A 71,063-nucleotide genomic window follows, 5' to 3' on the forward strand; every position below is an offset into this window, starting at 1 on the left:
GGTTGCAGTGAGCCGAGACCACGTCATTGTATTCCAGCCTGGGTGACAGAATGAGACTCCGTCTAAAAAATAAAAATAAAATGAGAAAACCTGATCCTTCTGCCAGGCATTGGGGTGCATGCTTGTAATCCCAGCAGTTTGGGAGGCTGAGGTGGACAGATCACTTGAGGTCAGGAGTTCAAGATCAGCCTGGCTAACAAGGTGAAACCTTGTCTCTGCTAAAAATGGGCATGGTTGCATGTGCCTGTAATCCCGGCTACTAAGGAGGCTGAGGCAGGAGAATTGCTTGAACCCAGGAGATGTACATTGCAGTTGGACAAGATTACACTACTGCACTCCAGCCTGAGAAACAGAGCAAGACTCCCCCTTAAAAAAAAAAAAAAATTGGAGAAGACCAAGTTATCTGCAGATAATGCACCATGTCACTTTCCCTGTGCACTTTTCCTGCCTCTACATAGACAGCTCCTAACATCACCATGAGATCCTGGTGAAGGAGGGGTGGATACTGAGGTTGCTACAGTTAAATGAACCATTTTTCTCCCAGAGAGAGATGCTCAGCTTCTGTCAGATTCCCTTGAGTGTTTTTCTAACCCCTGCTGTGGGTGGTTTACCTTCAGGGCATTTCTCCATGAAGCCACCAGGTGACGCTATTGCTGCATAAATGAAACAAACTGACCCAACATTAGAAAATAGTGTTCTACTTTCTTTGAGCTGGGTGGGGTGGGTCAAACGTGTAATCCCAGCACTTAGGGAAGCTGAGGTGGGTAGGTCACTTGAGGCTAGGAGTTTGAGACCAGCCTGGCAACATAGTGAAACCCTGTCTGTACTAAAAATACAAGAATTAGCCAGGCATAGTAATGCACACCTGTCATCCTAGCTACTCGGGAGGCTGAGACAGAATTGATTGGGAAGCAGAGGTTGCAGTGAGCCAAGATGGCGACTCTGCACTCCAGCCTGGGTAACAGAGCGAGACTCCATCTCAAAAAAAAAAAAAAAAAAGTATTCCTAAGAACTCAGAGGGGAAACTGAGGCATGCAGACTGGAGTTGGGGTGGGGCTTGGTGAGAGAATGGGTTCAAGTAACGTGTGAAGGACTCTCAGAAAGTCACAGCAACTTAAAAATCATTTATTCTGCCTCCCACTTCATTTTCCAGATACAGAAACCAAAGCTGAGAGGGAGGACATAACTATCCCAAAAGCACCATGTTGGTAGGGAGCAGGGTTGCCAGAGAAAACACAGGACATCCAGTGAAGGAGTTTCGGACTCTCTGTGTATGTCTCAAATAATGCACAAGACTTAAACTAAAACCTTATTCACTCTTTGTCTTCAAAGGTAACTGGGCATCTGTATGATGATTTGCTGAGTCTGACAACCCTCATGAGGTTAAAATGAAGATTAGGAAAATACTTAAATATAACAAGCAAACATGCAAAATGAGGAGAACTCTGTTCCCATTTTGCAGACAAGGGAATTGCACGTTAGGGAGGTGACTTGCCCCAAGGCCACACTCACAAGCATCAGAGTCAGGATTTGAAACAAGTCCTGATTCCAGAGGTTTCAACTTCACTGTTGTGGCCAATAACGCCCTGCAGTCCTACTCCTGTGTGTGCATGTTCTGTCTTGAATATAACCCTCTACCCATCGTGTAAGTGGGCCATTCCCCTCCCTGACATCGAAGGACCCTGTCTTCAGCAGGTGCCTCCTGACCCAGCAGACCCCCATGAGCCCAGATCCCTGGGACCTGGTGGCTGCCCTTATCACATTCCCTGACTCCCCATCTTATGACCCAAGTCTGACCCTCTTCAGGATCTGCAGCTGTGTTACAGGAAAGGGGACCTGATCCAGAACCCAAGAGAGGGTTCTTGGATCTCGTGCAAGAAACAATTCAGGATGAGTCCGTAAAGTGAAAGCATATTTTTTTTGTTTTAGGTTTTTTTTTTTTTTTTGAGATGGAGTCTCACTCTGTTGCCCAGGCTAGATAGAGGGTAGCGGTGTGATCTTGGCTCACTACAACCTACACCTCCCAGGTTCAAGTGATTTTCCTGCATCAGCCTCCTGAGTAGCTGGGATCACAGGTATTTGCCACCACACCTGGCTAATTTTTATAGTTCTAGTAGAGACAGGGTTTTACCATGTTGGCCAGGCTGATCTCGAACTCTTGACCTCAGGTGATCTGCCTGCCTCAGCCTCCCAAATTGCTGGGATTACAGGTGTGAGCCACAGAGCAAGTTTTTAAAGATAGAATGGCTACTCCATAGAGCAGCCTAGAGGGCGCTGGTGCCCATCTTTAGGGTTATTTCTTCATGACATGCTGAACGAGGGGTAGATTATTCATGACTTTTTTAGATCATATAGGGCAACTTTCTGATGTGGCCATGGCATTTGTAAACTGTCATGGAGCTGGTGGCAATGTAGCAGTGAGGACGACCAGATGTCACCCTGGTTGCCATCTTGGTTTTGGTGAGTTTTGGACTGGCTTCTTTACTGCAGGCTGTTTTACTGGCAAGGTCTCTGTGACCTGTATCCTGTGCTGCCCTCTTGTCTCACCCTGTGACTTAGAATGCCTTCACCACCTGGAAATGCAGCCCAGGAGCTCTCAGCCTCCTTTTACCCAGCTCCTATTCAAGATGGAGTTGCTGTGGTTCACATGCGTCTGGCAGCTGGACTCCTCAGGACCTCCTGACATTCTGTGCCCTCTGTCCCCAGCTCCTGGGTCCCTCCACCATCGCTGTCTTCCTGAGCCGCCTCCCTCTGAATTTCTTCATCACCGAGAAGAGGAATCACTGTCAGGTTTGGCTTTTGGGAAAGGGACGGACCAGGCAGGAAGCAGGGAGGAAGACACAGGCCCTGGTGTGGGCGATGGGGAGAGGAGAGCTGAGTGGGAGCTGGTGGGTCCGTCTTTGTTCTTGTCTCTGTGAGTTGCCCATTGGACAGACCTGCCCTGCTCCTTTCCCATCGCAGTGGACGGCGGCTCCTCCCTCCAGTGTTCAGGCCCCAGGCCCTGGGTCAGATCAATGCCTTTTTCTCCTGCACCTCATCAGTCAGCAGATTTGCTTGGCGTCATCTTGAAAATGCATCCAGCAGCAAGGCCCTGGTTCACTCCCTACTTCTGCCCCATCCTCTCTCCACTTCCAGCCATAGGAGACATGTATGAGCTGAATCCATTGCACCCTCCTCTGCTCAGACCCACAGGGGCCCCATTTTCCTCAGTCTGAGCCAAAGGCCCTATGGTGGCCCACCAGGCCTGCCCTGAGCTGCCTCACTGCTTCCAGCCTCACCTTCCACCCATCTCCCTCCCTTCCCCCCCTACCCCCCTTCCCCGTCCTCACACCTGCCTGATGTTCACACATCTCTCCAGGCATCTGCTTTAGCTGTTCCTTCCACCTGGACCACCCTCCCTCCAGAAGACCCTCGTTCCCTCCAGCACCCCCTGCGGTCAGGGCCGCCTCCCTCACCACCGTCCTGCAAGGACATGGCCCGCCATCCCTCTCCTCCCAGCGGCTCCCTTCCTCGGCCTGTCCTGGGTTCGTTTTTACTTTTCCCCAGCACTTCCCCTTCCTAAAGGGCCCTGCAGGAAGCACCTGGCAGGGGCCGATGGCCTCGTTCTCCATAGACTGGAGCTCTGCAGCCGCACGGGCCACTCCCTGCGGCAGACTCGGTATCTAGTTAGTGCTCGGCATGCAGACGGTGCTGGATCAGTGTTTGAGAACTACGAAAGGAAGGAGGGAGGGGAGGAGTGAAAAGGAGGGAGGGAAAGGAAAGGAGGATAGATGGAGAGAAGAAAAGAGTTGAAAGAGGAAGAGAAGGAATGAGGGAGGGAAGGAAGAGAGGGAGGAGGGAGGGAAAAAAGAGGGCAGAAAGAAAGGCAGGAGAGTGGGAGGGAGGGAAGGAACTTATTTCCTCTCTAGGCCCAGCTGTCCCAATGTCCATCTGTCGCTTGGACTGTTTCTCCAGCCTCCTGCATGGCCTCCTCCGGGCACAGTGACTCACGCCTGTAATCCCAGCACTTTGGGAGGTTGAGGCAGGTGGATCGCCTGAGTTTCAGGAGTTCCAAACCAGACTGGTCAACATGGCAAAATGCTATCTCTATTTAAAAAAAAAACAAAGATTAGCTGAACAGGGTGGCAGGCACCTCTAATCCCAGCTACTCTAGAATCTCAGGCAGGAGAATCACTTGAACACGGGAGGCAGAGGTTACAGTGAGCTGAGATCGCGCCGCTGCACTCCAGCCTAGTAACGGAGCAAGACTCCAACTCAAAAAATAACAAAAAACCTTCTCCAGGCAGCTGCTTTCCTGGAGATGCCCCCCTCCCCCAGTGAAGCACAGGAGACCCTGAACTCCTGCCTGACCCTGGAGTGCCAAGTGACCCTGCCCACGCACTCCACTGGCCACACTGAGTGTCTTCCGAGTCATGCTGCTCCCTGTGCCTGGGTTTTTGCTGCTCCCTGTCCCAAAGGCTCCCCTCCCTCTTCCTGGCTCCATCCCCTCATCCTCTGCCTGCCCAGCACCCACCTCCTGGTCATTTAACGTGTAGCTCAGGCTGTAATCCCAGCACTTTAGGAGGCCAGGGGCAGAGGATCACTTGAGCCCAAGAGCTTGAGGCCAACCTGGGCAACATAGTGAGACCCCCCCCCTCAACTCCACCAAAAATGTGAAAGAAAGAAAAAAAGATGTAACTCAGGCATTACCCACCTCGAGGTAGCCTTCTTGATGGCACCATACCTAGGTGGGCTCAGGGGCGGCCTCTGTTCTCTGGGCATCAGAAGCTGCCTCCCTGGGGCCATGGTCCCGGGTCAGCTCCTGCAGGAGTCCAGGCACAGGATGATGGTGGATGGATCAGGACTGAGGGTCAGAGATGTGGAGAGGCAGACGGCTTTGGGATGCAGTTGGCGAGATCAGTGGGATTTGCCGCAGGGTGATTGTCAGGGTGCAGGGGAGAATTCTGGACCAGCCGTGTCTTCATCTCTCTCTTTCCTCCAATCCCAGGAGAGCAAATGAGGAAGAAGGATTTGTGGGCCTGGCTCACCAGCTCCATCCTCAGGAACTCGAGGACCATCAAGTTCCATGGCTGGGAGGGACCCTTTCTGGACAGAGTCCCGGGCATCCGAGGCCAGGAGCTGGGAGCCTAGTGGACCTGGTCTCCTCTTCTCCGTGTCGCTGGTGTCCTTCCAAGCGTCTACATTTCTGGTGATGTCACTCTAGTCTCTATGCCGAGCAGGGCTCGGGAAGGAGTGTGGGGGTCAGGAGGTGAGGTAGGTGGAGCCTCCCAGATCCTACCACCCTGTCCATCAAAACCCACACATTCTAGATCCTGTTCTCTCGGGGTTCCTGCTGTCTTCTGCGTGAACGAATGAATCACATGATTCTGGTGAAGGTGGCAGTGGCTGATGAGGTCTGCTGTTTGAGAGTTCCAGGCTTCTAGTGATGTGGGGAGGAGGATTCATGTGCAGGCAGGCTGCAGAGGTAGAATCTAGGGTCTGAGTGGCTTTCCTGCTGCTGGCCAGCAGATGTCCACAGCCACCCTGTCACTGACGTGATCCTTGTCCTGCCATTCTGTCATTTATTTCTGATGGCTGTCAGCACACTCTTACCAAAGCACAGCTTTCAGAAGAATTTAAACATGTTGATGCAGAGGCCAGGTGCAGTGACTCACACCTGTCATCCCAGCTCTTTGGGAGGCTGAGGTGGCTTGAACCTGGGTGGTGATCACAGTGAGCCGAGACTGTGCCACTTCACTCCAGCCTGGGTGACAGAGCAAGACTTTGTCTCAAAAACAAAACAAAACTAAAGGACCACAAATGGGACCAACACCTAGAGCCCTCCCATGCTGCTCTCCCCAGGAGTCCCCAGGCTCAGCCCTCATGTCTATCACCTTGACAGAGAGGCCTTTCCTGACCACTTTCACCACCACCACAGCACCCCTGCTCGTGCTAATGCACTCTACACCTGCACCTGATTTCTCTTTACTTTTTTATTTTTGAAGACAGAGTCTTGCTCTGTTCCCCAGGCTGGAGTGCAGTGATGGGTCGTTTTTTTTCTTGTTGTTGTTTTTGTTTGTTTGTTTGTTTGTTTGTTTTTTAACTTTTAGTAGAGATGACATTTCACCATGCTGGCCAGGCTGATCTAGAACTCCTAACCTCAAGGGATCTAGCCACCTCAGCCTCCCAAAGTGCTGGGATTACAGGTGTGAGCCACTGCACCTGGCTGTACCTGCTTTAGTATTTATTCTTCATAGCGCTCTCCACCTGATGTGCTGTCTGTGTTAATGGCTTGTTTATGGATCGCTTGTCTCTTTCCCCCTCATTAGAATGATGGATCCATTAAGAGAGCAGCAACTTTGTTTTGCTCATTGCTGTTTCCCCAGAGCCTGGAACCCTGCCGGGTATATGATAACCAGGCAGTAGTTATTCATAGAATGAATGAATGTAAGAATGAATAAATGGCTGGGTGCTGTGGCTCATGCCAGTAATCCCAGCACTTTGGGAGGCTGACGTGGGCGGATTGCTTGAGGTCAGGAATTCGAGACCTGCCTGGACAACATGGTGAAACCCCATCTCTACTAAAAATAAAAAAGTTAGCCAGAAATGGTGGTGCATACCTGTAATCCCAGCTACTCAGGAGGCTGAGGCAGGAGAATTGCCTGCACGCAGGTGGTGGAGGTTCCGGTGAGTCGAGATCATGTCACTGTACTGTAGCCTGGCAGAAAGAGACTGTCTCAGAAATAAATAAAAATAATTTTAAAAAAGAATGAATGAAAGTAGTCAATAGTGCATAAGGGAAATTACACTGAATGAGAATTTGAATATTTCAAGATAGCTAGAAGAGAAGGATTTTCATGTTTCCAAAACAAAAGATAAATATTTGAGGTGATGACTGTCTCAGTTAGCCTGATTTGATCATTATATATTGTCTACAGTTGGGGTCCCCAACCCTCCTGGCCACAGATCAGTACCAGTCTGTAGCCTTTTTTTGTTTTCTTTTTGTCATTTTTTTTTTTTTTTTTTTTTTTTTTTTTTTTTTGAGACAGAGTCTCACTCTGTGCAGTGGTGCGATCTCAGGTTAATGTCACCTCCACCTCTGAGGTTCAAGCAATTCTCCTGCCTCAGCCTCCTGAGTAGCTGGAATTACAGGCATGCACCACCACACCTGGCTAATTTTTGTATTTTTAGTAGAGACAGGGTTTCACCATGTTGGCCAGGCTGGTCCCAAACTCCTTAGTACAGGTGATTCGCCCTCCTCATTCTCCCAAAGTGCTGGGATTACAAGTGTGAGCCATTGCACCCGGCTTTTTTTTTTTTTTTTTTTTTTTTTTTTTTTTTTTTTTTTTTTGACACGGAGTTTTGCCCTTGTTGCCCAGGCTGGAATGCAATGGTGTGATCTTGGCTCTGCAACCTCTGTCTCCCAGATTCAAGCGACTTTCCTGCCTCAGACTCCCAAGTAGCTGGGATTACAGGTATGAGCCACCACGCCAGGCTAATTTTTGTATTTCTGGTAGAGATAGGGTGTCTCTATATTGGTCAGGTTGGTCTCGAACTCCTGACCTCAGCTGATCCACCTGCCTCAGTCTCCCAAAGTGCTGGGATTACAGGCGTGAGCCATCGCGCTCGGCTCACCTGTTAGGAACTGGGCAGGCAGTATAGCAGGTGAGCAGCGGGCAGGTGAGGGAGGCTTAATCTGTGTTCACAGCCACTCCTTATTACTGGCATCACCACCTGCACTCCACCTCCTGTCAGATCAGTGGTGGTGTTAGTCTCATAGGAGCGCAAACCCTACTGTAAACAGCACATGCGAGGGAGCTGGACTGAGTGCTTCTTATGAGAGTCCAATGCCTGTTGATCTGTCACTGTCTCCCATCACCCCCAGAAGGGACCATCTAGTTTCAGGAAAACAAGCTCAGGGCTCCCACTGATTCTACATTACGGTGAGTTTTTAAAGTATTTCATTATATATTACAATGTAATAATAATAGAAGTAGGCCGGGCACGTTGGCTCATGCCTGTTATCCTAGCACTTTGGGAGGCTGAGGCAGGCGGATCACCTGAGGTCGGGAGTTCAAGACCAGCCTGTCCAACATGGTGAAACACCATCTCTACTAAAGGTACAAAAACTGGCCTGACATGGTGGCAGGAATCTGTAATCCCAGCTACTTGGGAGGCTGAGGCAGAATTGCTTAAACCCAGGAGCAGAGGTTGCAGTGAGCTATGATCGTAGCATTTTGGGAGGCTGAAGTGGGCGGATCACCTGAAGTCAGGAGTTTGAGACCAGCCTGGCCTACTGGTGAAACCCCGACTGTAATAAAAACACAAAAATTAGCTGGCTGTGGTGGTAGGATCCTATAAGCTGAGCCACTCAAGAGGCTGAGGCAAAAGAATTGCTTCAACCCAGAACTTTGGGAGGCCAGGGTGGAAAGATCACTTAAGGCTAGGAGTTCCAGGTAAACCTGGGCAACATAGCAAGACCCCATCTCTACAAAACATTTTTTAAAAATTAGGCATAGTGGCATGTGCCTGTAGTCTCAGCTACTCAGGGAGGCTGAGGCAAGAGCCCAGGAGATGGAGGCTGCAGTGAGTCATGCTTGTGCTACTGCACTCCAGCCTGGGTGACGGTGAGACCCTGTCGCTCAAAAAAGAATTCAGAGTAGAGAGAGGTGTGAATGTTAAGTTCAAGCATGCCACATCCCAAATTTCCTTCAGAAGTGTTGACGCATGCCCCAAGAAATCTGCATTCATTTCCCAGCGCTGCCTTAACAAAGTACCCTAAACTGTGTGGCTTCAACCACAGAGATTTATTCTCACAGTTCTGGAGGCCAGGAGTCTGAAATCAAGGGATTTTTTATTGTTTGTTTTTCCTGTGAAGGCTGTGAGGGAGGGTCTGTCCCAGGTCTCGCTGCTGGATTTTCAGAGCCTCCAGAGTTCCTTGGCTTGTAGGTGGTCTTCTGTCTCTGTCTTGACATCGTCTTCCCTTGGTAGGTGTCTTTTTGTCCACGTATCCCTTTTTATAAGGACACCAGGCACACGGGATTAGGATTCACCCTCATTACCTCAGCTTAGCTTGATCAAGTGTGAAGAGCCTATTTCCAAATAAGGTCACATCCAAAGACCCTGCGGCGTAGGGCTTCAGTGTCTTTCGGGGAGACACGGGACAATGCAAAACGCTATAGATTTGCAAATATTTTTAGTTTGAGTTTCTGGGTTTTATTTTTTCTTTTTTGCATCAGATTGGTGATGTGATGATACCGTAACAAGTTTTGAGGAAGGCACATAACATAAAATAGCATGAAAACCCAATCATCATGCTTAGGTTTTGGTTTTTTAATTATTCTAATTTTTCTAGAGGCAGGGTCTTGCTCCATTACTCAGGCTGGAGGGCAGTGGTGCAAACATGGCTCACTGCAGCCTCGACCTCCTGGGATCCAGCGATCTTCCCACCTCAGCCTCCTGAAGTGCTAGAATTACAGGAATGCGCCACCACCCCCAGCTGTTCCCTATTTTTTGTTTGTACATTGTTCTTTTTACTCAAAAATACACCTTTGCAGCTGGGCATGCTGGCTCATGCCTGTAATCCTCAGCACTTTGGGAGGCCAAGGCAGGTGTATCACTTGAGGTCAGGAGTTCAAGACCAGCCTGGCCAACATGACGCCTTCTCTACTAAAAATACCAAAATAAGCAGGACGTGGTGGTGCTTGCCTGTAATCCCAGTGACTCAGGAAGCTTAGGCAGGAGAAGCACTTGAACCCTGAAGGCGGAGGTTGCAGTGAGCCAAGTTCATACTACCACATTCCAGATGTGGTGGCAGAGCGAGACTCTGACTCAAAAAAAAATACATACATACACACACACACACAGACCTTGGCAATCTTTTTATATATCAGCAGTCGCTGGTACAATTTAAATTCTATGGTAGATATTATTTAGATTAATACAATGTAAATACTATCCTATTAAGTTCTACAACTAAAAAAAGGCAATGCATTTAAATGATTCAAAGTTCAAAAACTATGAGAGTATAGAACTGAGTCTCCCATATGGCAGCCAGTGGCATATGTGTTTATTGAAATCTAAGTGAGGCTGGATATGGTGGCTCATGCCTGTAATCCTAGCACTTTGGGAGGCCGAGTCAGGTGGCTCACCTGAGGTCAGGAGTTTGAGAGCAGCCTGACCAACATGGTGAAACCCCATCTCTACTCAAAACACAAAAAGTAGCCAGATGTGGTGGTGAGCCCCTGTAACCCCATCTACTTGGGAAGCTGAGGCAGGAGAACTGCTCGAACCTGGGGTACAGAGGTTGCGGTGAGCCAAGATCACGCAACTTCACTTCAGCCTGGGCAACAGAGCTGGACTCCATCTCAAAAAAAAAAAAATCTAAATAAATTAACATTAAATAAAATGAAAGATTCGGTTCTTCGGCTGCCAGGGCCACATTTCAGGTGCTCCACAGCTGAAGATGGCCCGGAAACATGGTCCTCCTTGCAAAAAGTTCTACCGGTTGGTGCTGGTGCAGCCTTAAAGCTGCTCTCCCACCCCTCCTCAGAGCCAACCGCTGTTAGCTTTTTTTTTTGGTGATTCCTTTCCGAGATGATCTATGCACACAATCAGCACGTGGAGTTAATGTATCCACCTAAAAAAAAATCAGTGTCTCCGTGTAGCGCGAATGACCGTGTGATAGTCCGTGGAATGGAATGTTTTCAGCTTGGTCAGTAACGAAGTGCTCCTGAGTTTCTCCCAGGTTTCCTCTCTCATAATCATTCTGTGGTGAACACCATTCTCTCTGCAGTGTAAATTCTTAGCGGTGGGATTCCCTGGCCACAAGGTTTATATGTTTTTCTCATTTCTTTTTTTTTCTTCCTTTTTCTTTTCTTTCCTTTCTCTCCCTCCCTCTATTGCCCCTTTTTTACTCTTCTGCCTCTTTTCTTCCCTTTCCCGCCTCTCTTGCCCCAGCTTTTCTCTCTCCCCGACTTTCCTCTTGCTTGTACAAGGTCTTCTGTGCAGTGGCATGATCCTAAATCACTACAGCCTTGAACCCCTGGGCCCAAGCGATCCTCTTGCCTCAGCCTCCCAAGTAGCTGGGGCTAAGTGCCACCAGGCTCTTCCATGGTTTTTCTTTTTTTGTGGAGATGGGTCTTACTATGTTGTCTAGGCTCATTTTCATCTTAGTAGGTGCTTTTCAAGGGTTCTTACCCAAGGGCACCTGGATAGAACTTAGTCACTTGAAGTCCTTGTCATTATGTTGAAGTTTTGTTTCTGTCTCCTCCATCCTGGGGAGAAGATTTAAAACTTCTATCCCCTTTTTAAGCAGATCAGTGACTTCAAAAAGTATACAAATGTTGGGAGGTGACCGGGAGGATCACATGAAGTCAGGAATTTGGGACCAGGCTGGCCAAGAAGGTGAAACTCTGTCTCTACCAAAAATACAAAACTTAACCTGGGTGCAGTGGTGCACGCCTGTAGGCCCAGCTTCTCAGGAGGCGGAGGCGGGCGAATTGCTTGAATCTGGAAGGTGGAGGTTGCAGTGAGTCGAGATCGCACCACTGCACTCCAGCCAGGTACAAATAGCAGCTTTAGACTTGATCCCGCCAGGCATGACCACTGGGCACGTTCAGCAGTGGATCTCCCGATTCTGCCTCAGTTTCCAGTGTCTTCTCAGAGGGCTGGTGTGGAGCACTTGAAGCCTGGATGTCTTGCTGCATAAATACTCTCTCCACTTCCACCTGTGCTGTCAGCCTGGGTGGGGAGAAGGCCCAGGGGAGAGCTGTCTTCCTCCTAAAGCCTCACCTGTCTGACGGCTGAGACGTCTGCCTCATTTCCAGAACTCTCAGGGGCCCTTGAATGTCTTATTTGCTAAATGTGCAAGCACAGATTGCCTGTACCTCCCCTCAGACCTTCCTGCCGCTCCCTGTAGAGCTGTCTGAAGCCTGGAAATGTTTATTTGCCTTTGGAGAAATTCTAGTTCCATCTGCCCCAGACATATCAAAATTATAGTAACAGCCTGCGCTCTGTAACTTTCTGGAGCTTGTTCCAGCAGACAGGAGGTTCCTTCTTCAAGTCTTCTTTGTAACCCCATATAAGATGAGGAAACTGAGGCAGATGAACTCATGAATACAAAGTGCTGGAGCTTGGGTTCAACCTTGAATCCCTGGGCCCAGGGGTTCAAGGCTTGGGTTCAACCTTAAAGTTTGTGGGATTTAAGGTTGGTGTGGGAAGTGTTCTGTTTGGCACCCCCTACCCCAGTTTGTGCGGGTTGGGTCCTGGGTTGCCTGGAGAGCCCCAGTTTACGCCTGCTGACCTGACACATTTGTGACTAGTGTTCTCTTTAACTGCAAAGTGTTGTAGTTTGGGAGAGAAATTCTGTGCTCACCCTGTTCACACGCACCCTGAGGAAGCTCTGACACCACCGCGCAGCCTCTGATACACACTGGAGGAAGCCGGCGCTAGGACGTGCCTGTCAGCAGGAAGGGCTGCGAGCATCTACATCCACATGTAGACATATTTGTACACATACATTCATATACACACATCCATATATATACACGTCTTTACACACATCTGCACACACGTCTGTATACACACATTCCTACACGTCTACATATAGACACATCCAGGTACACATCACTGTACACACACATCCATATCCACACACTCGTATACACATATCTGTGTATTTCTATATACTTGTATACATACATATCTACAGACATCCATGTACAGATACATCTGTACACAGATAACATACACATTCGTACACACACATCTGTACACGTCGGTGGGGATCAGGGAAACAGCATAAAGTAGTGACGGTCTGGTAATAGCGAGTATTGTTTTGACATCTTTTGGGTGAATTGACTAGCTAGTGGCTATCAGAGGGTTGTGTGGGGTGTGTCTGCAGGTCGGCGGGGCCATCAAACATGGTATTTGTAGTTGCTCATGGCTTTTCTAGAGGATCTCCCATGTGGGGCCTTGGAGTATAGTGAGCTGTCCCCGTGGCCCACCTGCCAGTGTCTGCACCAGTGACCAACACAGTTGTGGCTTCACGGGCCTCGAGGACTTTGGATTGTAAGAAATGCTAGTGTGCCATCATTGGACATGTCTGGTCACCACGTGGAGCTCAGTTGCCAGCGGCGGGATGGGAGCCAGGAGACCTGAGGATTTTGCAGTGAGACAGGCTTGATGACCAGGGCTGGGGCTGGTGTGCAGCGGAGGTGGCAGGTGGGGTTGACTCTAGTCATATTCCATAGCGATGGTCGACTGAGTTCCTGATGGATCCAACAAGGGGGTTGTCAAGGAGAGGAGTCCTTTGTGTTTACGTCTGAGTTTATAACACAGGTTTCTAATTTTGAGAAATCCGGAGTTTAAAAAATCGGGAAAGGGCTGGGCATAGTGGTTCACACCTGTAATCTGAGCACTTTGGGAGGCCAAGGTGGGCAGATCACTTGGGCTCAGGAGTTTGAGACCAGCCTCAACAACATGGCAAAACCCTGTCTTTACTAAAAATAGAAAAATTACCTGGGCACTGTGGTGTGTGTCTGTCATCCCAGCTACTTGGAAGGCTGAGGCAGGAGACTCATTTGAACCCGGGAGGCGAAGCCTGCAGTGAACCAGGACCCTGCCACTGCACTCCACCAGCCTGGGTGACAGAGTGAGACTCCATCTCAAGAAAAATCGAAAACTGGGGAAGGATTGGCATAGAAAGCCATTAGCTGGGCTGTCTCCTGCGCTCTCTCTAGTCCCAGCTTGTGTGATCATGGCTGGGCTGTCTGGCCAATTCTGTCATTCCAGGTGATATCAAGGCCTTTTCAGGGCAAGAGTGACCTTGCAGCCGCCAATGGTCGGCAAGGCCGAGCGGTTCCAGGTGCAGCTGGAGATGAAACTGGTGATGAGGGCAGCCCTATCATCTTCACAGGGAACCTCACGTGGCAGGTGGGCAACAAGCTGGCCTCTCTGCATCGCTGAGCCATCTGCTGAGTGACCAGGCCCACATGACAGGTAGGAGACAAGACCTCTGTGCCCCGTCTCCTCCGTGGCCAGGCTAGGGTGTGGGCCAAATGCCTCCTGATGGTCCTCATCACCCCAGCCTCTCAATATCAACATCCCATCTAAGGACAGACGCAGGCTCAGTGTGAGCTCCCAGAACCTCCCAAAGCCTCCAACTGTCCCCACAAACCTTAAAATAGCAGATTTTGGGCTGTTTCTATTCTCACCCATGATAAGAAACACATGTAACATTTTGACCTAAAATACACGGGGCATTTAAAACACACACACACACGCACACACACACACACACACACACACAGGCTGAGCAGGTGCTGGCCCTGTGCCAGAGCTGGGGTGATGGCGCCTGGATGTGCCGCTTATAGGTTCTGAAAGATTCCAAGGTAAGAACAGGAGCTGGGGCTGGGGGCACTTGGAGTGGTGGCTGGTGACCACCTCATGTGGGTGCTTTGGAGTCTTAATAACTGGCCTATTTCCACCTGTGTGTTCTGGATGACCTTCAGTGTTGCAGAAGCAGAAGCTTCAGAAGGTGAAATTTACCCAACAACCCATGATGTGTGGTTAATTCTTTTGTCATCTGTCCTATTTGTTTCATTCTACTTTATTTATTATTTTTTTGAGACAGAGTCTCACAGTGTTGCTGGAACTGGATGCAATGGTGCAATCTTGGCTCACCACAGCCTCTGTCTCCTGGGTTCAAGCGATTCTCCTGCCTCAGCCTCCCAAGTAGCTGGGATTACAGGTCCCCACCACCATACCTGGTTATTTATTTATTTTTTTGTATTTTTGTAGAGACGCGGTTTTACTATGTTGGCCAGGCTGGTCTCGAACTCCTGACCTCAGGAAATCTGCCTGCCTTGGCCTCCCAAAGTGCTGGGATTACAGGCATGAGCCACTGTGCCCAGCCTCATTCTACTTTATTCTTGGGCCAAGCACAGTGTCCGATGCCTATAATCCCAGAACTTTGGGAAGCCAAGGCAAGAGAATTGCTTGAGCCCAGGAGTTCAAGACCAGCCTGGACAACATAGTGAGACCCCTGTTTCTACAAACACACACACACACACACACGCGCCAATGTGGTGGCACATGCCTGTAGTACCAGCTACTTGGGAGGCTGAGGTGGGAGGATTGATTGAGCCTGGGAGGTCAAGGCTGCAGTGAGCCATGATCAGGCCTGTCTGTGGGCTGTTGTGCAGGGCACAGGTGTTGACTCTTCAAGGAGCCCCCTAACCCCAAGGCCCCTGGGGTATCCTGAGTCCCCTCTTTGCCTGGGTTTCTGGGGACTGACCCTTTCACCTGCCTGCTCTCTGTCCCTGCAGCACTGCTGGAAAGGAAGGAGGATGATGGACGGTGGATGGCCACCCTGGGTGCCGAGTTGTTTATGCCAGGGCTGGCGGGGCTGCGTGCCCTTGGCCTGCTGCAGCACTGGGGCCAGCTCTGCACCAACTCCTTGAGGATCCAGTACAGCCTCCTGGGTAAGGCACCTCATGCCTGGTTGCAGGGCAGGTGGAGGTGGCAGGGCCTGCCCTGTTTCCTGCAGCTGTGGCTCTGTGAGCTAAGACATGCTGTCACCACAGGATTTTCCATTAGTCATTCTGTGGGCTCTGAGTAAGACTTAGTACCTGCTCATTTTTTCTTTTTAAAAAAAGGTGTGTCTGTTGAGGGAACAGTCATCCATCTCTTAAGACCTCCCCATGGACAGGTTCTAATGGAGTGACAGGTGAAGCAGAGCACAGAGCTGGGAGGACATGGCTGAGGCCAGGCTGGGCTGGGCCCTCCTCCTCTTGGAGCCCTGTTGGAGGGCTGCCTGGAAGAGGAGGGCAGGGGTCCCTTGATCGATCCTCACAGCTCAGGCAAAGCAGCCAGCGCACCAGTGCAGCACTGGCCAGAGGCTGCAGACAGAGAGCCGCTCAGACAGTGCCTACAGGCTGGAGCTGGGCCGTGAGCTCCACTGCACACAGATGCTGGCCTTCAGCCACAAGATGGGTGCCCAGGCCAGGTGGGATGTCCAGAGAGAGCACCAGAGTCTGGCAAGTGATGATCCGAGTACCCTGAGCTCATCCCCAAAGAGACGAACTTGCTCCCAATAGCATAGCCATATAGGAATGGATCCAGGGCTGGCACTTCAGCCTCAGTCTTATGTCTATTCATCCAGGGTTGCTTCAGCCCAGGAGGCAGAGGTTGCAATGAGCCAAGATGGTGCCACTGTACTCCAGCCTGGGCAACAGAGTTAGATCTTACCTGTAAAATAAACTAATAATAAGTTTAAAAAAAACAAGGCCAGGTGCAGTGGCTCACACTTGTAATTTCAGCACTTTGGGAGGCTGAGGCAGGCGAATCACGAGGTCAGGAGTTCAAGACCAGCCTGGCCAACATGGTGAAACCCTATCTCTACTAAAAATACAAAATGAGCCAGGCTTAGTGGCGGGTGCCTGTAATCCTGGCTTCTCCAGAGGCTGAGGCAGGAGAATTGCTTGAACCGGAGGCGAGCTATGGGAAGCACTGGGACGAGAGCAGCAACAAGAGGTATCTCCGTGTCAGCCAGACCTTCAAGAATGACTCGGGACCCACCCTGAGCAATCACTTCATGGAGGTAAGCCCGGCCACTGCAGCAGAGCCGTGCCCTGTGAGTCCAGCGTAGATGGTGGGAGCTGGGGAATCCTTCATGGCCCTCTGGCCCTGGCTGCAAGAATGCAGACAGCTGAAACTCAGCCTTGGTGACTTTCCCTTTTGCATCTCCAGCCCCACATCCCCAGTGGTAAGAAATGCTTGTCACAGTGCCAAGGACTGGAAGGAGGGCTTGGGAAACACAGATTTCCAACCGTAAAAATGCATTTTGGAAACAGCAGTTCTCTTAGTTTTTCCTGGAGTAGGGATTCTTTTGCTGAGTTAGGAATGATGATGTGCTCAGTAGCTGAACAGGTGGTAGTTCTACAGCATGCATTTAACTTTTTTCCTTTTCACATCCAGTTCTGCAAATGGTGGTGGCTTATTTTTTTTTAGATGGAGTCTCGCTGTGTCACCAGGCTGGAGCACAGTGGCATGATCTCGGCTCACTGCAACATCTGCCTCCCGTGTTAAAGTAATTCTCCTTTCTCAGCCTCCCAAGTAGCTGGGACTACAGGCATGCACCACAATGCCTGGCTCATTTTTGTATTTTTAGTAGAGATAGGGTTTCACCATTTTGGCCAGGACGGTCTTGATCTCTTGACCTTGTGATCCACTGGCCTCAGTCTCCCAAAGTGCTTGGATTATAAATGTGAGCCACTGTGCCTGACCCAATCTTCTTTTTATCATGGGCTTCTGTCTTATTCTTACAAGGTCTCCAAGCTAATATCCCTTATGCCTGCTGCCTCAGTTTCTTCAGTCTTCTGCCTGCTTTCTTTTGAGTGTATAACCTTGTTTCTGTGACGCTCACTGCCACAGGGTCTCTTTCTGGTTCCACGATGAGCTCTCTGTGGCCGTGTGGTGGTTAAACACTCACAGCGGCTGCCCCAACTGCCCTCCTGGCAGGACTAGGAACTTCTGGCCTCTCCACCATCCAGGGTTAAGACCTTGCTAATGCCAGGGTGGGTGTCCCTCTGACTGGCTATTGAATGTCACCTCTGTAGCCTCTCTGCTGTGCCAAAGTCCCATGGCCACCCACAGGGCAGTGAATTTGAAAGAGTGCTCCATGACTCGGCACACTGTGCTGTTCGCAGCTGTCATTGACTACAGTGAGAGGAGGCAGGAGTGTTGGCACAGGGAAGGGGGCCATGGCGGAGTCCAGGGGGAACCAGGGCCAGCACCCAGTGTCCTCTCCCAGTCCCTGCACCTTCACATGGGATGCACTTGGCTGTCCCAGCACTATGTCACCCAGGGTGTTTAGTGGGACTGCCTAATTGGCAGGTGCTGCTTGACTCAGAGCACACTGTCAGACTCCTAGGAGGCGAGCAGGGGTCTGGCATAAACCACATTTGTACAAACAGTTCAGGTGCAGAGAGCCTCATATCACTTTTAGGATTGGTGGGAACCATCCCCCAATCAAAGTTCCCAGACAATTTATGAGCAGACCACGCAGAGGTGGCTCGGTTCTGCTGTAACAACCTGCCTGCAATCTTCAGTGCTTTCTGCTCTATTCCTTTTCCCCCACTCCTCCCAACCATCTTAATCCCAGGAACAGGCCCTATCTCCTCAAGTCCTGGGCTGGGCCTCTGAGCTGCCCAGAGGCCTCATGGTGGGTGGCGGCTGCCCATTGCAGGGCCCCTGGCCACACTGAAGAACGCCTTCCTGGAAGTGATGCTGAGGCCCCTGAAGGAGGTGTGGTGGGAGTGGGCAGAGGAGGCCGTGTGGTGGCTACAGGCCTGGGTGCCCGGGATGCCAGGCAACCGGGCTCCCAGACCCAGCAGGACAGCCCTGGGGGCTGTGAAAGACACCCTGGAACTGGAGAGAGCAAGGATGGGGCGTGGCTGACAATTGGGGACGACTGAGACAGCTCTCACTGTCCCCTCCCTCTCCAGGTGGCCCACCAGATGCTGTCCTGGGCTGAGGCCACATTCTCACGGGCACTGAAGAGGCTCTGCAAAGCCCTGCTGGACCTGTATGACCTCATAACCAGGTAATTCAGGGTTGGGAGTTGCGCATCTGACATTTTTGCCACATATCAGGCACAATGCTGAATGCTTCGACGCGCTCTGACTCACTGACTACTCTGACAGCCCTATACAAAGGCTTCTTCACTCCCCACTTCACAGGAGAGGAAGCTGGGATTTCTTCCTCACTCCACAGAAACCTCGTGAGCATGGTCCCAGTGCAGGCAGGATTTTAGGAGCTGCTGCAGAGGACCACAGTGGGCCAGGCTGACCCCTGCCTTCAGGGAGCTGTTTTACTCAGAGACAGACACGAAGCACAAGAAATCTTCAGCAGGGTGTGCACTGCTCCCTGCAGAGAGCCTCAGTCGCCTCTTAAGCAGGCCATTCTGCTCTGTCACATTTCCCTGCTTTTGTTTTGTAATCATCTTTTTTTTTTTTTTTGAGATGGAGTCTCACTCTTCTCAGTGGTGTGATCTCAGGAAATGTCTACAGTTGAGGGGAGGACTGAAGGTTTCTCGATATGTAGAGTAGGTTCAAGCCTGTGAGATCTGAATTAGCCAGGCATGGCAGTGAGTGCATGTAGTTCCAGCTACTCTGGAAGCTGATACAGGAGAATCACTTAAACCCAGGAGGCAGAGGTTGCAGGGAGTCCAGATCGTACCACTATACCCGAGCTTGGGAAACAAAATGAGATTCTGTCTCGAAAAACAAAACAGTTAGGCCGGGCGCGGTGGCTCAAGCCTGTAATCCCAGCACTTTGGGAGGCCGAGGCGGGTGGATCACGAGGTCGAGAGATCGAGACCATCCTGGTCAACGTGGTGAAACCTCGTCTCTACTAAAAATACAAAAAACTAGCTGGGCGTGGTGGCGCATGCCTGTAATCCCAGCTACTCAGGAGGCTGAGGCAGGAGAATTGCTTGAACCCAGGAGGCGGAGGTTGCGGTGAGCCGAGATCGTGCCATTGCACTCCAGCCTAGGTAACAAGAGCGAAACTCTGTCTCAAAAAAAAACCCAAAAAAACAGTTTCCTATACCTTCCAGCTCCTGTCCTTGGCATCCCCACACACAGGCCCTGTTCTGCCCAAGACCCAGGGGGCAGATCAGACATGACATCAGACATCTGTGTCCTCAAAATAGGGCAGCTTGTTTCTGTCCCGGCCTCACCCCCAGCCTTCGCTGTCATGCTGGCCTGTCCTCCTCTACCTCATTATGGGATTTCCTAGAACAAGGACAACCCCTCCCCGAGAGGCACCCCAATGCTCTCCATGGCAGAGCTCTTCGTGCGGATCTGTGAGCTACCCCTCTGCAAGCCTCGGCCAGGCACAGTGATTTGTCCTGTGTGTTCCCTCTAGGAATGATTCAGTGGTGGCAACGTTGCCACTGCTGCCTCGGGGGGATGAGCCCCTGGGCATGGCCCGGGTGACCAGCTACCTGGTGGAGTAGAAGCTGCTGCGGCCACTCTGAGAGCTGTCCAGGGTAACGGTGCTGGCTGAGTTCTACCAGCTCAGATGCCGCCTGCTGCAGGGTCCCTGGGAGTGTGAATCCTGCCCCAGGCTGTGCCACCCTCCTCTCTGGGAGCCCCCTGTCCCATGGGCACAGCAGTAGGGCCATGCAGGGGCAGGTGTTGTGGGGGCACAGGGAAGCCTGCAGAGGCTCGTGGCATCACAGTGCCAGGCCCAGAGCTTACTGGACTTCCCAAGGTCCTACGGGACTAGGGCTGAGGCAGCATATCCTGCTCTTCTCCAGATTATAAGGCCTGGCCCAGCAATGCAGCCAAGGGCGATGCTGGGATGACCTGCTCTGGGCTCCTGGGGAGCTTGCGTGTGGACTCGTCTTCCTCTACTGTGAAATGCAGGTAACCACGTGGCTCACTCACATGGGTTAGGGGCATGTACGGTTCTTAATGCATGAGGGAGTCACTCATGTCCATGGGGGAGCCACTGTACCCAGGCTTGGCAAGGAGAGGTTTATCTGTGTGGGACTCACATGAAGGCCTACGGCTCCCTAGAAGCGTGGGTGTAGTCAGGTCTAAGCAGCACGCTGATCTTGTAGAAAACAGCCTGTTTTTCAAGTTGTGTGTGTGATCATGGGCTTCTCTTTGCCCCTCAGTTTGTTTTTTTTTTTTTTTTTTTTTTTGAGACGGAGTTTCGCTCTTGTTACCCAGGCTGGAGTGCAATGGCACGATCTCGGCTCACCGCAACCTCCGCCTCCTGGGTTCAGGCAATTCTCCTGCCTCAGCCTCCTGAGTAGCTGGGATTATAGGCACGCGCCACCATGCCCAGCTAGTTTTTTGTATTTTTAGTAGAGGCGGGGTTTCACCATGTTGACTAGGATGGTCTTGATCTCCTGACCTTGTGATCCACCCGCCTTGGCCTCCCAAAGTGCTGGGATTACAGGCGTGAGCCACCGCGCCCGGTGCCCCTCAGTTCTGACAGCTGACCACGGGGCTGGTAGTGCCTCCCTTGGGATGCTGGCCCTGGCCGTCAGGTGTCTGGCTGTGCATGATGGATGGTGCTTTTCCGCCACGGGCACATGAGCAGCCCCAAGGCACAGCTCAGGGGCAGCGCTGGCTGGACTGGTCAGACCTACTCCTTTCACAGGCTATCTCTTCCCTACCCGGAACAGGGCAGGTCTGCAGCACACTGTTGTCATGTCTGAGGGAGCCATTGGCCATCCACTTAAATTTAAGTCAGTATTTTCCCCCCTCCAGTAGCTTCCTTGAGATTAAATGGATGACTTGTATGATTTTTTTTTTTTTTTTCTGAGACTAGATCTCACTCTGTTGTCATGGTTGGAGTGCAGTGATGCGATCTCGGCTCCCTGTACCCTTGACCCCCTGGGTTCAAGTGATCCTCCTGCCTCAGCCCCGCAAAGTGCTGGGATGGCTTAGCACCACCGTGCCCGGCCAATGTGTGAACTTTTCAGTGGCTTCTAGTTTATTCAGAGTTGTGCATGCCTCACCACAATCGATTTTAAAACATTTTTATCATCCTTAAATGAAACCCTGCAGCTGCCAGTCTGCCTGCTGTGTCCACGGCTGTGCCTGCACTGGACAGCTGACGTAAACAGAAGTATGACTATGTGACCTCTGAGCCAGGCTTTGTTACTTAGCTATTTTGTAGCGGGTCTAGGGACTCCATTCCTTGTTAGGGCTGAATTGGGCCATAGCCCTTCAGCTCATGTCATCCTGAAGCAGGAGAGGGATTGCTGGGACTCCTGGCCTCAGGGCAGGCTAAGCCGACGCCCTAAGCATTGGGATGCCAAGCAGGCACTGGGCTCCCACTGTGGGGGGTGGAGCTGGCTCCACTCACCCTGCCTTTGGGGCTGCTTCTCCCTAGACCATGCCCTGGTGACCTGGGCCCAGCATGTGGTGACTTTTGACAGCCGGGCATGGGACCTCAGCACCGAGTGTGGCAGCATCCTGCTGGCCCAACACTTTGCTCACAACACATTCTCCTTGATGCTGAGTCGGACAGGCTCAGGGCTCACGGCCCTGATTGTGGAGCTGAACCACCTGACCTTCACCTTCTACCCAAGCCTGCAGGTGAGGAGGAGAGGCCCGAGCTTCCCCCAGAGACATGTGCCTGGGGCAGGTTGCCTGGGGAGATGACCGTTTCAACCTTGTCCCCTGGCTGTGAGTCAGCCCTCCTGACCACCCCCTCTGGTCCACAGGCCTACAGGCTGTACAACTCCTCCCCGCCAAGGGAGAGCTGTCCAGACCTCCAGCTGCCTCCTGCCATGAAAAGGAGAGACGTCCCCAGGACTGAGCTGGCCAGTGAGGACGGGGTCTCCATCTCCTGTGACGTGCCCACCAGCCTCTGCAGCCTGACTCTAGGCCTCTGGCACCACAGTGAGTCCGGGCCCCAGCAGGGTTGGCCCCACCACCAAAAGCCTCTTCGGGATGCACCATTTTCAGCTTCCAGTGCGACAGGTCCCCGGGGCTGTAGGCAGCCACTGTGGTTGAGATGAAGGCACCGAGGCCTTTCTGCCCCCATCCCTGGAATATGTGGCTCCAAGGTGGAGTTGGCCTTTCTGTGGTCCCTCTGCCAAGAACACAAAGGGCAGGCCTGGATTCCGGCCACTCGAGCTGAGGACGTGGAGAGGGGATAGGGGGACACACTGTTGTCAGTCCCTACTTTCTCTCCCTCTTCTGATGAGAGTTTGGAGCCAGAGCCCTGGGCTCTGGGAGTCCGGGGTGGAGGGATTCTACCAATCCTCCGTGTGCCTCAGGCTTGTCTCTCGTGCAGGTCCCCTGGGGGAGGATCACGGGCTCTCAGAAGCTCCTCAGCGTCCCTCGTCCCCACAGGCATTTCCGCTGGCCTTCTGGGCACCAGCGACAATGAAGCAGGCAATGATCTGATGTTGCTGGACGGCTCTGTGGCCCGCAGCCTGGAGGAGCTCAGCCGGGCCTGGCAGGTGAGCAGGTGAATATGCAGGTCCTGATGAAGTTGTAGGGCCAGAAGGAATGGAAAAATTTTGTGAAGACATTGGTGTTGAACCTGAAAATATTATGATGTTAGTTTTAGCGTGGAAATTGGAGGCTGAAAGCATGGGATTTTTTTTTACCAAGGAAGAATGGTTAAAGGGAATGACTTCATTACCGTGTGACTGCACAGAAAAATTACAAAACGAAGTTGACTTTTTGCGCTCACAGTTGAATGACATTTCGTCATTTAAGAATGTCTACAGATAGGCCTTTGATGTTGCAAGGGATAAAGATCAGAGAAGCCTTGATATTGATACTGCTAAATCTATGTTAGCTCTTCTGCTTGGGAGGACATGGCCACTGTTTTCAGTATTTTACCAGGACCTGGAGCAATCAAAGTATCGTGTTATGAACAAAGATCAGTGGTACAATGTGTTAGAATTCAGCAGAACAGTCCATGCCGATCTTAGTAACTATGATGAAGATGGTGCTTGGCCTGTTGTTCTTGCTGAATTTGTTGAGTGGCAAAAAGTTCGTCAAACATCATAGCAAGAACTATTGTGAAGAAAATGCAAACCTTTTGATTCCCACGTGTATACAAGCTAATGTGATGAGGGGGAGAAAAATCCAACAGGTGCATTTTCATTCATATGAAAGACTTCTCATAGTACTTTTTTCCTTTTTTTAAAGGAGGTTTTTCTTGTTACATATGATGGGCATTGAGCCACACCTCTTCTTAGACTGAATACTGAAGTTTTTATTTTGAGTTATGTTTATAACATTTATTTCAGAACAATAAAGATTCAGATTTGTGGGAAAAAAAAAAAACTGCAGAGTCCCAGGAGAGGCAGGTGGCCTGCTGGCTCTGCAGAGGTCTTTGCAGGCCTAGGGTTGCGGGGAGTCTCCTGCTGAGGCCGATGTATGTGGAGAAGCCACATGGTCCAGCGGGAGGCCCGAGTCTTGTGTCTGTCCTGCCAGGTGGATGGTGACTGTAGGGCCATCAGCAGGCCTGCCCAGGACAGAGCCCCACCTGCCCGGCCTTCTTCCAGGACCCCTACTCCAGCTTGGGAAACTGCTTCTGGGTGGTGAGTGTGAGCCTGGGCCCTGGGGCACAGAAAGTCCTTTCCCCAATCTACCCTGGGGAGTGGCATGGAGGAGAGGCCTAGGCTAGAGACAGTGACTGGGTGGCCCTGATTTCAGGTGGAGCCTGCACCATTCCTTAGCCTGTGTGTGCAGGACCCCTGTGGCACCCGGGAGCTCCAGCCTGCCAGCACTCTGGCGGCTGCCTACATCCACCTGTGTGCCCGCAGCTTCGTGTCCCTGGCCCCTCCTCCACAGTGTAGTAGGCCGCCCCAGCCGGCTGGCACTCTGCCCCCTGTCTGGCATCTGCCTTCCAGCTGGAGGGAAAACCTGTCTCTCTCTCTTGTCACGGAGGACAAATAATTGTCATTCAAGGAGCTAAGAGTCAAAACAAAACATTTATAGCCTGACACAGCTCGGATGTGTGCCCCCTCCAAATACCACATTTGTTAGAGGGGGCACATCCCTCATGGATGGCTTAGCATCCTGCGTTTGGTGAAGCGGGAGTTCTTGCTCTATGAGTTCACCTGAGAGCAGTTTGTTTATAAAGAGCCTGATACCTCCTCTCTCTCTTTGCACTCTCCCCTGTTTCTGCCATGATCGTAAGCTTCCCGGGGCCTCACCAGAAGCCAAGCAGATGCTGGAGCTGTGCTTGTACCGCCTGCAGAACTGTGAGTCAATGATCTCTCTCATTTATGAACTGTCCAGGCTGGAGTGTAGTGGCACAATTTTGCCTCATTTCAAATTCCACCTCCCAGGTTCAAGCAATACTCCTGCCTCAGCCTCCCAAAAATAGAGTCAGGTATTTTTTTACAGAGATGGTGTTTTTCCATGTTGGCCAGGCTGGTCATGAATTCCTGACCTCTGGTGATCCACCTGCCTTGGCATCCCCAAGTGCTGGGATGACAGGCTTAAGCCACCGTGCCCAGCCTCACTAGGGATTTGAATGTCCACTCCTGTTTAGAGAAACTGCTCAGCCCCTGTTTTCCCTCTGCTGTCATACTGCAAAAATCATCATCAACACAGAAGATGACTTCTGTGAGCAAATGTGTGAAGGTTTGTCCCCACTACCAGGGTGGACCTCTAATTCAGTTCTAACACTAGCTACCTTGAGATTCTTTAGCCAGTGCTGCATATGATTGCTATAGCCAAAGCCCCATTAAAAGGCATAGAGGTCAGTATCAACAAGAGGAGTGGACTTCCAAGAGCTACAGATGCCAGAATGAGTGGCTGCCATTCACAGACATTTAAAACTTAATCAATTGGAAAACATGACAAAGGGAGGATGAAATGAGAGGATCCAACCTGTCTCAAAGAAATTCCAGGTCGGCTGTGGTGGCTCATCCCTGTAATCCCAGCATTTGGGAGGCCAAGGTGAGTGGAGCACCTAAGGTCAGGAGTTTGAGAACAGCCTGGCCAACATGGTGAAAACCCATCTCTACTAAAAATACAAAAATTAGCCAGGAGTGGTGGTGTGTGCCTTTAATCCCAGCTACTTGGGAGGCTGAGGCAGGAGAACCTAGAAGGTGGAGGTGGCAGTGAGCCACGATCTTGCCACTGCACTCCAGGCTGGTGACAGAATGAGAGTCTGTCTCAAGAAAAGTTCCAGAATGAAAACAGAGAAAGGACCCAGGACCCTTTTAGAGTCAGGAGGCACAATCCCCAAGAAAATAAATCCATCCATACCTAGACCCATCCAAACACAATTGCAGAAAAGACAAAGAACAGGTGCTAAAAGCTACTGAGGAGGGTGGAATGAAGGAAGAACATGTTGACAATTGCTTTCCCACCAGCAGCAACGAAAGACAGTGGAGTAAGAGAAAGGAAGCATGAGGTTAGAGTTTCTATCCAGCTCAACTATTACTGAATGAAATAACCTCTCAGCACCGATCTGTCTAGAGACCGCTTTACCACAAATGGACACTTACTCACATCCACATGTTCATTTATGTACTGTCTGTGTCTGTTTTCCTGCTACAGGGGCAGAGTATCTGCAAGGGAGACCACATTTTTGCTCTCTGAAAGACTCAGTTAGGAGGATGGAAAGATAAGCTACAGATTGGGAAAAAATGTTTACAAACCACCCATCAGACCAAGGACTGATCTCCAGAGACTCATCTCTAGAATACGTAAAGAACTCAAAGCTAAAAGTAGGCCAGGTGCAGTGGTTCATGCCTGTATTCCTAGCACTTTGGGAGGCTGAGGCAAGATGGCTTGAACCCGGGAGGTCAAGGCTGCAGTGAGCCATGACTGTACTCCTGGCTGCATGACAGAGTGAGACCTTGTCTCACAAAACAAAACCTCCAAAGTAACAAATGGGAAACAAATGCATGAACACTGTTTTCACTCCCAGCCATAGAGAAACAAGGTAGTGCGACACACCTGAGCTCCAGTGAGTTCTGGCATAGGCTGCTGAGTTCAGGGACTTCACAGCAGAAAGCATTAGTTGAACATCCAAACGGCCAGGTTGTGATTTCAGCAACCACTGATGAGTATACTATAAAAAGCATTGTTCTAGTGCCAAAAAGGTGGTGGCTGATGAGAAAAAAGTGAGGCTTAGAGGCAGAAATCAAGGTCACGGCCTACCAGCCAGATCCTCTCGGGAAGCAGCATTGGACTCATGAAGTGCCAAGACAGGAGGTGGTGTGGCTCCACGGGAAGGTTGGAGAATCTGGAATCAAGCAGAAGCACTCATTGTTCTGACCATGTAAATACAAAACTGTCAGCTACTACAGTGATTAACAGAACATCTGGGACGACAGGCAACTCAGACTTACAGCCACCGGGTAACAATGGAGTATTATCTGCATTTAAGGTCCTCTGTCTTCCTCTTAGGGTTTGTTTATTTATTTATTTAAGACAGGGTCTTGCTCTGTCACCCAGGCCGAAGTGCAGTGGAGCAACCTCAGCTCACTGCAACCTTCTCCCAGGTTCCATCAATTCTCCTGCCTCAGCCTCTGGAGGAGCTGGGGTTTCAGGCATGTGCCACCACACCCCGCTAATTTTTTTGTGTTTTTAGAGGAGATGGGGTTGCACCATGTTGGCCAGGATGGTCTCAAACGTTGGACCTCATGATCCGTCTGCCTTGGCCTCCCAAAGTGATGGGATTACAGGTGTGAGCGACCATGTCTGGCCGGGTTTATTTATTTTAAATCAAGGGCTAAATTCTTCCCCTCTCTTGGACACCAGTGAAGTATTTAAGAAAAGCAGTCACCAATTACAGTTAACGTTTGAAGGACAAATTTAAAGGTGGCTGTAAGTTACAAAATAAAGGCATCTTATGAACTCTCATAAGAAAAAAAGAATATTAAGAATAAAAAGACACTTTTTATTAAATTTTTGAGACAGAGTCTTGCTCTGTCCTCCAGGCTGAAGTACAGTGGCGCAGCCTTCCAAGTAGTTGCGATTACAGGTGTCAACCACCATGTTTTTGTATTTTTAGTAGAGATGGGGTTTCACCATGTTGGCCAGGCTGGTCTTGAACTCCTGACCTCATGTGATCCTTCCACCTTAGCACCTGGCCAGAGAAATTAAGACATTCTCAGATAAAGAAAAGCTGAGATAGTTCATTACATTGGGACCTGTCCTGCAAGAAATGCTAAAGGGAGTCCTTCAAGGCAAGACAAAAAGATGCTAGGTAGGCCGGGCGCGGTGGCTCAAGCCTGTAATCCCAGCACTTTGGGAGGCCGAGGCAGGTGGATCACGAGGTCGAGAGATCGAGACCATCCTGGTCAACATGGTGAAACCCTGTCTCTACTAAAAATACAAAAAATTAGCTGGGCATGGTGGCGCGTGCCTGTAATCCCAGCTACTCAGGAGGCTGAGGCAGGAGAATTGCCTGAACCCAGGAGGCGGAGGTTGCAGTGAGCCGAGATCGCGCCATTGCACTCCAGCCTGGGTAACAAGAGCGAAACTCCGTCTCAAAAAAAAAAAAAAAAAAAAAAAAAAGATGCTAGGTGGACATCTGAAGCCACATATAAAGACCTGTATTATTGGAATTTGATTCACATCTCTGGTTTTAATTATTGTATTGGAGTTAAAAGAGATGTGTAACCATAAGCCTATGTTAAATATGTAATTTATTTTAAAAAATTAGGCATGGTGGCATGCACTTATAGTCTCAGCTATGGAGCATCGCTTCAGTCCAGGGGCTTCAGGTTACAATGAGCTATGACAGTGCCACTGCACTCCAGCCTGGGTGACAGAGTGAGACCCTCTCTCTAAAATATAGATATACTTTGTAACATCAACAACATAGGATGGGGCAGAGCTGTCAAGGAGTAGAGTATTTGTATGTGATTGAACTTACTAGTTTAAAATTAATTGCTATCACTTCAGCATGTTTTATATAATCCTCATGGTAATTACAAAGAAAATAACTACAGAATGTACACAAAAGGAAGTGAGAAGGCATTCTAAGTGTGTCACACCAAAAAATCAAACACAAAGGCAGGCAGAAGGAAGGAAATGAGAGAGAAAACAAACCATAAGCCATGCAGAAAACAATCCACAGAGTGGCATTGGGAGGCCCCGTAAATGGTGTGCTGGATTCCTCCCAGAACAACTGCTCACCTTAGTCCCTGGCTGTGGGCTTCATGGCACAGTCACCCACCAGGCTATTGAGTTTCATCAGATGATAATCTTTAAAAATGCAAATTATTTCCACAATCTAAAGACAATAAGAGACTTACACATAGGATGAAAAAAGATACTCTATGGAAATGGTAACTGAAGAAAGGGAGAGGAGCTAGATTAATCTCAGACTAAATAGACTTGAGGTCAAAAGCTGTTGTAAGAGATAGTAACAGTCCATTCAACAAAAAGATGCAACAGTTATAAAGGTACATGCAACGCACCTCAGAGCTCCTAAATATATGACACAAACACTGACAGAATGAAAGGAGAAACAGACAGTTCTATGAAAATTGTAGAAAATTTCAACACCTCACTTTTTTTTTTTCCAGACAGAATCTTTGTTTCCTAGGCTGGAGTATAGCTGCAACCTCCTGAATTCAAGTGATTCCCATGCCTCAGCCTCAGAGTAGCTGGGATTACAGGTGTATGCCACCATGCCCAGATATTTTTAGTACAGACAGGGATTCACCACGTTGGCCAGGCTGATCTTGAACTCCTGACCTCAAGTGATCCACCCACCTTGGCCTCCTAAAGTGCCGGGATTACAGGCATGAGCCTCTGTGCCTGGCTTAATAACTGACTTTCAATAATGGATACAACACCCAGACAGAAGATCAAGAAGGAAACAGAGAGCTTGAATGATACTACAGACGAATTGGACCTACCAGACATACACAGATGAGTTCACCCAGCAGCAGAATACACACTCTTCAACGTACATGTGGAATGTTTTCTAGGAAAGATCATTAAGCCTGAAAGCAAGATTTAATACATTTTAAAGGACCGAAATCGTAATAGTAGAAGGAAAACTGGAATATTCACAAATCTATGGGAACTCAACAACACACTACAAAACTATGGATCAAAGAAAAATAATAAGGAAAATTGTAAAGTATTTTGAGACAGAACAAAGTATCAAATCTTATGGGATGCAGCAAAAGTAGTGCTATGTGGGAAATTTATAGCTGTATACGCTTACATTAAAAAAAAAAAAAGCTGGTTGGAGGCAGTGGCTCACATCTGTAATCCCAGCACTCTGGAAGGCCGAGACAGGCAGATAACCTGATGTCAAGAGTTTAAGACCAGCCTGGCTAACATAGGGAAACCCCATCTCTACTAAAAACATAAAATTAGCCAGGCGTGGTGGCAAGCACCTGTAATCTCAGCTACTTGGGAGGTTGAGGCAGGAGAATCATTTGAACCCATGAGGAGGAGGTTGCAGTGAGCCAAGATTGTACCACTACACTCCAGCCTGGGAGACACAGCTAGACTCCATTCCCCACCCCAGCCACCCCCTCCCCACCCCACCAAAAGCAGCAGCAGCAGCCAGGCATAGTGACACTGTTCTATAATCCCACCTACTTGGAAGGCTGAGGCCAGGAGACTGCTTGAACCCAGGAGTTTGAGACTAACTCAGCAAGTGACAAGAGCCTCTCTCAAGTAAAAGAAAAAGGAAAAGCTCTCAAACCACAATTCTAACTTTGTGTCTTAAATTATTAGAAAGAGAAGAATAGCCTAAACCCAAAGCTAGGAGAAGGAAAGAAATACTAAAGGTTAGAACAGAAATAAATGAAATAGAAGATGAATCAGTGACCAAAAACTTGACAAGAAAGTACAAGAACAGATGGCTTCATGGGTGACTTGTACCAAACATTTGCAGAATCAATATCAATCCTGCTCATCATCTTCCAAAATACTGAGGAAAAAAAAGAATACCTCCAAACTCATGCTGTGAGGCCAGTATTACTGATACCAAAGATAGACAAAGCAGCAGAAGAAAACATACCACTATTCCTGATCAATACAGATGCAAAAGTGCTCAAGAAAATACTAATGAGAATTCAACAGCATCATAGAAGCATTATATAACATGATCAAGTAAGATTTATTCTTGGAATGGAAAGGTGGTTACCATATAAACATTAGGGTAAGATATCACATTAACAGAATGAAGGATAGAAAACACATGACAATTTGTTTCAATTAGTACAGAAAAAGCATTTAATGAAGTTTAATATCCTTTTATAATTAAAAACATACTGACTAGAAATCGAAACAACCTCAACGTAGTAAGGGTCATATGAACAACCTCCAGCTAGTATCATTCTCAATGATGAGAGACAAAGTTTTCCAAGATGGGTAATAAAACAATGATGCCTGCTTTCATAATACTGGAAATCCTAGCCAGAGCTTTTGAGAAAGGAAAAAGAAAAGGCATCCAAATTGGAAAGGAAGAAGTAAAATTTTCTGTTAACAAATGACATGATTTTCTTTGTAGAAAATCCTGAAGACTGCACAAAATAAACTGTTAGAACTAATAATTTGTCCAAGTTTCAAGATTATGAAATGAACATACAAAAGTCAGTTTCATTTCTACACACTAACAGTCAACAATCCAAGAAGGAAATTAAGAAAACAGTTCCTGCTGGCTTGGTTGTAGATGCCTATAGTCCCAGATACTTGGGAGGCTGAGGTAGGAGAATCACTTGAGACTGGAAGGTCAATGCTGTCAGTTTTTATAATGATTATGCCTGTGAATAGCCACTGTACCCTAGCCTGGGCAACACAGTGAGACACTAACTTAAAAAAAAAAAAAAGAAAAGAAAAAAGCCGGGCGCCTGTAATCCCAGCACTTTGGGAGGCTGAGGCGGGTGGATCACGAGGTCGAGAGATTGAGACCATCCTGGTCAACATGGTGAAACCTCGTCTCTACTAAAAATACAAAAAACTAGCTGGGCATGGTGGCGCGTGCCTGTAATCCCAGCTACTCAGGAGGCTGAGGCAGGAGAATTGCCTGAGCCCAGGAGGCGGAGGTTGCAGTGAGCCGAGATTGCACCATTGCACTCCAGCCTGGGTAACAAGAGCAAAACTCCGTCTCAAAAAAAAAAAAAAAAAAAAAAAAAAAAAGAAAAAAACCTCAGTTTACAGTAGCATCAAAAAGAATAAAACAGGAATACACTCAACCAGGAGGCAAAGACTTTGGCAGGATTTTGAGTTCCAGAGACCGGTTGTGTAACAAATGTAAAGGCATCTCATACTTATGTATTAAAAGGCTTAGTTTCGTTAAGATGTCAATATGACTCAAAGTGATCTATAGGTTTAGTTTAATTGCTCTCAAAATCTCAGTGACATTTTTTAATTATAGAAAAATCCATCCTTATAAATTGTGTAAAGTTTATATGCAATTTCAAGAGATCCCAAATGGCCAAAGCAATCTTGAAAAAGTAACAAAGTTTGAAGTCTTTTACTTCTCGATTTCAAAATGTATTATTAAAAGCTACAGTGGGCTGGGCATGGTGGCTCAAGCCTGTAATCCCAGCACTTTGGAAGGCCAAGGTGGGCAGATCATGAGGTCAAGAGATCAAGACCATCCTGGCCAACATGATGAAACCTCATCTCTACTAAAAATACAAAAATTAGCCAGGCGTGGTGGCACATGCCTGTGGTCCCAGCTACTTGGGAGGCTGAGGCAGAAGAATGCCTTGAACCCAGGAGGCAGAGGTTGCAGTGAGCCGAGATTGCGCCACTGCACTCCAGCCTGGTGACAGAGCAAGACTCTCTCTCAAAAAAAAAAAAAAAAAAAAAAAAAAAACTACAGTGGTCAAAAGTGTGGTACGGCAGTAAAGACATGCAGAGAGACCAGTGGAATGGAATACAGAGTGCAGGAGGAAACCCTTACACATACGGTCAAGTGAGTTCAATAAGGATGCCAAGACTTTTCAATCAGGGAAGGGACAGCCTTTCAACAAATTGTGTGGGAAAACTAGATACCCATAGGCAAAAGAATGAAGTTAAAGCCTTACCTTATATCATGTTAAAAAAAAAAAAAAAAAAGAAAAGAAAACCTCAATAATGAATCAAAGACCCAAGTGTAAGATCTGAATCTATACAACTCTTGTTTTGTTGAGACAGAGTCTCACTCTGACACTGAGACTGGAGTGCAGTGGTGTGATCTTGGCTCACTGCAACTTCCGGCTCCCGGGTTCAAGCAATTCTCTGCCTCAGCCTGCCAAGTAGCTGGGATTACAGGTGCCCATCATCACGCCTAGCTAATTTTTGTATTTTTAGTAGAGACAGGGCATCTTGGTCAGGCTGGTCTTGAACTCCTGATGTCGTGATTCATCCCCTTCAGCCTCCCAATGTGCTGGGATTATAAGCGGGAGCCACTGTTCCCAGCTGACAACTCTTAAAACATAAAAGGAGAGCTTCCTTTGGCAATGATTTCTTGGATGTGACACCAAAGGCCCAAACAACAAAAGGAAAAGTAGACAGATTGGATTGCATCAAAGAATACTATTAACAGACTGAAAAGGCGACCTACGGAATGACAGATGTGCAAATTACATGTCAAAGAGTTCCCATCTAGAATAGATAAAGCACTCTCACAATGCAACAACAAAACCCAACTAACGCAGTTCAAAGATGTGCAAAGGACATGAATAGACAATCCACCAAATAAGAGATGCAAATGGCCAATCAGCACATAAAAAGATGCTCACCATCACTATTAGGGAAACAAACCAAAACCACGTGGAGAGGCTGGGCATGGTGGCTCACGCCTGTAATCCCAGCACTCTGAACGGTTGAGGTAGGTGGATCACTTGAGGTCAGAAGTTTGAGAGCAGCCTGGCAGACATAGTAACACCACGTCTCTACTAAAAGTAGAAAAATTAGCCGGGTGTGGTGCCATGTGCCTGAAGTCCCAGATGCTCAGGAGGCTGAGGCAGGAGAATTACTTGAACCTGGGAGGTGGAGGTTGCAGGGAGCCAAGATTGCACCGCTGTACTGTAGCCTGGGTGACAGAGTGAGACTCCACCTCAAAAAAAGAAAAAGAAGATCTACATGGAGAGGCCACCTCAGACTCATTAAGATGGCTGTAATCCATACAGAAAAGAAAGTGTTAGCGAGGATGCTGAGCGGCTGGAAGCCTTGTGTACTCTTACTGGGAGTTTAAAATGGAGGTGTAGCTATGGAAAACAGTGTTTAAACTGTCCATCAAAAAGTTGAAAACAGGCCAGGCATGGTGGCACACACTTGTAATCCCAGCACTTTGCAAGGCCAGGGCAGGTGAATCACTTGAGGCTAGGAGTTCAAGACCAGTCTGGCCAACGTGGTGAAATCCATCTCTATTAAAAACACAAAAACTAGCCAGGCGTGGCGGTGCAGGCCTGTAATCCCAGCTACTCAGGAGACTGAGGGTTAAGAATTGCTTGAACCCAGGAGGCAGAGGTTGCAGGGAGCCAAGATTGCACCACTGCATTCCACTCTGGGTGACAGAGCGAGACTCTGTCTCAAAACAAAGGATTACCATATAATCCAGCATTTCTACTTCTGGGTATGTACCCCCTACAATTCAAAGGGTCCCACACATTTATACACTGATGTTCATAGCAGCATTGTTGAGAGCAAATTCTGACATGTGTGAGAAATCATACTGTTTGCTGAGAAATCCTATCAGAGCAGCAGCAAGGGAAACCTAGTCGGCCCCCCAAAGCGGAACACTGCCCCCAAAGCAGCCAACTGCTCAAAGCATTATAAAACAGTATCCAATATAATTATGTCTCATGCCAGATGAATTAGTTCTTTTTTTTTTTTTTTTCTTTTTGAGACGGAGTTTTGCTCTTGTTACCCAGGCTGGAGTGCAATGGCGCGATCTCGGGTTTACCGCAACCTCCACTTCCTGGGTTCAGGCAATTCTCCTGCCTCAGCCTCCTGAGCAGCTGGGATTACAGGCACGCACCACCATGCCCAGCTAATTTTTTGTATTTTTAGTAGAGATGGGGTTTCACCATATTGACCAGGATGGTCTCGATCTCTCGACCTTGTGATCCACCTGTCTCGGCCTCCCAAAGTGCTGGGATTACAGGCTTGTGCCACCGCGCCCGGCCCTCAGATGAATTAGTTCTTTGAACACAGGATGTCTGACCCTTTCCTTTGTTCCCTCATAAAGAGCGCTTTCTAGTTCATCTTTAACCTATAGTAAACACACACTAGCTGCCTGGTTAGTTTACCTTTAACCAATGAAAGAACACAGAGCATCGGCTTGTAAAACTTGTCACTGGAAAGTCAAGAATACATACATAGGTCAGAGTCTGCTCTGGACTCAGCTGGAAATGCTGTGAGACCCCTGGTGCTCCACTCTGAACCCATCTTTTGCTATCTCTGCATCTGTTTAATTCCTTCAGTGCTGCCTGGGTTGGGGTCTCCAAGGCTGAGCTGGTCTCAGCACAGCATTATTCATAGGAGCTAAAAAATAGCAGTAACCCAACGGCCCATCGACAGATAAACAAATGTGCTCTCTCCGTACAGTCAAACGTTATTCAGCCTTAAAAAGGAAGGAAATTCCGACACGTGCTAGCACACGGATGAACCTTGAGGACGTTATGCAAAGTAAAATAAGGCAGTCACAAAGAAATACTGTATGAGTCCACTTATGGGAAGGACCTAGAGTAATCAGTTTCAGAGACACAAAGTAGAGTGGTGGCGGCCAGGAGCTGGGAGAGAGCAGTAATGGCTTATTTAATGGGGACAGTTTCAGTTTGGCAGGATTTAGTGAGTTCCAGAGTTTGGATGCACAAAAATATGAATGTACTTACACTGAAGTGTGTACTTTAAATGGTTGTGGTAAATTTTTTGTGTTTTACCACATTTAAAATTTTTGACATTGGAAATGTATATTTATTGAGCACCTCCATGCTGGGTATGATGATACGATTATGAACACCGTAGTTATAAAAAACACTCTTAGGGAGGTAAAATTCTAAGTGTAAAACTAGCACAGACAGACAATAATAGACACAGACCCACAAGACTCAGATAGCAGGCTTATTAGAGATCATAGATTTTAGCAGGGAACCAGAAATTATTAAAATTACTAATCACTAAATTTATAGTTTAGTAAGTTAGCCAATCAGCTACTTTACTAATTACTGAAAATTACATACTGAAAAAGAACCAGAATGTAGTAGAAAGAGATGGCAGAAAGCCCACCTAAAGCCCATCTTCTAGACATTGCTCTTAGCAGATGAGGGACAGAAGGGCACTTCCTGGCCAGGTGTGGTGGCTCATGCCTGTAGTCCCAGCTCCTCAGGAGGCTGAGGCAGGGGAATCACTTGAATCCAGCAGGCAGAGAAACTCAGAATGGCATGTGCTTCAAATGCAGGGAAGAAGAGCTGTTTGCCATTGCACTCAAAATACTTCTGAGGACATGAAACTCTCCCACTGGTCTGGGTAATTCTCCCCCTTCCTCCACACCTCCACTGTAAACCAAGAGACAGCACAGCCAGCAAGTCCCAGCCCTGCAGAGAGAGCTCTACCGGCTCCTGTTCATGCCCAAGGTATTTGTTAACTTATTCAACAGCCATGTGGGAAACCACCGCTTTAGAACACTGACTGAGCACAGGAGGACATGAAGTCAGGTTCTCAGCTGCCTGGTCTTGGCTTTCCCTGCCTGACCCAGGGGTCTCCTGAGGCAGGAGCTTCTTTGAGGGGAACTGATAGCTCTTCAGAAGCCTGATAGAGAACTGCTCTCTGGGGTGTAGACACACAGGGAGTGAAGGCTTTCAAGGGCCTCTGTTTTGGTAGGGGCACCTGTGAACTCAGGCTCCCAGGCTAGAGCATTCAAAGTTTTTTTTACTTTCTTTTGGAACATAACCTTTCGAGTTTTCTACTGAAGAATAAACCTAGCAGAATCCAAGAATGTGTCTCCGGATTGCTGGGGCTGATCAACTCAGGAGATGGGGAGACGTGGGCAGTTATGCAATCTTCTCACAGATAGGGGGAGCCCTCTTTGGGCTGAGCATTTGGTAGTAGATTGTAGGGTCCAGATTTTAGAGCAAAGGGCCAGGTGTCAGTTACGGGGACTGAGGCAAGCTGAAGGCCAGACACCAGACTTGGCTGTCCCTGACCTCCCCACCCATGAATCCCTGGTGCACAGCAGGTGCTAGATGAAGTTCAGAAGAAAGAACTCCAGGGTAAATGGGAATAACAAGGTTGGTCCTCCACATTCCCATGCTAAAGGGAAGAGAAGGGAGGGTGGCTGGGATCTGAGTGTTTGCTATGGTTATAGCCTAAAGACCCTGAGCCCAGGCACTGCTCCAAGTGCCTTGAAAGATGTTTGATCTTAAGCCTTACAATAGTCCAATGAGAAATGGATAATCTCCTTAATGAGGAAAGAAACAAAGGCTCAGAGAGTTGAGGGGATTCCCTCAAGGTCATATAACCTACAAACGGCCAGGACGGTGCTAATGCGGGCCTGTCTGCCTCCCAATGCTGCCCAAGCTCAATCACCTCCCACCACTTCTGCTTTTGCAACAATGGCCTCATGCCACATATTCTACCAGTTACTTTATGAAAGAAAGTCAAGTAAACTTTAGCCATATCCCAAGCCATAACAGGTAGCTTCTGTTCAAAATACCCTGTAAATCAGGTCATGCAAGATCAGATATGCACCCACAACTGTTACAGGTGCTGTGCTAGCCACTGTTTTGGGGGACTCAGCCTAAGAATATGAGTGAAGAGACAACTCACAAAGAAAAGCAAATCACTGGCGTGCAGGGGGCCCTGAGCAATTCAGAGTCAGAGGCTACTAGAGGGTGCAGCCACCTGACCTGCTGGTTTCCCAATATGCTTACTGGATCCATGATGTCGGGTCCACAAAGGAAATGCAGAAGCCTTCCCTTCCTGACTCCCACACCCTGTGGGTCAAGTATTTACCAAAAACACAGCAGTGGACTGGACACCAGCAGAGATACAAAGAGGGAAAAGCAGTTCTCCCTTCTCAAGGCAGGTTGGACAACATCAATATTTTGCAGTTAGGATGTGCAGGTGGAGTGTATGTGCATGCCCAGAATTTAAAGACAAACAGATGGGAGAGGGAATGATTCCAGCAGAAAGACCAATAAATATTCACATCTACAATGTACACTGAACTGCAGCCTAGACAACATAGCAAGGCTCTGTCTCCATGAAAACTAAAAATTAGCTGGGCTTGGTGGCACATGCCTGTAGTGTCAGCTACCCAGGAGGCTGAGGCGGGAGGATCACTTGAGTCCAGAAGTTTAAAATTACAATACACTGTGATCACATCACTGCACTCCAGCCTGGATATCAGAGCAAAACCCTATCTCCAAAAAAGAAAAAAAAAAAAGCAAGACATTTACAGAAAAATCGATCTATGAAAATCCAAAATAAAATATTAGCAAATAAACTCCACTGGGGCTTAAAAAAAAAAAACTTACCTAAACTGAGATACTTGTACAGTGTAAAATAGATGGCTCAAAATTAGAACTTTTCACTTACATTAATGTTGAAAATCATAATCATAGATGTTGAAAAGGCATTTGACAAAATTTACTACAAAATTTAAAAAAGAAACGTCAAATTAGAAAGAGGGATACTTCCTTAAATTACACACAATAAAGGAAATTAAACCCAGACACATACCCATCAAGCCAAAGCCCAGCATCATTGGTAAGGCATGGAAGCGCTACAAGCTTCCATCAACCTTTGGAACAAAAGAATACTCTCTGTTACCACTATTATTTTGGAGGTCCTAGCTGATGTAACTAGGCGAGGAAAGTAAGACATTAAAGAAAAAAGCAGAAGGTGAAACAGTTGTATATACTCTGAAAAATGAGGCAGGCAGATTTTGCTAAGGAGTTAGGTACAAAGGAATATACTAAACAGCCTTCCTTTTTCTTAATTTTTAAACTATAGAGATGGGGCCAGGCACAGCTCATGCCTGTAATCCCAGCACTTTGGGAGACCAAGGCAGGTGGATTGCTCGAGGCCAGGAGTTTGATACTAGCCTGGCCAACATGGCAAAACCCTGGCTCTACTAATAATACAAAAATTAGCTGGGTGTGGTGAAACACACCTGTCATACCAGGTACTCAGGAGGCTGAGGCATGCGAATTGCTTGAACCTGGGAGATGGACGTTGCAGTGAGCTGGAACTGCACTACTGCACTCCAGCCTGGGTGACAGAGCAAGACCCTGTCATGGATAGATTAGATTAGATTAGATTAGATTAGATTAGATTAGACTGATAGATAGATATAGATAGATATAAATAGATGATAGAGATGAGGTCTTATTATGCTGCCCAGGCTGGTCTCAAACTCCTTGGCTCAAGCAATCCTTCTGCCTCAGGCTCCCAAAGTGCTAGGATGACAGGCCTGAGCCACCACCACACCTGGCCTCTGACAGTCTTCCTATGTACAAACAAGCAGTTGGAAAAGAGAAGAAAACATCCCATTTGCAACAGCACACCCCCAAAAACCAAAACTCTCAGAAATAAATATGCAAAAATATGCACACACCATCCATATGAAGAAATCGTTCAATGAAACACTTTGAATGCAAAGAGAGCCATGCTGCACATGTTATCAAGAAAGATTCAACATTAAAAAGATGTCACGGCCAGATGTGGTGGCTTACACCTGTAATCCCAGCACTTTGGAAGGCCGAGGTGGGCGGATCACAAGGTCAGGAGTTTGAGACCAGCCTGAGCAGCATAGTGAAACCCTGTTTCTACTAAAAATACAAAAAAATTAGCATGGTGACCTGCATCTGGAGTTCCAGCTACTCAAGAGGCTGAGGCAGGAGAATTGCTTGATCCAGCAGGCAGAGATTGCAGTGAGCAGAGATTGCACCACTGCACTACAGCCTGGGTGACAGAGTGACACTCCATCTCAAAAAACAAACAAAAAGATGTTACTATCAATATCAAATGGGGGTGTGTGGAAATGGAGCCTTCAAACATGCTGGGGGAACATAAGACAGCATGGCCACTCCAAAAGACAGTTTGGCAGTTTCTCAAAAGTTAAATATAAATTTACCTTATGGAGTTGGATACTGTAGCTCAGACCTGTAATCCCAGCATTTTGGGAGGCCAAGGTGGGCAGATCACCTGAAGTCAGGAGTTCGAGACCAAACTTGGCCAACATGGTGAAACCTCATCTCTTGCAAAAATACAAAAAAGTAGCCCAATGTGGTGCAGGTGCCTGTAATCCCAGCTACACAGGAGGCTGAGGCAGGAGAATAGCTTAAAACTAGAAGGTGGAGGTTGCAGTGAGCTGAGATCACGCCACTGCACTCCAGCCTCAGTGACAGAGCCAGACTCTATCTCAAAAAACAAACAAACAAAAAATAGGTGTGGTGGCACACGCCTGTAATCCCAGCTACCTGGGTGGCTGAGGCAGAAGAATCGCTTGAACCCAGGAGGTGTAGGTTGCAGTGAGTCAAGATTATGCCACTGCACTCCAGCTTGGGTAACTGAATGAGACTGTCTCCAAACAAAGTGTCAACCTCAGTGGCTCTCTGTATACTCACAGAATGGTGCATCCATCACCGCAATTGATTTTAGAACATTTTCATTTCCCCAACAAGGAGCCCTGCTATCCTTGGTCATCACCCCTCCCAATTCTTCCTTCCGCCCCCAGCACTAGGTATCCAGTAATCTGCTCCCTGTCTCTCTGGATTTTCCCATCTGGGTATTTCATATAGATGGAATGATACCGTATGCGGCCCTTGGTGACTGGCTGCTTGGACTTGGCATAAAGTGTCAGGCTCACCCACATGTGGCCCATGTCTGTGCTTCATTGCTTTTCACTGCCTTATTGCCCAAGTGGTGTCACAAGCACTGCAGGTGAACTGTGAAAAGTTAGGGCGTGTGTTGTAATCCCTAGAACAATTGCTAAAGACAGCATATATAGCTAAAAACATAAGAGCAAAAAGATACAGCCAAAAAGCCACTAGAGATGAAAGGATATGTAAAGAATCACTCCATTTATCCAAAAGAAGGCAGGAAAGGAGGAACAAAAAAAAAAAAAAAAAAAAAAAAAAAGAGAAATACTACTACTAATAATAAAAAAAAAAAATTAGTGAGGCACAGTGGTTCACACCTGTAATCCCAGCCACTTGGGAGGCTGAGGCAGGAGGATCGCCTGAATCTGGGAGGCAGAGATTGCAGTGAGCCGAGATCATGTCACTGCGCTCCAGCCTGGGCGACAGAGCAAGACTGCCTCAAAAAGAAAAAAGAAAAAAAAAAAAAACCACAAATGGCATAAGTTAGAAATTCCATTGAACTGTAAGTGAACTAAACACTCCAAATGAAAGTGAATAGTGAGATTGAATTTTAAGAAACACAAACAAAAACATGACCCGCCTATCTAATGTGTAGAAGAGGCACTCTTTAAATACAGAAACATAGCTAGGATGAAAACAACAGGATGAGAAAAGACACCTATGTAAACATTAGTTATAAGAAAGCTCTATTAACATTAGATGAATAGATACGTAATATGTGGGCTTCCTACTACTTTGATGGAACAATTAAAAACTGAGAATATGAGGCTGGTGCAGTGGCTCAGGCCTGCAATCCCAGCACTTTGGGAGGCCGAGGTGGTCAGATCACCTGAGGTCAGGAGTTCAAGACCAGCGTGGCCAACATGGTGAAACCTTGTCTCTACTAAAAATACAAAAATTAGCCAGGCACGATGGCAGGTGTCTTTAACCCCAGCTACTTGAGAGCCTGTTGTGGGAGAATGGCTTGAATCTGGGAGGCACAGATTGCAGTGAACCGAAATTACGCCGTATACTCCAGCCTGGGTGACAGCGAGACTCCGTCTCAGAAACAAACAAATACCAGAGAATGGTACACTTTAAACTGCTGCATTTTGTGGTATGTGAATTACATGTTAATTTCTTAAATGACTGGTAGGAGAAGGAAGGCACTGAAAATTATATTTTGGTTTTGTAATTAAACAAGAGATTTCTTCCTTTCTCCCCCCAAAATGTCCTCTTTCAGTTTCTACAAACTTTCTCCTTCCCTCCCCATCCATCCACCCAGAGGAACTTTGATCTGTTCCCACCCAACCAAATTAGAAACCCTTGTTTGTCTTTTAATTTGAGGCCTCGTAGGTAAATTAGAAGTCTGAAGTCCAGAGAGAGAGGCGTTCCAGAGCCCTGTTCCATCTGAGCCTCCCATGCCCCATGACTCACTTTACCCTGTAACATACCTCTCCTCTGGTTTACCATCTGAAAGAATAAACTTATTTTTCTTATTCACCAATAATTTATGTAAACTAAAAATTGCAAACAAGGGTGTCCTTAGCAACCTGATCTCATTCTCTTCAAATTCCAATTGCTCTCCAGTAAAGCGATTGTCTTTCCAGACAACATCAATTCACTTGAAAATCTCACTTAAAACAGGAAAGTTAAGGTCTTCAAAAGTTTGCTGTGGGCAAAGCATTTGCAGGAATGCATGGGGCTGAAGGTCAAAGGCAAAGAAAACAAGGCATAAAATATTTTGCTTTCATTTCATTTGTCCTTGTATGGCCGTGGTTAGTGACTAGTGCAGTGACAAAAATCTGCTTTTGAAGGTTTTTTTTTTTTGGAGACAGAATCTTGTTCTGTAGCCCAGGCAGAAGTGCAGTGGCACAATCTCAGCTCACTGCGATCTCCATCTCATGGGTTCAAGAGATTCTCCTGCTTCAGCCTCCTGAGTAGCTGGAATTACAGACACCCATCACCATGCCTGGCTCATTTGTGTGTTTTTAGTACAGGCGGAGTTTCACCATGTTGTCCAAACTGGTCTCAAACTCTCACAGGAGAAACATCATGTGATCTGCCCACCTCGACCTCCCAAAATACTGGGATTACAGGCATGAGCCACCTCACCTGGCTAGGTCAATTTTCTCTAATGGAAGTAACAAAACAGGTATAACCCAAAAATCACAGATACATCAAAAATTTTAAAACAGTGTCGGAGGCCAGGGGCAGTGTCTCATGAGTATAATCCCAACACCTTGGGAGGCCAAGGCAGGAGGATCACTTGAGTTTGAGACCATCCCGGCCAACACAACGAGACTTCTTACCTATTAAACATTTTTTAGCCGGGCGCGGTGGCTCAAGCCTGTAATCCCAGCACTTTGGGAGGCCGAGGCGGGTGGATCACGAGGTCGAGAGATCGAGACCATCCTGGTCAACATGGTGAAACCCCGTCTCTACTAAAAATACAAAAAACTAGCTGGGCGTGGTGGCGCGTGCCTGTAATCCCCGCTACTTAGGAGGCTGAGACAGGAGAATTGCCTGAGCCCAGGAGGCGGAGGTTGCGGTGAGCTGAGATCGCGCCATTGCACTCCAGCCTGGGTAACAAGAGCGAAACTCTGTCTCAAAACAAAAACAAAAACAAAAACAAAAACATTTTTTAATGATACAGGAAAATGCTCACTTGGGTAGTGACAGTTTCAATGCATCATTGCCTGGTCTTCTGGGTTTTGCTTTGAACCTTGTGATAGATGATTAAGTGATGTGTCCAAGCTCAGGGACTTCCTGTTGTACACAGATGATGCTCCCTGGAGCACCCTTCTCCAATTCCCCTCCCTTCAACTTGTCCTAGTGTATCATATTCAGCCCAGACCAGGGTAAGCCCCACTCATGTCATCAGCCTTGTCTAGGCCAATGGCCTAGAAAAGATCCCCATCAACCCCCGCAAAGGGCAGGGTGACTTAGTTCACCCACCTGCTGCAGGCCAGCTGCCTGCCTTGCACTGTCTCCAGACCTGGGCAAGTGTACAAACTACACAGCCAGGGCCCTGTGCTCAAAAGGGTCCCTAACGCTTGCTTGAATGCTCTGCTGCTCTAATCTTTTTTTTTCTTTCTTTTTTTTGAGACATAGTCTCTCACTGTCACCCAGGCTAGAGTCCAATGGTGTGATCTTGGCTCACTGTAACCTCCACCTCCCAGGTTCAAGCGATTCTCCTGCCTCAGACTTCTTAGAAGCTGGGATTACAGGCACCCACCACCATGCCCAGCTAAGTTTTGTATTTTTAGTAGAGGTGGGGTTTCGCCATGTTGGCCAGGCTGGCCTCGAACTCCTGACCTCGTGATCTGCCTGCCTCGGCCTCCCAAAGTGATGGGATTACAGGCGTGAGCCACTGCACCCAGCCCACTTTAATCTTAATTTCTGAAAATTATTGACTTTCATTTTGTGCTGATTCCTGCAGATTAAGTAGCAGTTCCTACTTCAGAGCCACTTAATGAAGATTCTTGAGTGGCTAGAGTAGGCCGGGATTTAAAATAAGGGCCTGGCCAGTCACAGAGCCCCTCCAATAGGGAGAACTTTCCCTTGCTCTAAAGTAACTCTCTCAGAGCCATTTCCTAATGGAGTCTGAAACAGCCTGGTGACCTGCCCTCAACTGTTTTCATCACTGGCTGTCCCCCTCTTCAAGAGCGGGTGCATTTCACATAAGTGCATAATGAATACTAACAAGGGGGGCTATGCCCATGGGCTGGCGTCCCGTCATGGGCATTCTGTGTTTGGGGTCCCTGGGAGGCAGAGGACCCAGATCTGTCCTTAGAATATGACAATAGATCACTCTTCAGTGCCCTGTCCTAAGCAGGACAAGACCTAGCAACCCTTTCGGTCAATGCTGAAACGTCTCCCAGGCATGAGCAATGGTGGCATTGGCAGGATGGTTGGCAGCTCTTGGTAGTGGGCCAGCTGTGCCTCAGTGGCTCTGGCGGTTCAAACCCACAACCCAGCCAACTCACCCTGGGCTCCAACCAGCCTGGCTAACTGGGAACAGCCATTCCCAGCTGCACTCAGGCGTCTGAAAGACCCTTCTTTTCCCGTGAAGCCTCTTGCAGGGTTTCAGGAAGGAAATGGAAACAGTAAGGGGAAACCACAAACCCATATAACTCTAATAGCATCACCTCTTGGTCCATGGGGGTGGGGGGAGGGCGCTTCCTATGTTGAATTTCATCCCGATGCCATCCTGGTTGGGGTAGGAGCAATACCATTTGCTTCATCTCACAAACAAGATTGTATCAGCCCTCCAAGAGATGAAGCCAGGGACTGAGACTGGCTAGCAAAGCCAGGACCAGGTCCGACAGGGCTTCTCTGACTTTGGAGCCTTAGGGCAGGATGTTGGTGTCCACAGATCCCCGCCTAGTGCAGCCTCTGTGATCAGCTGGGGCTGAGTTCCCTCTGCTGACAGAGCTTTCCCTCTTAAGGACACTGGTGGGGCCGTGGCCCCGGCAGATCATCTGTCCCTGGGAACACTCTTTTCCAGAGAACTCCAATGAGGAAGAGAAAGTGGGTCCACTGACTTCCGTGTGTCTCAAAATAACTTCGTAAAAGTACGTAAGGACCCAACACTGCACTTATAATCAGACAGCTCAGGACCCTCTGCTCTGAGAACATCAACATTGGCCATTTCCTTCTCCTGTTTGGGTCTCAAACTCTGCCTCTGGAGCCTTGTTTCGAAGGCTAAGTTTCCAGCCAGAACAAGTGCCCACCCTCTGCTCTCCCAACCCCATGCCCCTGCCATAGCCAAGAAGGCTGAGGACAGACAGGGTCTTTGCTACCCTAGACAGAGGTGGCCATGACTGAAGAACCCTCAGAGGCAGGCAGAGCCCTTTGTCCTTTTTTGTCACTGTGCTGACCACCTTGGGAGCTGATTCTGCTCCTTAAACCTTCTGGGAACACTTGAGTTACCGCCCCCTCTCCCCGACACCCCAGCACTGCAAAAAGGATTAAGTCAACTGAGATGAGGCATGTTTTTCCAATTAGTTATAAACTACCTATGTTGGAAAAACTGGCTGGTTGCTTTCCCATTACCCAAGATTCTTTCTTTCTGCATAATTTCACAAGGTTTTCAAGTAAATTTGGTACTAATGGCCTATGACCATGGAATAAACAGGACACTCACAGTGAAGTGCTAAAGCCAAAATCTTCTCTTCCATGTGCCATGCTATGAGAAAGGAGATGGAAAGTAACTTCCACCTACCAAACTTCCCTACCTCAGGCTTCATAAGACACACATCAATAGGTGCAACAACTTTTGTGTTAGGAATGCATTTTACTACATATGTGCGTCTTTAAAAAGACTTTTCCTGGCTGGGCGCGGTGGCTCACACCTGTAATCCCAGCACTTTGGGAGGCTGAGGTGGGCAGATCACAAGGTCAAGAGAGCAATACCATCTTGGCCAACATAGTGAAACCCCATCTCTACTAAAAAATACAAAAATTAGCTGGGCGTGGTGGTACGTGCCTGTAGTCCCAGCTACTCAGGAAGCTGAGGCAGGAGAATCGCTTCAACCTGGAAGGCAGAAGTTGCAGTGAGCCGGGATTGTGTCCTTGCACTCCAGCCTGACAACAGAGCAAGACTCCATCTCAAAAAAAAGAAAGATTTTTCCCACTGACATTTATTTCTCATGCCAAGTTGGGGCCTGCTGGCAAACTGGGGAGACCAAGATCCCAGAGCCAATGTGCTCACTCTCCTTAAAGGGGTGTGACACCAGCCAGAGAGGCGGACAATGTGGTAAAGGCAGGGAAAACACTGTCTCACACTTAGGAAGACAGAAGAGGTCTCGCAATTGGCAGGACAGCCCTGGGAGCAGGTGACTTGTAATAGCAGGAATAAATATTACAGCAAGTACATCCACACATGGGAGGAATTTAACAAGGCTGTTCTTTTTTTGTGATGGAGTCTTGCTTTGTCACCCAGTCTGAAGGGCAGTGGTGCAGTATTGGCTCACTGCAACTTCTGCCTCCTAGGTTCAAGCGATTCTCCTTGCTCAGCCTCCTAAGTAGCTGGGATTACAGGCATGCGCCACCATGCCTGGCTAAGTTTTTGTATTTTTAGTAGAGACAGGATTTCTCCATGTTGGTCAGGCTAGTCTTGAACTCCCGACCTCAGGTGATACGCCTGCCTTGGCCTCCCAAAGTGCTGGGATTACAAATGTGGGCCACTGCTCCCGGCCAATACTTTTTTGTTTTTTGTTTTGTTTTGTTTTGTTTTGAGACGGAGTTTCGCTCTTGTTACCCAGGCTGGAGTGCAATGGCGCGATCTCGGCTCACCACAACCTCCGCCTCCTGGGTTCAGGCAATTCTCCTGCCTCAGCCTCCTGAGTAGCTGGGATTACAGGCACGTGCCACCATGCCCAGCTAATTTTTGTATTTTCAGTAGAGACAGGGTTTCACCGTGTTGGCCAGGATGGTCTCGATCTCTTGACCTCGTGATCCACCCGCCTCGGCCTCCCAAAGTGCTGGGATTACAGGCTTGAGCCACTGCGCCCGGCCCCGGCCATGTTTTTTTTAAGCTCCTAAATTTGTGGCAATTCATTATGCAGCATTACCAGCTCTGACCAGAGGTCTCAAGCACCAACCTCGGCTGTCATACCTGTGGAAAATGCCAAGTCCTCACATGCCTCTCCAGGCCTCCAAGAGATCTCCTGTGGTCCCATCAGCCTCCTAAAGGCCCCTTAGGGCACTGTCACTACTTTCTGCAGGATCCATGTGAGGGCAGTGAGAGGAGTGGCTGTGGAATTTAAAGCTTCTAAGTCCTGGCCCCCCAGGGCCTCAGGTGTCTTACCCAGGTATGCTGTTAACGTGGTGTATCACTTGACGTTAACCTTGACTGGCTGTCTGGGGCAGTCTGTCAGGTTTTGCCACTGTAAAGTTACTCTTTTATCCCCCTTCCATTCTGGAAGGAGGTCACTGTGCACAGCCCACGTTGATGGAGGAGGCACCCTCATTTTTATTTACTGAGTTTGGCAACTCTGCCTGTCACACCAGCACATTCCAAGTACTCCTTAGATCCAGGAGGCTGCTGACGATCACAGTAGACAGTGCAGCTCTACTCTAGAACATCAAGGAAAAACAAGTACCCACACATCAGTCTCTCAGGTACCACTGTACTATGGTTTACTTAATAGTTTTCTGTAAAAGGGCTCATTTTTTTTTTTTGAGATGGAATCTCACTCTGACACTCAGGCTGGAATGCAATGGAGTGATCTCAGCTCACTGCAACCTATGCCTTCTGGATTCAAGTGACTCTCCTGCCTCAGCCTCCTAAGTAGCTGGGAATATAGGCACACACCACCACATCCGGCTAATTTTTATATTTTTAGTAGAGACAGGGTTTCACCATGTTGGCCAGGCTGGTCTTGAACACCTGACCTCAGGTGATCCGCCCACTTTGGCCTCCCAAAGTGCTGAGATTACAGGTGTGAGCCACTGCACCCAGTCACAGGGCTTTTTCAAAATGGTCATGAACTCTTGGCTTCAGCATATCTGCCTGCCCTGGCCACCCAAAGTGTTGAGATGACAGATGTGAGCCACTGCACCCGGCTTGACTCACTTTCTAAAATGAGCAGTACCCACGGAAGGAAAGTGTCTAGCTCAGCGTTCTCCCAAGCTCACAGGACATGGAATGAGGTGCTGACAGACCTTTTGGAGAAACTCCTTTCCCTGTCCTCTGTGACCAGGAGGAAAGGAGGCTTAGTGGTCTGGTATTTCTGGGTGTACAGCCTCTTTGTTTCTTCCTTATCTTTCTTGCCCATATCACATATCAGGTCCCTTGGATCAGGGACAGAACTAGATTGTACCCCTCTGGGTGGCCGCTCACTACACTTTAGGGCCAGGTAACTGGTTTAGTGAGTTCCAGGTTCACAGAGGGAGAGGAACTGCTCAGGATAGGTTATTCCCAGAGCCTCCCGCATGCCAGATTGAGGTGATTCAGGTGACAAGATCTAGAGCAGATTTTGGACTCCTGAGTTGATGTTATAATGGGATGAGGCCTTGGGGCAGGGTGAATATATTTTGTATTTGGACTGAACATACATCTTCGGGGTCTAGAGGCTTGACTAGGTAGGCAGACTGTCTCTCCCCACACAATGATGTCCATGCCCTAATCCCCAAGAACCTCTGAATACATCACCTTATGTAGCCAAAGGGGCTTTGCAGGTGAGATTAGCAAGGGGTTTGAGATAGGGAGATTGGCCTGGATACCCAGGTGAGCCCAATCTAACCACACATGTTCATAAAAGCACAGGACTTTCTTGGGCTTAAACAGCAATGATAAGTAGGAATGGGAGATCCGAGAAGTCACCACGCCGCACAGGGAGCAACCATGAGTCTTGTTCACCTCGTGTATTCCCAGAGCCTGGAGCCCAGCAGGTGTTTTGCCACAGAAAGGCCAATAAAGTGAACTTTTGTGGTTTCTTTTTGTTTTTGACATGGAGTTTTGCTCTTGTTGCCCAAGCTGTAGTGCAATGGTGCGGTCTTGGCTCACTGCAACCTCTGCTTCCCAGGTTCAGGCGATTCTCTTGTCTGAGCCTCTCAAGTAGCACATGCCACCACGTGCAGATAATTTTTTGTATTTTTAAATAGAAACGGGGTTTCACCATGTTAGCCAGACTGGTCTCAAACTCCTGACCTCAGCTGATCCGCCCACCTCAGCCTCCCAAAGTGCTGGGATTACAGGTGTGAGCCACTAAAGTGAACTTTCAAGCACTCGATTCCAGCTGGCAGCCATGTGGGTAAATTATTTAACCTCTCTGACCCCCTGTCATCCCATTTCTATGGATATCAGAAGTAAGGGCAGTGAAATAACTCACCCAGTGTTATCCAATGAATGAACAGGGGGCTGGCCCCACTGCAAGCCCCTTAGAACCCTTCTGGTGCCAAATCCAGCAGCCCCCGACCCCCACCTCAGCCTGGTCAAAATGGGCAGAACTTCTGGGTAAACAGGAGTGAAGCTTCTCACGGCCCCATTTTGTTCCTTTGCTTCATTCTGTGGCTTTGTTTTCTGGTGACTGGTTGTCATCCCATTTCCCAAGCACCGACCAGCAGAGGGCGCCAGTGCCCATGCAGAGACCTTCAGCTCCCAGAGCTGCCCTGGGGAAGAGCTGCTGTAGGGAAGGGCCTGCTCCTGACCACTCACAAGTGTCCTTAATAATGAGGGGCACCTACTGGTTCATAACCTGGCTCTGTGGCTGGAGAGAGCCCCTGGACAAAGGACTTCATCTCCATGGCTACAGTTTTCACAGCTGTGAAAGGGGACAGGGGAAACGCAACTCCCAGGGGTACTGAACAGTAAAATGAAGCAACTCATGAGACAGCTTCTAGCACAGTCCCTGGCACTTAATTCTTTGTTGAACTTCCATTCTTTTTGTTTTGTTTTGTTTGAGACAGAGCTTTGCTCTGTCGCACAGGCTGGAGTGTAGCGGTGCAGTCTCAGCTCATTGCAACCTCCACCTCCTGGATTCAAGTGATTCTTCTGCATCAGCCTCCCGAGTAGCTGAGATTACAGGCACCCCCCACCCCCACACCACGTCTAGCTAATTTTTGCATTTTTAGTAGAGACGAGGTTTCGCCATGTTGGCCAGGCTGGTCTTGAACTCCTGACCCCAGGTGATCTGCCCGCCTCAGCCTCCCAAAGTGCTGGGTTTACAGGTGTGAGCCACTGAACCCAGCTGAATTTGCATTCTTTATCAAGAGTCAATCTCAAAGGCCTCTCATTTCAGATTCTGCCCAAACCACATGAATTATTTTTTTGGACTCAGCTGGCTAACTTCTTTTTCTCCACGCTTTTATGTCTTTACCAAGTCTTCCCTCTGCACTTAAAGAGCACTCCACAACAGTCTAGCCATCACCCTCAGGTTCACTATAAACTATACAGGGGGCCCAATTCAAAAGGCCCTCCTAAGCAGGGGGCTCCTTTCATTTGAAAACTGCTGCAGGCCACGTGTAAATTCAAGACACTGCCTTTGCTTGTATATTTCCACTGTCTTCCAGCCTAAAACCCAGCCAGTCCTAACACTGACTGCCCATGTATGTTACATAAGAGCCCATGCTGGGCAGGGATACTGAGATAAGTGAGACACAATCACACATCACTGGAAGCACCTCCAACAGAGACAGAGATAGCAACAGATGATTTCAGAACAGCGTATGTGTCTGTCTACAGAGATCCACTCTCAGGAGGGGAACAATTCAGTTCCCAAGAACCTACCAGGTACCACCCTTTGAAGGAATGGTGGTCTCCACTTCACAGACTGACTTTCAAGTCCAAAGTCAAACAGGAACCAACAGGACCAAGACCAGAACCCGGGTTTGGCTGACATCACGATCTCCCTTATCGCAAGGAGGCAGAGTCCCCTTGAAGATGTCCTTTTGCACAAACTCCAAAGTATCTACTAAATGTAGGTCATTATGGCTGAAAATGCATTTTTTCCCCTTGTCCTTGCAGCTGCTCTGTAAGCTTGGGCTGTGGCCTGATGTTCATCTACCCCAGCCCTAGGCAACTGCTGGCCAACAGATCACAGGGTTGTGACCCTTGGAACTGGAAGCCATTCTACACAGTGTCTCTTCTAGGTGCTGTTTCTCATCAACCATTAAACCATAAATGGGCCAAGTGACAAAGCACTCAGTTCCTTCACACGGTCATTCCTTCCCCCTCTTGCTTTGCCTGATGCAGAAGAATTTGTCAGTCAAACCTGAGCATTACAAGAATATGCAACAGAAAGAATTAAGAGAACTCAGTAATCTAAAAGCTGCTAAGAATTAGAGAACTCAGTAATCCAAAAGCTGCTAAATGAGGGTTTTCTGCATTTTGGGGGGTAATGTAAAGCAGTTCCAAGAAAAGTGAAGTCACAGCCTCTGCAGCTTATTTTCAGTTCTTAGAAGAGCCAGCGTCGAAGGGAAAGTGGCTCTGCCCCAGCACATAGACTCCATGGTCTGGCGGGGGGTGTTTGCTGATAAACCAGCTTGGATTTGGCACCAGAAACCAAAAACCTCTGACTTATGTTTTCAGTTGGTGATATCAAGGAGGAAACACATGCCAAAGCAGTGAAAGTTATTAACATTCAGAGAAACCATACAGCTCAGCTAACATGCTGAGGTGACACCCTTTCATCACCAAGCCACCAGCAGTTTTGAGGTGATGTCAGAAAAAACACAGTGGCCTCCTTTTCCTGCCCCCTGCCACATTCCTGAGATGTGTTATCACTCAGGCCACCATGTCAGCCCAACCAGCATTTTTCAATGGACATTATTTACCAGACGTTGGGGGAGAACAAATGGGGCAGGATATGGTGCAGCTGGTTTTCGGCAGCTTGGGTCTGCTTTCTGGCATACAAGCAGGTTTCGCCACAGTAGGGCAGACTTCAGGTTAAGATCTCAGGAGTCTACTACACATCCAGCTCAGAGGCTACTATGAGGTGCCCTATAATCAATTCTGTGAATAAGATTTGCCTTTTATTATTCTTTTTTTTTTTTTTGAGACAGAATCCAGCTTCATCTTCCAGGCTGGGGTACGATCACACAATCTCAGCTCACTGATCGCGCCATTGCACTCCAGCCTGGGTAACGAGCGAAACTACGTCTCAAAATAAATAAATAAATAAATAAAATTTAAAAAAGCACTATCGCCGGGCACGGTAGCTCATGCCTATAATCCCAGCACTTTGGAAGGCCGAGACGGTGGATCACGAGGTCAAGAGATCGAGACCATCCTGGTCAACATGGTGAAACCCCGTCTCTACTAAAAATACAAAAATTAGCCGGGCATGGTGGCACGTGCCTGTAGTCCCAACTACTCAGGAGGCTGAGAATTGCTTGAACCCAGGAGACAGAGGTTGCGGTGAGCCGAGATTGTGCCATTGCACTCCAGCTTGGGTAACAAGAGCGAAATTCCATCTCAAAAATAAATAAAATTTAAAAAAGCATCTCAATATTTGTTCATTAATTTTATCAAATGCACCATGCTAATGTAAGATGTTAATAATAGGGAAATCTGGGTACAGGTACATGGGAACTCTTTGTATGATCTCTGCAATTTCTTTCTCTCTCTCTCTCTCTCTCTCTCTGTGTGTGTGTGTGTGTGTGTGTGTGTGTGTGTGTCTGTGTAGACAAGCAAGAATGTACTGATACTCCCAGCAATAATGATTTGGTGCCTACCAAGTGTCACATACCATGTAAAAGTGATCTACACATACCTTCATTTATTCCTCATGCTAGTGCTATGAGCTGGACATAATCTGTATTTTACAGATAAAGAAACTGAAGAACAGAGATGCTAGGTACCTTGCTCATAGTCACATGGCAAGCTTAGTGGCAGATAAAGGGCTTAAACTCAGGTTGACAGGACAGCTCAGCAATATTGCCTCAAATAGCCAAACTGTGAACATAAAACAGTTCAAAACAAGCTGCATGAGGTCCATGAAAACAAGGCACACTTTCCAATCTGCCCCACATTAAAAAGAAAAGAGTTTAAAAGCAGAGCACAGGCCAGGCACAGTGGCTCATGCCTGTAATCCCAGCACTTTGGGAGGCTGAGGCAGTTGGATCACAAGGTCAAAAGATTGACACTATTCTGGCCAACATGGTGAAACCCCATCTCTACTAAAAATACATTTTTAAAAAATTAGCTGGGCGTGGTGGCATGTGCCTGTAGTCCCAGCTACTCAGGAGGTTGAGGCAGGAGAATCACCTGAACCCGGAAGGTGGAGGTTGCACTGAGACAAGATCATGCCACTGCACTCCAGCCTGGCAACAGAGTGAGATTCTGTCTCAAAAAAACACAAAAAGCACAACACACCCAAGACACAACACTCAATGCTGGAGAGGATGTCTGTAAGTCCACCAATATCACCATACATTCTGTGCAATCAAGAAATTTACTTGGATGGGGGTGGGGTGGGCTCCCGTGTGTAATTCCAGCACTTTTCGAGGCCAACGCTGGTGGATTACCTGAAATCAGGGGTCTGAGACTGGCCTGGTCAACATGGCAAAACCCCGTTTCTATCAAAAATACAAACTTAGCCTGGCGTGGTGGCACACTCCTGTAATCCCAGCTACTTGAAAGACTGAGCTGGAGAACTGCCTGAACCTGGGAGGCGGAGGTTGAAGTGAGCTGAGATTTTGCCACTGCATTCCAGCCTGGGAGACACAATACAACTCCCTCTCAAAAAAAAAAAAAAAAAAAAAAAAGAGGAGGGCCAGGTGCAGTGACTCACACCTGTAATCTCAGTAGTTTGGAAGGCCTAAGCGGGTGGATCACCTGAGGTCAGGAGTTTGAGACCAGCCTAGTCAACATGAAGAAACCTAATTTCCACTAAAAATACAAATATATACATATGTAAATCTATGCATATATATATACATGTACATACATAAATATATATATATATATATATATATTTTTTTTTTAGCCTGGCACTGCCGCCGCTACCCCATTTATCACCAATGTTTGTTGATGTCTCTTCCTCTCTCTTTTTTTTTTTGGAGATGGAGTCTTGTTCTGTGGAGCCTTCCAGGCTGGAATGCTGTGGTGTGATCTCAGCTCACTGTAACCTCCATCTCCTGGGTTTAAGCGATTCTTCTGCCTCAACTGCTCAAGTAGCTGGGACTACAGGCACGCACTACCACGCCTGGCTAATTTTTGAATTTTTAGTAGGGATGGGGATTTACCATGTTAGCCAGGATGGTCTCAAACTCCTGCCCTCCAGTGATCCACATGCCTTGGGCTCCCAAAGTGCTAGGATTACAGGCATAAGCCACCATGCCCAGCTTTTTTTTTTTTTTTTTGAGCTGGGGTCTACCTATGTTTCCCAGGTAGGCCCACAAGCAATCCTCCCACCTCAGCCTCCTGAGTTGCTGAGATTATAGGTGAGCGTGACCCTGCCTGGCATGATTTTGTCACCGCAGATGCCTCTCATTCCCTTTCATAGGAAGTCACTGAGAACCAGAAAAGCTTGAGCCAAGAACTAGGGAAATTGATATTTAAACTCATTTCTGTTGGGTGCCAGACTTCTCTGTGCCTCCTTCTGTGAAAATTGGAAGTGGCAATATACAGTGGCTCACACATATAATCCCAGCACTTTGGAAGGCCTAGGTGGGTGGATCACCTGAGGCCATTGCACTCCAGCCTGGACAAGAGTGAAACTCTGTCTTGAAAAAAAGAAAGAGAAAGAAAGAAAGAAGAAGAGAGGAAGAGAGAGAACGAGAAAGAGAGAAGGAAGAAAGAAAGAGAGAGAGACAGGAAGGAAGGAAGAAAATAAGAGGCTTTGGTCCCTTAGTCTGCCAGACTCTGGAGTAATTGTGTCCCTGCTTGAATGTGCTCTCCTTGAGGCAAAGTCTGGGTCTCCTTACTCTTGCGTGCCCACCCTGGCCTGTCTGTCCCATACTAGCTGCTCAGTGAAGGCTAGCCCATGTAGAGTATGGGTTTGAGGCATCCCAAGACTTGGAGTTGTAGAAGATGTGAGTGAGAAGCCTTGGAATGCTCTGCCCATCAGGAAATGTGTCTATCCCAGAGTCCAGCCGAGAAGCTGTGCTGCCTCCGACGCCAGTGCTCAGAGCTCCCCTACCCAGGGTGGAAGCTTGGATGGCCAAGTACACTGGCTCAATATTTGCCTTGAGTAGCTGGGCGCAGTGGCTCCAGCCACTGTTGGATCTGTACTCCGAGCACTTTGAGAGGCTGAGGTGGGTATTCAGAATATGATAAACTTAATATCTGAAATGTTTTGAGTGTAACACAAAATTTGAAAGCAATTTTTAAAATTAGATGTAATTCCATTACATCAATCTAAAAAATTCCCTCATGGCGAAACATGGTAAGCAAAGTCAAAGGACAAACAACAAACTTAAAAGCAGCAGTATAAGTCATATCGCCAAGAGCTAATTTGCTTAATACAGCTAAAGCTCCTACATCTCAATAATAAAACAGTAACCGTATAATAGAAAAATAGGTAGCATATAAAACAGTGAGCTCTCAGAAAAAGAATTACAAATGACTCATTCACATGAAAAGATGCCCAAACTCTGTAATAAGAGATATGTAAGTTAAAAATCAGAATAAAATAACATTTTCACCAATCAGATAAACTCTAGTAGCACTCTACTATTGAGTGTATAAGGAAACAGACACACTAAAACCTTGTTGGTGGAAGCATATACCGACAAAATGTTAATGGAGAACAATTTGAAAATGTGCGAGATGAGATGATGGATTTACATGTTAAGTATTATGTACCTCAGGCCGGGCGCGGTGGCTCAAGCCTGTAATCCCAGCACTTTGGGAGGCCGAGGGGGGAGGATCACGAGGTCAAGAGATCAAGACCATCCTGGTCAACATGGTGAAACCCTGTCTCTACTAAAAACAAAAATTAGCTGGGCATGGTGGCACGTGCCTGTAATCCCAGCTACTCAGGAGGCTGAGGCAGGAGAATTGCCTGAACCCAGGAGGCGGAGGTTGCGGTGAGCCGAGATCGCGTCATTGCACTCCAACCTGGGTAACAAGAGCGAAAAAACTCCGTCTCAAAAAAAAAAAAAAAAGTATTATGTACTTCAGCACTGATATAGCAGGAAAAGTGGCGGGGACTACTAAAGCATGTTACATTCAGTCGATGGAGTGAATGCTCTACAGCCATCACAAAGAATGGGGCAGTCCCGTAAGTACCAACATGAAGTGATCTTTTAGATACCCAGAGCAGCAGATCTTTTTCCTTGTTGGCTTCACTGCTGGTAGAGTCATCTTTGGTAAGGTAATGCAGAACATCTAATTCAAGAATATGACCTCTCATAAATACTAAAGAATTCAAAGCTACCAACTGGGGAAAGAGCTTTTTATAAAGCAGTGTAAAAATCTACAAATTACCTAGAACACAGAACATCCTGCAGAAAACTCTAAATAAAAACATCCAAAACGGAATTCTTTACTGCACTTGCACGCTAACCTGTCTCATCATCCTACCATATCTGCTTCTTTTCCTCCTCAGACAACCCTAGATAACAGCACAGAGAGCCCAGACATCCTTAAACTCCATGTAAGCTCACGATGTTAAAAACAGCCAGAGGGTGATTAACTCATGAATCCCCAAGTGTGTTCTCAGATCATCCACAGGAACCAAAAAGCAGTGAACTTTTCCAAATGCATAGAAAGAGAAGCAGAAAGCAAGTGATTTAATCAAGACACCGCAGAGATTACAGGTAAGCATCTACTTACCACGTGAATGAGTGTTTGTCTCATTTTGATCTCTGTCTTAACTATACAAAATTCCTATGAACTGAGAAAAGATTTATCATACTCCCTTGTGAAATCAGAGGTAGTAGATTAACTGAATCCATAACTGCTAAACTATGAAACACAACTAAAGGCAAAACGATGAAGCTTCAGTTTTATTTCAGGCAAACCCCTGACATAAACACAATCTAGATAAAAAATAAAGCTCAACAACATACACACATCCCCAGAAAATCACACAGAACACTAACACATAGAAAGGGTGGGCCTGCTTCCTACCCACAACACTATCAAGCTTGCTCTGGTAAATGAAAGCCAGGAAGCTCATTTCTGAACAGGGTGAAGGGGGATGAATACAAGAACAAGGAAGCCCTTCTATGAAGAGAGTTTACTTTAGAGTGTGTCTCTGTATGTATATGTACTCACATTTTTAGTCTCTTAGGTGTGTGAAAGGAAAATAAATCTTGGGGCCCCTAAATAAATCACCAAGCTAAAGGGAAAAACCAAGCTGAGAACTGCTTAGGGACAACCTGCCTGTCACTGAGATAGATGCATAACTGATTGCCTCCTTTAAAAAGGCTAATCAAAAACGCAAAGAATGCGCCGGGCGCAGTGGCTCAAGCCTGTAATCCCAGCACTTTGGGAGGCCGAGGCGGGTGGATCATGAGGTCAAGAGATCGAGACCATCCTGGCCAACATGGTGAAACCCCGTCTCTACTAAAAAATACAAAAATTAGCCGGGTGTGGTGGCGCATGCCTGTAATCCCAGCTACTCAGGAGGCTGAGGCAGGAGAATTGCTTGAACCCAGGAGGCGGAGGTTGCGGTGAGCCGAGATCACGCCCATTGCACTCCAGCCTGGGTAACAAGAATGAAACTCCGTCTCAAAAACAAACAAACAAACAAACAAACAAAACCTCAAAGAATGCAAGCATTCCTCTCTTTCACCTATCTGTGACCCAGAAGCTCCTTCCAGCTTCAAGTCTCCTTCCTGTCTTTGCTTCAAGTTGTCCTGCCTTTCCAGACACAACCATTGTACTTCTTACATACGTTGGCTGATGTCTCACGTCTCCCTAAAATGTGTAAAACTAAGCTGTGTCCCGCCCACCCTGGGCACCTGTCATCAGGACTTCCTGAGGCTATCTCAGGAGCATGCATCATCAAACTTGGCAAAATAAACTTTCTAAATTAACTGAGACTTGTCTCAAATTTTCAGAGTTACAAATAATACCAGCAAATCAGGAGACCCACTGAAGGGAAAAAGAAGGTAGTCTAACTTCATTATGATCGCAAAAATGAATCTGATATATCCATACAATAGGGTATTACTTAGCAAATAAAAGGAAAAGAACTACTGACACAAAAAACACCATGGATGAATCTCAAAATAATCACGTTGAATGAAAGAAGCCAGAAAAAAAGCATACCTACAGTATGATTCTATTTATATAAGTTAGAAAATGAAAACTAATCTACAGTTACAAAAAGCTTATCAGTGGTTGCCTGTGGATCAGAGGCAGGAGAGAGACAGTACTGAAGGGTACAAGGAAACTGTTGGGATGACAAGTATGTCTATTATCTCTAGTGGTGACAGCTCTATGGCTGAATACCTGTGTGAAAACATCTAACTTTACACTTCTAATAGGTGCAACTTGGGTGTCACTTGACTCCTCAATAAAGCTGTTTAAAATTTTTTGATAAAAATAAGTTCACATTAGGCCGGGTGCAGTGGCTCAAGCCTGTAATCCCAGCACTTTGGGAGGCCGAGGCGGGTGGATCACGAGGTCAAGAGATCGAGGCCATCCTGGTCAACATGGTGAAACCCCGTCTCTACTAAAAATACAAAAAATTAGCTGGGCATGATGGTGCATGCCTGTAATCCCAGCTACTCAGGAGGCTGAGGCAGGAGAATTGCCTGAACCCAGGAGGCGGAGGTTGCGGTGAGCTGAGATCGCGCCATTGCACTCCAGCCTGGGTAACAAGAGTGAAACTCCGTCTCAAAAAAAAAAAAAAAGTTCACATTGACCACCAACCAGGTTTAACTGAAACTTTACAAAATGAAGGAGATTATTTTCACTTTCAGAAGGATATCTGATTGCAGTTACATATCATGCTTTTTGGACAAGCAATTTCAGAATAAATACAGATGTCAAATACTTAAATGTCTCTATTTCTTTTTTCTTTTTCTTTTTTTTTTTTTTGAGATGGAGTTTCGCTCTTGTTACCCAGGCTGGAGTGCAATGGCGCAATCTCGGCTCACCGCAACTTCCGCCTCCTGGGTTCAGGCAATTCTCCTGCCTCAGCCTCTGAGTAGTTGGAATTACAGGCACGCGCCACCATGCCCAGCTATTTTTTGTATTTTTAGTAGAGACGGGGTTTCACCATGTTGACCAGGATGGTCTCGATCTCTCGACCTCGTGATCCACCCGCCTCGGCCTCCCAAAGTGCTGGGATTACAGGCGTGAGCCACCGCGCCCAGCAAATGTCTCTATTTCTTCCCATTCATTCTTTTCATGATTTAAAAGAAGCTAAAGCATTTTACAAAAAAATTCCATCACTTCAAGTTTCTTACAGAGACTCTCTGAAATTCAATAAACATTTAACTTTTTGGAAAAGACAGGACTTTAAACACCATACTGTCCAACTTTCTCAATTTAAGGAAGTAAACTCAGCCCCTCCCCTTACAGGGAGTTCATCCAGTCTCATGGCTTTGAAGTCAGCTCTATGTTGCTGACACTGACCTTTGTCATTTTAATCTTGACCTCCCCACTGAACTACAGACATTTATTCCACTGCCCACTATGAAGCAGTAAACTTGAATATCTAATAAGTATCTAAAACCAATTGTGGCCAAAAGGTATCTTCTGATTCCCCTCACCACCAACTTCTCCAATTTTCCCCATCTTAGTAATTGAACCATCACACATTCACTTGCTCAACTAAAACCTAGAAATCAACTCTTGACTACTCATCTCTTGCCTTCCACATAGAATCCACACTTAAGTTCTTAGCTCTGTCTCAAATTATATTGCCAAACCTGGCCCAGGCTCCATCTACACAGCTACTATGGCTTCTTACCCAGACGACAGCTCTGAAAGGTTCCCATTTCTTCTGCCACTACCAGTCAGTCACTACACAGTAGCCACAGTCATGAGGCCATCAATCCCCAGACCTAGAACACTCTACAGATTTGCTGCCATCATTAAAGTGACATCCTAACTCCTTATTCTGCCCGAAAAGATCAAGGCCCTTTCAACCTCTAGCCTCATCTACCACTATGTCTTCTTTGGATACATTCCAACATTTCATACTGACGGTCTCCAACACACTAAACTCATTTCCACCCCAAAGCCAACGCTTTCCCACCTCCATACCTGAAATGCACACATATACTTCACCATCTATATCTCAACTCAAATAACATCTTCAAAAGCTTCCAAGACCGCACAATCTACAGAAGCATCCCCTGGTGAGAAGCTGGTGGTGAGGGGAATGAATCAGGTGTTCTTTGGCCACAATAAATTTAGAAATGTATTAGGTATTCAAGCAAATATTTAATTCACTTATCACAGACCCCATTTTACTGATGTTATAGTACTTATCACTATCTAAAATTATCTTGTAAAGTTCTTTACTTATTTATTATATATGCTAATAAAATTCATTCATTCATTTATTCATTCATTCATTCCTGCTATGCCTATCAGAAACATTAGCCCAAATAAGAACTGTGATCTTTTCTTATTTCACTTGAAAGCATTCATTTCCTGGTGCCTGGTACTACTGGTTAAAAAGTACCCATGTGCATTTTTTTTTTAAGTCTCTTTTAATTCTTTTGTAATTCCTAAGTGTGATGATTGGGTTTCCACACTCAAACCTGAGTTTGAACCTTTTTACAACATCAGCACATTACCAGTCTGACATTTAAAAATAAAGGTCAATTGGCCGGGCATGATGGCTCAAGCCTGTTATCCCAGCACTTTGGGAGGCCGAGGCAGGTGGATCATGAGGTCAAGAGATCGAGACCATCCTAGACAACATGGTGAAACCCCGTCTCTACTAAAAATACAAAAAAATTAGCTGGGCATGGTGGCATGTGCCTGTAATCCCAGCTACTCAGGAGGCTGAGGCAGGAGAATTGCCTGAACCCAGGAGGCAGAGGTTGCGGTGAGCCGAGATTGCGCCATTGCACTCCAGCCTGGGTAACAAGAGCGAAACCCTGTCTCAAAATAAAATAAAAAAATAAAATAAAGGTCAATTTCAACTGTCCTGTTAATTTTACAAGATTCCAAATCTCTTCCTTAAACCTTTTTACATCAGTACATTACCTGTCTGGTGTTTAAAAATAAATTTCAATTTCAACTGTCCTATTAATTTTACAAGTCTTCAAATTTTGTTTCTAAAAGACTGAAAAATTCAAATACTGGCCTGCCTCATTATCATGAGATTTCTATTTGATATAATATCAACTTATCAATTTACATGAATGTTGTTGATTTTGAGACTGCATGGCCTGTCACTATAATAGTACATTTTTTGATAAGGATAAGGTCAATATAAAAAGTATTTACTTTTGCTGGGAGCAATGGCTCAAGCCTGTAATCCCAGCACTTTGGGAGGCCAAGGCGGGTGGATCACAAGGTCAAGAGATCGAGACCATCCTGGTCAACATGGTGAAACCCCATCTCTATTAAAAATACAAAAAGTTAGCTGGGCATGGTGGCGCGTGCCTGTAATCCCAGCTACTCAGGAGGCTGAGGCAGGAGAATTGCCTGAACCCGGGAGGTGGAGGTTGCGGTGAGCCGAGATCGCGCCATTGCACTCCAGCCTCGGTAACAAGAGCGAAACTCCGTCTCAAAAAAAAAAATAAAAGTATTTACTTTTAAAGATTAAATTGGGATCTCTAATATCTTACCTTTGGGATACTTAGCAAATAGTCACTTACATAATATACTAACTGAATGCACCAATTTAAACATTTTTAATTTATTTTCTTTTTTAGAATTTCAAAGCGTTCAGACACTGCCGCCAACAAAAATCACAATAGATTTTTTACCTGGTTGTTACACATTATAAATGATCTCATGGTAAATCATTAATCACTGGGATGTACATTTTATAAGAACAGAGATATTTATCCAATTTTTTCATTGTATCCCCCAGCACCTATTCCTGGCATATTATCAGCTTAAAATAATATGTGTTGTTAAATACCTGCAAGCTCCTGTTTTATCTTAGGGAGATCACCATATTACTTCCACATTTAGAGCATACTGCTGATATGTGTAATCTCTTCTTGGTATTGCTTGATGCCATGAAAATATTAAGCATGATCTGAACAGCAATTCTAAATCACAAGTTCTTGACTTTCAAGTTATACAGTGATGTGTGGCAAATGGGTGGCAAGAGATCAACACAGATTTTCCCATAAGGTGTGATCAACACAGATTCGCTTATGTTGTGCTGAGGAGGCAAGACTCAATATGAAGTCTGGATACACAGACTGCTCTAGGGCTAGGGAGAAAGCCACCGATAGAAGACTGTCTGTCTGTGCATGAGAGTATTAAATTTTATACTGATGCCAAGGTGAATGTTAAATAGCGCTACAGGGCTGATAACGAACGTTGCCATAATAAAGCAGTTAGAAGCAACCATTGCGAATCATAAAAAAGCAGCTCAGTTTTTGGTGTGCTGCAAGTAATTTATACTAATGAAAATTAAAATAGTCAAGTTCATGAACAATCATTCATCAATAATCAAGATTGTTCCTAATACATGACTCTTGCCCTCACACTTCTAAGAAAAAAGCAGAAGAGATACAACTAGTTTGCTGGAAACTACATATAACACAGTGAACAAGAGTGGGGATGTGTGTCACATGAATGCCACCTACCATGTCAAAGTAGGCTGACATTGCAGATCTGAAGCAAGCAGCTCTGTACCACCTAGCAAATCCTAAATACAAATCCCTGCTCCATCTTCAACCAAGTAACTTCTGGCATTTATCACCTGTTTCTTAATATGAAAATAAGAACAGCCGGGCGCGGTGGCTCAAGCCTGTAATCCCAGCACTTTGGGAGGCCGAGGCGGGTGGATCACAAGGTCAAGAGATCAAGACCATCCTGGTCAATGAGGTGAAACCCCGTCTCCACTAAAAATACAAAAAAGTTAGCTGGGCATGGTGGCGCGTGCCTGTAATCTCAGCTACTCAGGAGGCTGAGGCAGGAGAATTGCCTGAACCCATGAGGCAGAGGTTGCAGTGAGCTGAGATCGTGCCATTGCACTCCAGCCTGGGTAACAAGAGCAAAAAACTCCGTCTCAAAAAAAAAAAAAAGAAAAGAAAAAAAAAAAGAAAATAAGAACAATCCCTGTCTAGATTTGTAAATAATAAAATTTATAAAGAAAAAGAAAAGTAAATATACACTTCTGATCCTTTGATCAGCGTGGACTGCCTACCTGGCTGGCTGGACTGAGGAGGAGCAGGTTCAGAACCCACTGGGAAAGCTCCAATACAAGGTAAGACGACAAGTAAACAGGCCATTATTTAACAAATAAAACAACCTTTTATAAAATATGCATTATACCACTTGACACCCACCAAGATGCCTATAATCAAAAAGACAGTAACGATTCACAAGAATGTAAAGAAACTGGAACCCCCACACATTGCTGGTGAGAATATGAAATGATACAGTCACTTTGGAAGACAGTTCCTCAAAATGTTAGGTATGGTTATCGTATGAGCCAGCAATACACAGAAAAAGTAAAAATAAATTGACATAAAAGCTTCTACACAAATGTTCACAGCAGCATTATTCATAATTACAAAAATGTGAAAAGAACTCAAATGTCCATCAACAACAGACAGACAAATAAAACGTGGTATATCCATATAATGGAATAATATTTGGCAATTAATAAAAAATGCATGATGATACGCAAAGACAGGTAAACCTTGAAAACATGCTAATGAAAGAAATCAGACACAAAAGATCACAAGTCGTCTGATTGCACTTACATAAAATGTCTAGAAGAGGCAAATCGATAGAGACAGAAAGTAGATGAGTGGTTGCTTAAGGCTGAGAGATTTGGGAAAAATAGGGAGTGACTGTGAATGGGTACAAGGTTTCTTTTTGTGATGGAAATGTTACAGATAGACAGTGGTGATAGCTGTACAACTGTGAATATATTAAAACCATTGAACTGTACACTTTAAATGGGTGAGTCCTATGGTATGTGAACTATATCTTGATAAAGCTATTAAAATATATTGTGCATTATCTTGAAATAATTCTAGCTTTCAACCATCAAATGACATGCCTTATCAAGATGAAGTACGGACATGTTGTCACCCCAACAGCTACATTCCATAGAGTTCACAAAGTCCTCTCACAGCCCCCAGTCCCCATGACCAAGAGTATTCCCCAGGGCATTTCTGCCAGAGCTCCCAGAGAAGATGCTTTTTCTTCCTAGGATCACGGTGGAGCTGGTTTCAACTGAGGCTGCTTCTGTGACAAGAGAGAATGGGCCAACACTCTAAGAAAAGCAGAATAAGAGAGGGAGTGGGGCAGTGGGATAAAGGAGGAGGGGGAAAGAGGAAGGTGAGAAAGGAGGAGACACAGAAAGGAAGAGCACAGTAATTATTGCTGGAGCATCTGCATCCAGCCATGCTGGCTAGTTTAAAGTGGGTTTCTGTACTTTGCTTTTAGGAGAGTCTTAATATGTTACTTCACTACAAACTCTTTCCCTACTTAATTGATAAACTTTTTAAGGATATATACACAAGTAAAACTAAATTCTGGACCTTTTTTGTTTAATGAAAAGACATATGAAGGCTGGGCGCGGTGGCTCACGCCTGTAATCCCAGCACTTTGGGAGGCCGAGGCGAGTGGATCACGAGGTCAAGAGATCGAGACCATCCTGGTCAACATGGTGAAACCCCGTCTCTACTAAAAATACAAAAAATTAGTTGGGCCTGGTGGTGCGCGCCTGTAATCCCAGCTACTCAGGAGGCTTAGGCAGGAGAATTGCCTGAACCCAGGAGCTGGAGGCTGCGGTGAGCTGAGATCGTGCCATTGCACTCCAGCCTGGGTAACAAGAGCAAAACTATGCCTCAAAAAAAAAAAAAAAAAAAAAAAGACATATGAAACATTGGAAAGAGCACACATAGCTCAGTGGTTAAATGAAGTCAGACAGACTTAGATTCAAATGTGAGTCCCAGGCTTACCTAAGTGACCTTGGGTACACACAATTTAACTTCTCCAAACCTTAGTTGCCACTTCTGTAAAATGGGAACCCTAGCTTTGGTTTTCTTACTGACAGGCCATTGTCCACATTAAATAACTCATGGCAGGGTCTCAATGCAGTACCTGGCACATGAAAACACAACAATATGACCCACTGTTATTAGTGGTAAACTCATGATTTATCACAGATATAATTAGAGCATCAAAAAGTATTGTTTTAAAGCAAAGATAGTATGAATAAGACTAGTGGGTAAGAGCCAGAGAAAACTGTATCATGCTTCACAAAAAAATACTTCTTATTCATTTGGAGAGCATTATTTTGAAGACATGTTAGAAACTAAACCTAGTGATGGTAAACACAACAGCCAGAATCACAAAAATGCTGATTCATAACAATCAATTCTGGTTCTTAGCTAACCTTGCCCAATACATACTTTGGTCAGAATTATTTCTTCTTAGGCTTCAGTCTGCAATCACTTTTGGAAACCACTCTCCACTTGCAAATAGACAGCTTTAGACAACTATTTAGATTGCTAAGCTTTCTGTTCTTCTACAACACTGCATATTATTGCATCCACATGAGAGAATTCCCTCCACTCATCTACTGCCCATAGATATCACTAACTTGGCTCAGACACAAGTCCTCTCCAAAAGTGACCTTGTGATCACCCAGTTCGAGTTTATTCATTCATTCAACAAAGACTTAATGAGAACCTACTATGTGCAAGGTACCATACTAGGTACCAGAGACGCAGAGAATAAAAGAGATACCTCTTCTCTGTGTTCTCATGAGGACCTGTTGCCTCCTCATCACAACACTGACCACACTGATTACTGATTTCCTAATAACTTCTCTGCAACCCCTACAGAGACTCTAAGCAACCTGAGGTCAGGGACCATAGCAAATCTGATTTGCACTGTATCACATTATTTTGAATAACAAGTCATGAAAAAAATTGAAATAGAATAAGGTGTCAGCACAATATAGCCATGGTATAGCTATTTGTATGGTCAGAGACTCATGCAGAGCAAACTCTGAAGTGTGTAGAGACACAGACTTTACAGGTCACTGAGTCTCCCAACAGTGCTGAATATAACCTGCCCCTGAGATCTCGGCTACATCTAGAGCTTGATCCAAACTGTATGATACAGATATAAAATTACAAGATACAAATATAAAATGTGCATTTTTATAAATACATGTATTAGATTATCTTTTCATTAAAAATATGTCTATACAAGGTAAAGAGGAATAAAACTACACATAGATTAGCTAAAATGGAATTTCTTAGATGAAATGCACCAATTCCAGAAAAAACACAAACTACAACAACTCATCCAATATGAATTTAAATAGCCCTATAACTGTCAAGAATACTGGCTTTGTAATTTAAAATACCATAAACATCTCTAGGCCAGTGAGGTGTGGTGGCTCACACCTGTAATTCCAGCACTTTGAGAGGCCAAGGTGGGTGGATCACCTGAGGTCAGGAATTCAAGACCACTCTGGCAAACATGGTGAAACCCTTCTCTACTCAAATTATAAAATATTAGCTGGGTGTGGTAGTGGGTGCCTGTAATCCCAGCTACTCAGGGCGCTGAGGCAGGAGAATCCTTGAACCCAGGAGGTGGAGGCTGCAATGAGCCAAGGTCGTGCCATTGCACTCCAGCCTGGGCAACAAGAGTAAAATTCCATCCCCCACTGCCCCACCAAAAAACAAAACAAAACAAAACAAAAACTTGGCCCAGATGGTTTTACTGAAGAATTCTAGCAAATTTTTTAGAAAGAATTAACACTGGTTTTATACAATCCCTCCCAGAAAATAGAAGAGGAAGGAATACATCTCAATTCAATAAAGGGAGTGGTCTAGACGGAAGGAGACTAAGGAGAGTTTAGAACCAAATGCAACTTGTAATTCCAAACTAGATCCTGTTGTTAAACAGAATTTGATGAGATAACCAGTAAAGCTTGAATGAAGTGGAAAATGTGATGATAGAAATGTATTAATTTTCTAATTTTGATGGTCATTTTGATATTACACAGAAGAATGTCCTTAGGAAATGCCACAAAAATATTTGGAAGCAATGGGTCATCAAGTCAGCAACTTATTATCAAATGGTTCAGGGAAAAGCACATGTTATCTGAATTGTACTGATAACCTTCCTGTAAATTTAATCTTGTCTTAAAACGAAGAAAAAATATTTCTTAAAAATATAGGAAGCTATCTTTATGAACTTAGGATACAGAAGAATTTCCTAAACTAGGTATAAAAACACTGCAAATATGAATGTTATAAATTCAGTCACATGAAGATTCAGAACTTTATAAATGGAACATTATTCAGCTTTTCAGTCACATGACGATTCAGAACTTTATAAATGGAACATTATTCAGTTTTTCAACAGAAAAGAAATTCTGGCTTTTATGAGTCATATAACATATATTACATGTGACAAAATGGATGAACCCTGAAGACGTGCTAACTCAGATATGCCACTCACAAAAAGACAAACGCTGTAAGTTTCCACTTATATGAAGTATCTAGAATAGTCAAATTCATAGAAACAAAAGGCCAGCTGCTGGGCCTGGGGAAAATAGAGAATTGATTAATTAATATACAGTTTCAGTTCCGTAAGATGAAAAAGTGGAGATCTAGTACTCAATGTTGTGAATACACTCATCACTACGGAACTACCCACTTAAAGATGGTTAATATGGCAAATTTCATGCTTATTACCACATACATATATACATTTGTGGATAACACTTGAAGAAAGAAAGGAAATGGTTCACACAACATTGCAGAAGTCTCTCCTCTCTGGGATGTGATCTGAAAAGGGCACACGGGGAACTTAAAAAGAACAATTTCCTAAACTTCAAGTACAAGGGCTTTTCATCATCCTCTAAAAGGGTAAGCTCTTGCAAATCTAATTTTTAAAATCAACTCCCAGAAGAGAGAAGATGAGCCAATACAACAGCTCTAAAAATAAATAAAGAACTAAAGGATAGGAAAGGCAAAAGGAAAGAATCATGAATTTTCTCACCATTATTAACTTTAAAGTATATTTTCTAAAGAATAAAGGATCAATTTCTGTACAACAATTTAAAGTTATAAGTGGTACTGGTCAAACTAGACGTACTTCATGTAACTACCAAAAATCTTTCTAAATATAGAGCCAAATAATATCAATCCTTCAGCCTCCCTATATTGCTCACCACAACAGGCGGAGTCAGACGGGACAGTGGCAGTCCTCAGAGGTCTGAACAAGGGGAAGCAGAAACAGGCACTGAGGGCCAGCGTTCTGCCTCGAGAAAGCAGAAGCTGGCGGCTACACAGTGTACAGTTTGTTCAGAGGCCTCCCACTTCTGACTGGTTTCCCGCTAAGAAAAAAAAAATGGTAAGGCTCAAAAACATACCCACATGGTGTCTTATGGGATGGGGGGAGAAATTCTTCTTCTCAATAGCTTTAAAACATGCAAATCGGCCGGGCGCGGTGGCTCAAGCCTGTAATCCCAGCACTTTGGGAGGCCGAGGCGGGTGGATCACAAGGTCAAGAGATCGAGACCATCCCGGTCAACGTAGTGAAACCCCGTCTCTACTAAAAATACAAACAATTAGCTGGGCATGGTGGCGTGTGCCTGTAATCCCAGCTACTCAGGAGGCTGAGGCAGGAGAATTGCCTGAACCCAAGAGGCGGAGGTTGCGGTGAGCCGAGATCGCGCCATTGCACTCCAGCCTGGGTAACAAGAGTGAAACTCAGTCTCAAAAAAAAAAAAAAAAAAAAAAAACATGCGCCGGGCGCGGTGGCTCAAGCCTGTAATCCCAGCACTTTGGGAGGCCGAGGCGGGTGGATCACGAGGTCGAGAGATCGAGACCATCCTGGTCAACATGGTGAAACCCCGTCTCTAATAAAAGTGCAAAAAATTAGCTGGGCATGGTGGCACGTGCCTGTAATCCCAGCTACTCAGGAGGCTGAGGCAGGAGAATTGCCTGAGCCCAGGAGGCGGAGGTTGCTGGTGAGCCGAGATCGCGCCATTGCACTCCAGCCTGGGTAACAAGGGTGAAACTCCGTCTCAAAAAAAAAAAAAAAAAAAAAAAAAAAAAAAAAAAAAAAAAAAAAAAACATGCAAATCAAATTCTAAATTTTCTACTGTCAACTGGCTATATCAGCTGGGACTCAGGTCAGATACAGACAGGTCACTGATGCTGACTGAAAATCACCTATATTTTACTTTTATTTTTATTCACAATGCTTTCAGGAAAAAATTTTTGAGTAAAATTTTTCTCATCATTCTACTCAAAGTACCATAGGCTCTTTATTCTATCAAATGAAATTCTTACTCTGAAAAATACAATGGAATTCTTTAAAGATAAAATGTGCAACCTCCAAATAGAATCTTGAGTCCTGCCCTATTCCCTGCATCTGAAACTTAACACAGTCGAAAGGAGTATCTTTCATATCCACCCTTCCTCATATTCCAACAGCCATTTCTCTTCCAGGCTGGTGTAAAAGGCTGTCACACTTGCCTTCCGCTGAGCTGTTAACACTTCAACTGTCCATGGGCGGCAAACCCAACAGTCGGCAAAGCTAAAAGAGCACCGACTGTAACAGTCCTTCTAGGGCCTCAGGCCCTGCACAGTTTTGCTCCTCCCGGCACCCAGAAGCACTCACCCCAGCTCCTGCACACGCTTACCTGCATGTTCCCTCCCACGACGGGTTGAGCACAGGGGGTTCTAGTGAGTGGAGTCTGCCCCTGCCACCGCCTAAGTGGCCAGATACTTCCAGCACCCACACCCCAGTTCCCACCAGCAAAGGGTTCAGGGAAACTATCGTGCTTCACCATCGCAGTCAGATGGCCAAATCAACATCAACAGTGATCGGTCACATTGAAAGTACACACCCTTTCCTTTGTATGATGTGATGAAAAGGACACTTCATCTTTTTGGTCTTCCTCCCAGGCATACATAAACCCAGATGTATTATGAGAAACACATTTGATAATGCCCACGTGAGGGGCATTCTACAAAATACGTGTCCAGTATTCCTCAAACCTGACAAGGTCACCAAAAAAGAAAGGAAAGTCTGAGAAACTGCCACAGTCTAAAGGAAGCTGAGACACAAAGACTAAATGTAATATGGTAACCTACATAAGATCCAGGAACACAAAAAGGACCTGTTTATAAACGGAATGTTTGTGGTCGCACCAGAATCCTCATATGTTGAAGCTTTAACTGCAAATGTAATAGTATCTGGAGCTAAGGCGTTTGGGAGGTAATCAGCGTTAGCTGAAGTCATGAGGGCGGGGCCCTGGTCTGTTGGGATTAGTGCTCTTATAAAGAGACAGAGAGAGCTTGTTCTTTCTCTCTTCTGGTGAGAACACACCTAGGAAAGGGGACTGTGCCCTGTGCAAGTGAGGAAGAGACTCCTCACTGGAACCCAACCATACTGGCACCCAGTCTCAGACTTTCCACCTCCAGATCTGTGAAAACAAATTTCTTTTGTTTAATCCATTCAGTCTATGGAATTTTGTTATGGCAGCTAACTGATACAGACCTTAAGTAAAAACTAGAGAAATCGATCATGCATAGAATTCAGTCAATAATAATCTATCAATATTACTTCACTAATTGTGACAAATGACCACACTAATGTAACAGGGTAACAATAAAAAAACTGGATGTAAGTTACTTGGAAACGCTCTCTACTATTTTCACAACTTTCTGTAAATTTAAAACTCTTCTAAAATACAAAGTGTATTTCTAAAAATTCGATGGCTTCCTATCATATTTTTCTTAAACCAAAGGCCTCCCAATCTCTTTTACTCATCATCTAATACTCACACCTTGTTTACTCTGGTGTACCATGTTCACCTTTACAAGGGTTACACACTATGAGTTACATACATATACACGTTTGTCAAAATTGATCAAACTGCACACTTAAGATTTATGCATTTCTCTATATATGTTATATTTTAATTACAATTGTTTTAAAATATGTGATTGCCAAAGGAATACTTGAATGACCTAAATAGTACCCTTGAATTTGGTGGCTGAAAACGCTAACATTTCATTTGCTCTGGAATCCGCAATTTGGACATGGATCAGCATGGACACTTCATTACTTCTCTATTTGCCAGTAGCCAGCGACTGGTATCATCTAAAGGCTCACTCACTCACATGTCAGATGGTGAATGCTGGCTGTCACCTGAGACTTTAGCTGGGCCTGTAGGTTCAAGCACTGACACAAGGCATCTTTTTGTACCCCGAGATTCCTGATGATATGGTGGCTGTGTTACAAAAA

At 46.4% G+C, this 71,063-nt stretch overlaps 2 protein-coding genes and 3 pseudogenes across 3 annotated transcripts; 4 read left to right on the plus strand and 1 right to left on the minus strand.

Moving 5' to 3' along the window:
* The first annotated feature begins 3,879 nt into the window (after positions 1-3,879).
* LOC141581834 (uncharacterized) lies at positions 3,880-21,985 on the plus strand. 2 transcript variants are annotated; one of them, XM_074388471.1, is made up of 6 exons: positions 3,880-13,980; positions 15,309-15,464; positions 16,443-16,582; positions 18,489-18,586; positions 20,306-20,414; positions 21,898-21,985. In XM_074388471.1, exons 1-5 carry the CDS (start codon positions 13,974-13,976, stop codon positions 20,310-20,312), a joined length of 408 nt encoding a protein of 135 aa, XP_074244572.1. In that variant the 5' UTR covers positions 3,880-13,973; the 3' UTR covers positions 20,313-20,414; positions 21,898-21,985. The 2 variants fall into 2 exon arrangements, with proteins under 2 accessions (XP_074244572.1, XP_074244573.1); XM_074388472.1 differs by lacking the exons at positions 20,306-20,414; positions 21,898-21,985 and having other exon boundaries at positions 16,443-17,071; positions 18,489-18,995.
* LOC141581953 (small nucleolar RNA U13) lies at positions 9,213-9,310 on the minus strand (annotated as a pseudogene).
* LOC141581742 (uncharacterized) lies at positions 21,092-30,559 on the plus strand. The gene is made up of 7 exons (XM_074388001.1): positions 21,092-21,189; positions 21,710-22,103; positions 22,232-22,409; positions 22,866-22,975; positions 23,964-24,070; positions 24,673-24,736; positions 26,046-30,559. Exons 1-7 carry the CDS (start codon positions 21,092-21,094, stop codon positions 26,085-26,087), a joined length of 993 nt encoding a protein of 330 aa, XP_074244102.1. The 3' UTR covers positions 26,088-30,559.
* Positions 22,972-23,813, plus strand: LOC104651941 (DCN1-like protein 5 pseudogene; annotated as a pseudogene).
* A 29,781-nt stretch (positions 30,560-60,340) lies between the features above and the next one.
* Positions 60,341-60,434, plus strand: LOC120367062 (small nucleolar RNA U13; annotated as a pseudogene).
* Positions 60,435-71,063: the final 10,629 nt, after the last annotated feature.

The sequence above is a fragment of the Saimiri boliviensis genome, chromosome 17 (genome assembly GCF_048565385.1).
Source record: "Saimiri boliviensis isolate mSaiBol1 chromosome 17, mSaiBol1.pri, whole genome shotgun sequence".
NCBI lineage: Eukaryota > Metazoa > Chordata > Mammalia > Primates > Cebidae > Saimiri > Saimiri boliviensis.

Excerpts from the sequence above, each read along its gene's own strand:
- LOC141581742 (XM_074388001.1), top strand. The coding sequence starts at position 21,092 with ATGAGCAGCCCCAAGGCACAGCTCAGGGGCAGCGCTGGCTGGACTGGT. Across the intron at positions 22,104-22,231 it reads CCTTCTACCCAAGCCTGCAG|GCCTACAGGCTGTACAACTC; the intron begins GTGAGGAGGAGA and ends TCTGGTCCACAG. Across the intron at positions 22,410-22,865 it reads TCTAGGCCTCTGGCACCACA|GCATTTCCGCTGGCCTTCTG; the intron begins GTGAGTCCGGGC and ends TCGTCCCCACAG.
- LOC141581834 (XM_074388471.1), top strand. Across the intron at positions 15,465-16,442 it reads GATCCAGTACAGCCTCCTGG|AGGCTGAGGCAGGAGAATTG; the intron begins GTAAGGCACCTC and ends TGGCTTCTCCAG. Across the intron at positions 16,583-18,488 it reads TGAGCAATCACTTCATGGAG|GTGGCCCACCAGATGCTGTC; the intron begins GTAAGCCCGGCC and ends CTCCCTCTCCAG.